The 64,017-nt window shown below is 38.8% G+C and overlaps 2 protein-coding genes and 1 long non-coding RNA gene across 3 annotated transcripts; 1 reads left to right on the top strand and 2 right to left on the bottom strand.

Moving 5' to 3' along the window:
• Positions 1-9,502: 9,502 nt before the first annotated feature.
• Positions 9,503-11,556, bottom strand: LOC104604725 (dof zinc finger protein 1-like). Its single transcript, XM_010269214.3, has 2 exons — positions 11,391-11,556; positions 9,503-10,895 (listed from the first exon to the last, which is right to left on the bottom strand). Exons 1-2 carry the CDS (start codon positions 11,412-11,414, stop codon positions 10,071-10,073), a joined length of 849 nt encoding a protein of 282 aa, XP_010267516.1. The 5' UTR covers positions 11,415-11,556; the 3' UTR covers positions 9,503-10,070.
• Positions 11,557-31,702: 20,146 nt separating this feature from the next.
• On the top strand, positions 31,703-35,036 carry LOC104604726 (uncharacterized). Its single transcript, XR_736450.3, has 5 exons — positions 31,703-32,528; positions 33,331-33,522; positions 33,613-33,912; positions 34,012-34,102; positions 34,199-35,036. It is a non-coding gene; the product is annotated as an uncharacterized LOC104604726 (long non-coding RNA).
• Positions 35,037-41,671: 6,635 nt separating this feature from the next.
• LOC104604727 (3'-5' exonuclease domain-containing protein) lies at positions 41,672-63,253 on the bottom strand. Its single transcript, XM_010269217.3, has 8 exons — positions 62,703-63,253; positions 62,440-62,571; positions 48,325-48,445; positions 44,940-45,379; positions 44,475-44,551; positions 44,246-44,381; positions 42,130-42,333; positions 41,672-42,016 (listed from the first exon to the last, which is right to left on the bottom strand). Exons 1-8 carry the CDS (start codon positions 63,090-63,092, stop codon positions 41,957-41,959), a joined length of 1,560 nt encoding a protein of 519 aa, XP_010267519.1. The 5' UTR covers positions 63,093-63,253; the 3' UTR covers positions 41,672-41,956.
• Positions 63,254-64,017: the final 764 nt, after the last annotated feature.

Below are 64,017 nucleotides of genomic sequence, written 5' to 3'. Positions count from 1 at the left end.
GGATCAAGGTAATGCCTTGGCCTTCAGCCTTGACTATATCTTCAGGGCTCAGGTCCTCGACTTCTTCAGACTCCATCACTTCGGGTATCTCCAAGGCGTTCCTAGCGGCATCACCCCTTAGCCTTGTTGCACCAGTACTTTCATCGGGAGACTCACTGCCCTGCCGGTCGCATTCGACGCCTCCAAGAGCAGTTCTGTCCCTCAGTACCTAGACTTCAGGCTTCCGAAGCAAGCCCTCGGACCCACTTCTAAAACTCTCACTACTGAACGAGGAAGAACGGGGCGTGCTAGCGTCTGAAAGGTCAAGAAGCTCATAGCATTCGGGACCAGAGTCAGAGTAAGACAAGGCTATAGGAGAAGTCCTTTACTTAGTAGTTTGAGTCAAAGAAGAAGGCTAAGGGATCGACTAGAAGGTGGCCATGGTCTTTGAAGACTTGAGCAAAAGCAAGCAAATGGTAGCGACTGTCTCAACTAGCGACCCTATTTAAAGAAGAATGAATGACTCGGATCATTTTGATCCAACGACTGCGAAGCAACTGACCTGACAGCCTGAATCAACGCGTGCCACGTGTTGTCGACCTCAGGAGTACGAAATGATGCCGAGCAAGTCAGTCGGTTTTCCCACCAACCCAACCCGGATGACCCGATCGCCTGTCTTGTGTACGACCACGATCAGTTGATGCCAACGCTCGTCCCATATATGGATCCACAATCGCACCCATGAAGGGCACGCCCAACGAATATAGACACCTCACGCCTGTACAAGGCACAGCTCCGCATCCTCGGCCCTCCATGAACCTCCTAAGAGGCGTAGTCAAGTGTAAAGCAACCGCCACTGGATGGCCAAGGGGAGCTTCCAACAGTTGAGGCCGACGCCTCTGCACTTCTAGATGATGCTCTCTTCAACCAAGCCGAGGTCCTCGCCTGACGCACCATCCAACGCTTCCTAGTGATATTGTTGCACTCTCTTCGGCCAAAGCCGAGGTCTTCGCTCAGCCCTCTATCGGACATCATCCATTACGACCTCGAGAGTGGGGTGGCAAATAAACCTGTTCATGGGCCGGGTTTGGGCCGGGCTTTGACTCTTTATTAACAGAAAAATGTTAGGCTTGAGCTCGAGCTCGACCCGACCAACGGGCATACAACTTGGGCCCGAGCCCGGCCCTGATAAAAAGCCCGAAGCCCGACCTAATAAAAGAAATTTGAATTTTCCCTATTCAAATGGACATTTTCTATTTTAATTTAGATGTTTTTTCCCCTATTTAAATGAACAATGGGCCTACAAGTGAATCAACAACATTCTCAAATCAAAAAATTTATTCAAATGGACATCACATAGGGTTTTTACTTAGGTTTAACTATAGGTCGGGCCGGGCTGGGCTTGGGCCGGGTTATTTTGGCAAAGCCCGAGCCTGGCTTGAATTTTATGCGGGCCGGGCTTTTTGGCCCGAGGTTAAGCCCACAGGCCAAAAAACCTGTTCAAGCCCGTTTGGGGGTTGGGCCAGGCTGGTGCCACGTGTGGAAAATGATGTAGGCACATGTGGCAAGGCTCAAGATGGTGCCACGTGGCATCGACCAGATGCAATCCTGGCCGCCCATTGCCAACCACCTCCAACCACTCCCAAGGCAAGTTCAAGTATAAATAGGGGTGTCCCTTTCTAGGTAAGGCATCTTGCTCACTCCTGCTCTTTAGCTCTCTTGCTCTCGAGTGACCTCATCCTCATGGCCAAATTGAATAGTGCATTTAAGGTAATGTTCAAATTCGAATTTGAATTTGACATGCCACTAACTTGCCTATTAAAAATCACAAATAAAAGACAAAGGGATTTGAACCCTAGTCATTTATTTGTAACGACTACAAGCCCACCACTATGCCATACCGCAAGTGTTTGTCATATAAATTTGTATTTTAATTCTTAATTAAATTCGTTTGTTAGTAGAAGACTACCGATAAAAGCTAAAATTTATCATTAAAATATATAATAAATATCAATGTTTAGAGAATCGGGCTAGACATCAACTCAGAAAAGGGAGAGGTTCAACCAAGGTCAAATTGTGATGACGTAATATATTATATATTATATATATACATTTTATATATTATATATACAATATTATAAATTATATATTGGATTTTAATATATTCAAATTATATAATTGTATTATTTTATAATATATTTTTTATTTTAATTTCAATTTTTTATAAGACACCTATATCGAAAAGTTACCCAAAATAAAAACAAAGGTCATTGCAATAGGACATCTTAGCAAAAAGTTATGGCCTTTAAAAGTTCGCATTAATGTGCTAAAACAATTTAAAAAATTAGTTGTTTTTCTAAAACCAAGACTAATTCACTAGTTTTTGAGTTTGACTATTCGGGTCGGAAATTTTGGCAAATTTTTAACCCAATCTAGTCATGGTCCAACTGGTCCAATAGGCGAATCGGTCGTATTTTCTAAAAAATAGTAAATATTAATACAAATTATATTGATTCTTTAAATACTATGGTATGTATGCATACACAAACATTTTAATTATTTCATCAGTTTCCAACAGTTTCAAAATATGTTTCAATACTTCACACTTTGTATAAATCACTAAAATATAGATTTTTATGTTTAAATAACTTATTTATAGTGATATAAAACTCATATTTATTGTAATTAACATAGGTTTTTAGGATTTGTTTGAGTTTCTTAATGTATCCATACATATCTTAAGCATATCTCGATACATCTCTTAAAATTATCTCTCCGATATACATTACGTTTCCGATACTTTAAATCTTGATTATTATCCATAGTGGATCTCTTTGATTTATACTTAAAGCCTACGCCATCTCCATAGAAATGACGATCGACGATGCTCTTCTTTTAATTCCATGGCTACGTTCCCTGTACTCCAGTGTCCACTTTTGAGAAATGAGCGAGTGGCCGGCCTACTCTCTCGCTACCTCTTGGGCCGGGGATGCCCGTGACTATTTGCCAACCACCAATTAATTAACGTTATTGGTTTATGAGCTAACTTGCCAACACCATTAGATTGAATAATATCTTTAGCCAAATGTATCGATTGAAGCTAGAAAATGCAAGTTACGAACCAAAGACCGGTTATCACCACTTGAGATAGAGTTGAGTTCATCAGGTCTCTCTCTCATGCATTAATTTCAATGTATAATGTAGAGCAGCTTTCTTATTATTAGATATCATGGGGATCTCAAGTCTCGACTCCAGGACTAATATCATTATATATCTTTACCATAGAAATTTTTCCTAAGTTGTAGCTTCCAATATATATTGCACCTCATTGGTTAGTGTAAAATTTAAAAAAATAGGAGAGAAAGGTTGATTTCATTATTTAACTATGAGATTTACATCAATTAGTAGATTATTAAGAGAGATAAAATCAAGTTGCTGAACTGAAAGACTTGTTGTTTGATAAAATTTTGGGATAAAGACTTAAACCTCTCTCCTATTAGTAGTCAATGCCGTTAAATTTGACATTAATCGATGGAAAGACTTTTTTACCCTTCATTTTTTTCTTCAAATTTTCAAAAAAGAACCATTAAAGCAAGCATATGTTTTGGTTATAACCTCAAGATCAATAAACGTGTACAGGTTAAAACCTTCTAAGAGTAATTTAAGCATCTCTGCTGGGCTACCTGTACAAAGTCTCTTGAGGTTTCTCCTTAAGAAGGAAAAAATAGGGAAACCTTTATAAGCCTTGTATAAGTTTTCCTATGTTTCCCTTCTTTTCCCTATTTTTTCCTTCAAACCAAACATAACTTAAGGGTTCGAGTTATGTTTTCATTGAGTCCAAGTGTAGATAGGTAAAGAAATGCAACTCCATTGTTTATTCAACCTAACAGGTGGCAAAATATGCTTCACATCCAATACTCCATTTCTAAAATATCCCTCACTTGATTTCAGCACTCTGTCCTCTGTCTTGTGCTTCTCTACTGTTTTATTAGAACTCGCATGCTTATGTGTTATGTCCAAATTTCAAAGAATCAAGCCCTCGTGAAGCATTTTTGGTTCTCTTTCTTTTTGTTTCTTCATGGTCACTCTTGCTTGCTACACGTAGTGGTATTCTGTGTTTCTTTTGAGTTGAGGCTTTCCACCCAATTGCTCATCTACCCTCCAATTCTCCATTTGTTTCCTCTCTTTCCATGTCATGTTAGAGGTAACCAAGTACTGAGGAGGTGTTCTTTTTTTGGATTTTGAGAGGGGGGGAAGTTGGTCAATGGGAATTTGGTTTCCATTGAACAAAAATCCCATGTACATTTTTCAAATTTATGTGGGGACCAGGGAAAGTTTATTTTCTTGGGTATCACTTACTCGGGTAAGTGATACCCATCTCTTAGGTGGGTAAATAACTTTCCCACCTAGGGGGAAAGTTGCTAACACTTGAATGGGACAAAAATGCCCCTTTTAATAATGGATTTTTATGGCAAAAATGGCCATTACCTTATTTACCTAGGAGATAAAAGAACATGGGTAAATGCACTTACCCGGGTAAGTGTTTCCCAGGAAAAACTTACCCAGGTAATTGCATTTACCTGGGTAAGTAACTTACCGAAAAGCGAACGGGGCCTCAATGTCCTTCCTTGTCTGTCTAAAGTCTGGTCTTTTATCCACCGAATCCATACCAATTGAGGAGGATGATGCTCCTTTAAAAGTTGGTTTTTTCCTCTTTTAAATCTCCACCAGGTTCGACTAAACGACTTCCGGTTTCCATCGAAAACAAACAAAGGGCGAAGATGCAGCAAGCAAGAAACGAGGCAAAAGGATTAACAAAACAAATCTGTTTTAACCTAGTGATTACATGTCAAATCCAACCCGATCTGGCGATCTCCATTCCACAATAAAAGGCAGGGCAAGAGAAAAAAACTCTTACCATTATCTTTAATTTACAACTGTTTTTGGAATACTATACTAGAGGAGAGAGTCACAAATTCATCCAAGTGGGCAAAACTGGGTTTTTGAAAGATTTTAACCTCATTTAGTGTCACTAATAAACGAATCTTGACGGGTTGGATTGTTAGGGGAGGTTTTTGTTTGATGGCATCAATTAAAAAGGGAGCTCTTAGTCCAATTTGAAATAAGAGGGGATGTTTCAGTATTTAAGGGAAATCTTAGGGGAGGTTTAAGTCTTTTACCCTAAAATTTTCAAGGATATAGTGATCTACTCAGCCAGCAACAGCTCTTTGATCCATGCATGTTGATTAATATTCCCCTCCCTACCCTATCATCATCCCAAAAAGATACTCCGATCCTCCCCCTACACTTGAAGATATATCTTTGGTGGTTAAGCAAATGCATCCGCATTAAGCTCCCGATCCTGATGGTTTCACACCATTATTCTACCAACACTTTAGAGTCTGATTGGCCAAGACATCTTTTCCATGGTTCTCAAATTCTTCAATACAAAGTTTCTGTCAAAAGAAATCAACAACACTAATTTGGTCTTTGTGCCCAAGAATAATAAGCCTATGGGTGCTTCAAGTTTCTAACCCATCAGCTTATGCAATGTGCTTTGCAAAATAGTATACGAATGGATGGTTCTCCATCTCTAACCTATACTGCAAGAACTGATTATCAACCGGGATTTCTTAAAGGGAGGCAAATTTCGGATAACATCCTATTGGTGAAGGAGATTCTCCATACAATGAGGTCTTAGCAAAGGGGGAAGGGTTATATATTTCTTACACTAGACATGTCTAAAGCATTTGATAGAATGGGGTGGAGCTATTTATATCATGTTCTAGAAAAGATGGAATTTCCCACAAAATGGTGTAATATGATACACCAATGCATATCCACTGCCACATTCTCAATCAAAATAGCTGGTGAGTTCCATGATCACTTCCATCTACACCGTGGAGTAAGACATGGTGGTCCCATCTCCCCTTATCTATTTATCATTGGTATGGAGGTCCTCACTCGGCTTCTGTCCCATCTCCCCTTGATGGTGTACAGATCTATCCTAATGGCTCCCCCATCACCCATCTCTTCTTTGTAGATGATTGTATTCTATTTTGCAAAGCAAATATAACCCAGGTGAGAGCACTTGCCAATATACTCAAAACATTTGAAACTATGTCCCATTAGAAAGTCAAGCATCTTTTTTAGTAGAAATGTACCATAAGCCACCAACATCATAAGTTCTCTCATATACTATACATCAACAAGTCGCTGATAGGCACTAAGTATTTAGGCATCTAAGTTGGAACAAACACTCGCCTATGTGCCTCACACAAAGAAACCATTGACAGGGTGTCTTTAAGAGTAAACTCCTGGAGCTTTAAACTTCTATCTCAGGCCAGAAGAACCACCCTTGTCAAATTAGTTCTGCAGTCTATACCTACCTACTCAATGTCAACAACACTATTTCCTTCCTCAACAAATTTTCAGCTTGACAAAATAGTATTAGATCCTTCTGGTAGGGTGACTCTAATAGTAAAACCAAGCATACTATCTCTTGGAGTAAACTATGCCGGCCTAAAATCCAAGAGGCTTGGGCTTCAAATCGTATGGAGTCATGAATCAAGCCATGTTTGGCAAGAAAATCTAGCGGTTACTAATAGAAAGCCATGGGGTTTGGAGTAAACAAATAAAAAGAAAGTACTTCCCTCATACCTCCCTGTTTGCAGCTAAAAAAGGTCGACGTATCTCCCATCATTGCCAGGCCATATACCACACTTGAATGCACCAACAACTCAAAATCAATGAGTTGATATAAAAGTCTCAGAGTTACTCAACCCAGACTTGTCATGGAACCTTGTAAAGTTGCAATAGTTATTTGATGATGAACCCACTATCAGTCATATTCTATCAGTTACACCCCAGCCCAACCAGTCTCCTGACCTACTCATTTGGAAGCACAATGCAACGAGGATTTTGCTTCATTGGGTGGCTATAGTTCAAGCACTCATTTTAATTGGAAACTGCTATGGAAGCTCAAGGTGCCATTCAGATTTCAAGTCTTCCTTTGGAAGCTTCTATCGGATGGGTTACTAACTAAAAGCAAGTGTTCCTCCTGGTTAAATCAATCAGGTCAGCTTTGTGTCCTCTGTAAGTAGTAGAAAGAAACTGTATACCATCTATTCTTTCAATGTCCGCTTGCATAGGACGTCTGGTGTGAAGCCCAAGTTGGGTTAAACCCTTCATCTTTGTCACAACAACCAGTGCATATCATCATTACAGACTGGTTCAGGTCTTCATGTGCTAATCTAGGTAAGCAACAAGTGTTGACAAGCCTTAGCATCTTCAGCTTAATTACAGGTGTTTCAAACAATTTGTAATGATGGTCGCTAGAGCACAGAATATTACACCAGATCCATTACAAGTGGTTCAAACAGCTCTCCAATTCTCGCTGGAGCACATAATCTCTCGACCACCGTTATAGTTACACCCACCTTCGTCATCGCACATCAATACCCCCACTTTATATATTGATGGTGCTTTTGATCTAAATACAGGTATGTAGATATGTAGGACGACGGATCATCCTCCAACATGCCAGTGCTCAACTTCTCATTGCAGAGGGCAAAAATCATTCTAGGCCCTCAACAGCAACGATGTTGAAATACGAGCATTGTTAAGAGGACTCCAAGTAGCCCCCACTCATGGCGCAGACCATCCTTTGGTATTTTCAGATAACATTGCATTAGTGGAATTCGTAAATACAGATCGTGCATGCACTCAATGGATCGAGCAACTGCATCGAAGTCATCTTAGGAGGCTCGTTTCCTCTTTTTCTTCTACACATTTTATGCATATTTGTAGACAATATAATCAAACGGCCCATCTTTTTGCTTATATATTATGTAAGGGATAGCTCAGTTTACAGCTCTTGAAACTCCACTCATGTAAATTTCTCTATACTAATGAAGCTATGTTGGTTTGATAAAAAAAAAAAAAATGGTGGTGTAAATTAAGCTGGAGAAGGTCAGGTTGAGGTCAACCCTAGCCAGAGTCAAGGTTCTGAAGCTCCAACGGTAATCCTAATCGACTTTCAACCCAACCTAGTCAAGCCTAACCTTAACCCAACCCAAGCCCAAGCTGACCCGACTTTTCTACTATCCTTTTAAAATCTCTCAAATCCTCTTGACCTATGATTATAAGAGATCTAAACTGAACTTTTATGACCATATTCTAACCATATTGTTTATTGGTATTTATTTGTTTGATGTTTTTAACACAACAGTGAAAAAAAGGAATGTTTCAAATTATTAGGACCTACAGTATATTATAACAGATGTACTAAGAATTTAAGATGATGAAATCAGATAAAAGATAAAATTATAGAATGAAAATCATTAATGACAACTTATCATTAGGATTAAAGCTTAAAGCTCTGTTTTTATGGATTAAAACTTATCCAGGTAAATGCGTTTATTATTCTAAGTAAATATGACAATCCCCATTTTTATCATAAAAGTACATTATTAAAAGTTGTTTCATCCAAACGTTGAAAATTCTCCCCAGGTGAGGAAATTAATTATTCACCTACAAAATTGATCAACTTTCCCCCTCTCAAAATCCCAATAGACCCTACATATATACAATATCAGACTAATTTCATCAATCCTAACCCTAATCGAACCATCAATCCGACCCAATCCAATCCCCGAATTGGGTTTAGGCTAACCCAGTCCAAGATGTATATAATCCGGAGTAGTACACCAAAGCACAAATAAACCCATCAGTTGCCGTTACACCTGGTAGCAGTACGGATGGCTAAGTTGTTGATTTGCAATTTGTTGTCGTACTAGCCCATGTAGCAGATCCAGACCGATCAGGTTGGTGCATCTCCACGTTGCCTCGTACACAAAGCGGTGAACGACACAAGCAAAAACAAAACAAAAGGGTGCCCTTTAAATATAATTGGATTAGGTGAGTGAGTGGAAATGGAATGGAGAAGATTATTCTCCTGGACACGCTTACCCAGAAGAATGTTTGTGGGTCCCTTGCAAGCACCAAATCACATTGATCCGTCAGAAGAATTTCTTTTTTTAATGTTTAAAATATGGAAAAGGAGGGAAGATGGCATCAAAGTAATGATATCTTTCGAAGAAACCGGGCAACCCCCAGTCAGTGGAATGGAATGGAAGTAAGGGTTTAGGTGAGCGTTTGGGTGAGGCCGGTGGGCTGGTTTTCAAAACAACCAATGCACATTCACATTCCACTTCTTTCTTTTATTGCAATTGCATTAGCATTAGCATTAGCGTTAGCTCAGCTCTCTGTCCTACTACGGTACCATGTGAATGTGATTGCAAGAATTTGGATCATCATGGGTCACATACCTTTGCCTTGTTGTAGCTGTGTTGTGTTCTACTTCTCCTCCAATATAACTCCTACTACATACTTTGCTTAATGGAGGTGCTTTCTGGGCTGGAGGAATCTCGATCTAGTAGTGGTGCTGATGAGACTTGACATTCACTGATGCCTGTTTGTCGACAAAAGAAGGGAGAGGTGGGGCAAAAGGAAAGAAAAACTACAAACGATTGAAAGCCATCATCCATTCAAATTTAACAAGTCTTTTTTTTCTTCTGTCCATCAGGGTTACCAGTTTCCACATACATTTCACAAGCTCTTCCTACCTATAACATGCATGAACATAAGTTGTAGTAATTGTAATCCTAATAACCAAAAACAAGAAAAAAACTATTAGTGCCCATTTGCTCCTCCTGTGATAGGAGAAATCATGATTTTAGGCCTTAGTAAAAGCCCTAGAAGCAGTAGTAGTAGTCTTGCCCTGCAAAAGGAAACAGGACTAAAGAAAAAAGAAATCCCGGTTCTCCTGGACCTCTTCTTCTTGCCCTAGCAAGTATCCCATTTTGAAGCCAACCTAAAATGAGCTTCAAATCTTCACAATGGCTAAAGAGTACAGAGAAATAATTAAGAAAAAGAAATAAACAAAACCGTGTATCCCATCTGTTAGCAGTCTGAACAACTCCAAACAAGTCACCAGCCATGTAAGAAGAAGAGAAACACCAGTTTCTTCCTTTCCTCGTGCAATTATGGATTTCTTTTTCTTTTTTTTTTTCTTCACCTCAGCTTCTACTTTACCATGATCCTCCACCTAACGTCCCATTCCAATACCCAGTTGAATCTCCTTGTCCTCTATTCTGCTCAATATCATTTGTGTTTGAGACTTGTTTCAGATCCTCAAAAGGAAATAAAAGTCTGCCACTACTCTCTTCAACCCCTTGGAGATTTCCATACCCACCTCCAACTCCAAGTCCATCAAGAGAAAAACCAAGGCTTGGCTTGAAATCCTGCAAAGCAAATCCAGTTGGGTAAAACGAGTTCGAATCTAGAATTGGTATCGGCATGAAAGAATTCAACCCCCTTGAAGTAATTCCACTTCTCAGCAACTCAAGAGCCGAAAGTGAAGGTGTAGCAGTGGAAGAAGAACAAGGGTTAGGGCTGTCTTCGTTGGTGGTGGTCTCAATCTTGGGTACTCGAGCAAATTCGGAGATAGCCTGGAAATCTTGCGCGTATGGGAAAGCCAGGTTGAGGTCTTGCCCTTTATGGATCTTTAGGTTTTGAGAAGAGGATGTAGAGCTGGTTGGTGGGGTAAGATCAGGCAGCTTTTTTGAGGAGGCTGAAGCTGACGAATTTGAAGATCTCTTGTTCTTTCTTGAGCCTCCTCCAACAGGAACATTTCTGAGAGATCCACCTTCAGTCCAGTACCTTCTACAAGTCTTGCAGAAGTATCTTGGTTGAGTGAGACTATAGTTGTTGTAATAACAGAATTTGGTGCTTGTTGAATTGCACCTTGGACAATTCAAGGCTTGTTCTTTCTGAGGCTTGGCTCTCCTCTCTAACATAGGCCTCGAACATGCATTAGAGACCACCTCCTCCATTGGTTTCACCAGTCCAATCTCCTGGAACCCAAACAACCCAAAAAAAAATGAAATGATAAAAATAAAAACAACACACACACACACACACATATATCTAGATCATAACTCAAACATCTAATAAAAAGATGAAAGCAAGAAAATAATAGCAACAAACAGACAAAAGAACCAAACGATGGTGCATTAACTTTCAAGATTACACCAGCAAAAAGAAAGGAGAGAAGAGAAAGAGAAAAAAAAGGCAAATAACAATAACAAAAATTACCTTTTCCGTTGCTTTTGCGCATTGGCGAAAAGAAAGATAAAGTGCATTACTTTCAACACCAAGTGAAAAATTTAAATGATAGCCATCATCTTATTTCCTTTTTCTTTCTCCCTTTTTTAAAGAAGAAATCATCCACAACAATTTCTTCCAAAACAATTCAAATTGATATGGATTAGCTTTAGAAAACCAGGTCCCAGAAAAGAAATCCTATATATAATTTCATTGAAATGAGGAACTAAAAAGCAGATCCATACCTGTGGCCATTGAGCAGTATCCATGGCAGAAAAAGAAGAAGAAGAAGAAGAGTCTTTCGTGTCTTCCGAGAAAGAAAAGAAATCACCTTCTTTAATTCGTGGAAAAGGGTCTTAGAGCAAGAAAGAATGTCTGATATGGCTTGTGCAGTGGCTTTATGCATTGGCTTACTATATCTATATGAATGAAAGAGAGAGATGGGTTGTTTACATTTCTTCACAAACACCTACCATGAACCCTGATATTATTAGCATATTTTATTCTTTTGTTATCTTATAAATAAATTTTATTCACATGCGGGTTTTATTCTTTGTTGACTTATGGGTGGGTTGTGTATATATACAGTATAGTGTATAGTGCAATGGCAAGTCAGGATTCTTCTTCCCTTCCCATTCTCCTTTTGGGGAATTGCCTGATTGGGGTTTCTCTTCAGTTTGGTATTTGGTAGAAATTCGGTTCAGGCAGGCTCATTCCTAGACCTTTAGTCATGTTGGCACCCCGATGTCCAAGCCCAACAAGGAAACCCATCATCAATTTTTATCCACTCGATTGGTGGGGTACAAGAGATATAGATCGTTGAACCAGAATCTTTAGTAAATGAGAAAAAGATGAGGAGAGGGTGTGTCAATTGTCATGTGTCCCGTCAAGAAAGGGAAGATGGAAGGCAAGAGGCGACAAAAGAACCATGGTGGGACCCAGTTAATGAGAGTGGCTGAGTGGGAATAGAGGAGGAAATAAAAATTAGGGCTTAGGGAGGGGGTTGTGACAAGGATACGTTGAATTTATTGAAACCGCCAAATCTGAGTGGCGATCTTGGCTGCTGCCCCCACTACCCTAAAAAGTTGGTGGGGAAGGGTAAGGTGTGAACTCTAATCTCTGAACTGTAAACAGAATGTAGGCACCGATATTAATCCACGTGGCGTTTTTGACTGTTCGGCTCGGCTGCTGCTTCCTCCTTCTAAACTCGAATCCGGATTTCCTCCTCGCAAGTGCTTTTCGCTATCGGTAGACCTCTGACTGCCGGATTGGTGGAATCGGATTGATGCATCGAAAAGAGAGAATGGGAGATGTGTGCTTGGTGTGGTGGAAATAGATAATGAAGGTAAGGGTTTATTCATTCTAGGCGAGCGAGGGTGGGCTTTGCCTCTATATAAACAGAATATGAATAGGCCTGAGCCCAATGAAAATGGGAATACAGAATTTAAAACAAACTAGGAAATGAAAACATTTTTGGGTGGCAAGTTAGTGGTTCACCCATTTAAGTCAAGAATGGATAACATTAGAGTGTTTGATTATAAAATTCTTGCCATGGGCATCATTCTTTTCAAAATGAAAAATCAACAAAAATTGAAACATCCTGCAGCATGAAAGATAATCATGCCCCACCTTACTCATTTTCATTTCTTAAAAAAAAACTCTATGTCAACGGTCATTAATCACCATCCTAAGTTTACAAAACCACCACCATTAATGTTTATTGGCGGACTGTCGGGAAAACTTATGCCAACAAGCATTGATCATCAACCATCCACTGGTAAACATCTATGCGATGATTTTTGAGACATAGGTGGGTGGTTTATGACTACTAACAGTTTTGTTTAAAAATGAAAGAAAGCAACATAGGACACTGGCTAGCTTGAAAAGAATTTATTTTTAAAATAAAAGTGTTTGGTTTATAACAATATTATCTCATTCTACCCATTCTTATCCATTTTAGAATTTTATCTTGAATAAGAATGAGAAAGAATGAGATTTGAACCAAACATGACCATAATTAACTCTAGTTCCCTTTTATAAATAAGAAGTTTAGCATATTACCATTTATGGATACAATAATCTTCCTTATTTAATTTCTTTTTCATTCTTAGGATACGAGAGGGTATTTGGTTGGAATTATTTCCATAAATCATTAAGACTTGTAGCTCAAAATTGAATTTGAATGGTCCCATATGGACACACCTCTTATGTTAATGGATTTGCAATAGCGATGGCCAAATACCAAGGTCTATGTCCATATTTGAGAATACAGGGCAAGGCCTAAATAGAAAGGATCCACACTAAGGCCCATAAGCAAATTCGAGTTGGGGATAGGGTCCATTTTAAAAAAATAGAAATGCATTAAAAAATTTCTAACATTATGTATGATCAATTCTATATCTACCCATCTTTTGTTTTGTTGTCTTTTTCGTGTTCGGTAATGGATTAATTCAAGTCACATATTAATTGGAATTATAGGTAAGCAAAATAATTAGTAAAAAAGCAACTTGTTTGCAGATGATGATATTTTTTTCCAGCTTTCAAAATCAGTCATTTTTGCATTATAGACAACTTTTAAAATTTGAAATTAATTATATACCACAGTGACAAATTGGGTTACTGCTTTGTGTGGCAAACATTTGCTATCGGCAATTAATCAGCAATAGAAAGCAACCACGATGTTAGCACCTAGCTACCGGTAAATAAAAAAAATCAAAAAGTGATTTTTTTCTTTTTCTGATAAGACTCACAAGATATCTAGACCCAGAGGTCATCCGGGTTCACTAGGAATTGCTGGTGGGGTAGGACAATAGATTCACAATCTCTCACATTTTCCATTTTGTGGGGCTAACACAGAGAGAGGGAGCTTCATGTGTATTAGGAGCAATGGTTTGGTGAGGAAGGCAAGCTACAGTCGAACTTGGCCTTAATTGTTCTTGTATAAAGCTATGGCCAAACTGAACGGAGGGGTCTTACAGGGATGGCAGTTGATAGACTTCAAGTAGTTGGGACCAAGGGTGAGATGGTTAGGAGAAATAAAATGATAATTTGCATATAATATATGTCACTATATATTAAGTTCACATTTTGAGGACCTACACCACACATTTTGACCGTTGGATGTGGTTTGCATTCAAGATCCACCGTTGGATCTCAAAATCGGCCATTATATGCAAGACTGGATAATTTGGACCATTGGGTTAACTCAATGGATCCTAAATATCAAGTAAGAGTGTCACATCGAATCACCCATATGGTTGTTTCTTGAAACGCCCCACCAAATAGCCAACCATGAAAAAACGTTTATTTTTGCTGAGTTGTAAAGTAACTTTATGGGTTGTTTCTTGAAACGCCTAAAAAACATCAAACCAAACAAATCTATACTACTTTAAAAAGCACGAATAGCCTTAAGAATATTTCTGGAATTTTTTAGGATAAAATTTACCCTTCCATATTTAAATTTATTGATAAAAAATGAGAACAAAAGAGTAACCAATTATTGATATTAAATGAGTTAAGAAGAGACAATTATAAGATATTCAATGTATTCAATTTCCTCTCATTAAACCCAACAATTAAGGTATTAATTTGAATTCACCTTCATTGAATCATATATTTAAGGCATTTTTTTTCTCATCATTAAATTCTATTAATTAAATTCATGCATAATAAATTAATAATTCCAATAACATAAAAACTAAATTCTACTTGAAAAAATAGAGTTTTCATCTAGATGGTGATAAGAAATTAAATAATATAGAAAATTCAAAATAGATAAAATGCAATAAATATATAAATTTAAAAAATGAGAACATTTTTAACATCATATATTTGACATATTAAACAATAATAAGTATGATAAATAAGAAATATTTTTATTAATGATAAAAATGGAATGTAAAATTTAAAATCAATTAGAAATAAAACTATTTTTTCATTCTCTCTCATTAAATCTCATACTAAGGTATATTCTCTCATTAAACCCATAAAACTAATTTTAATAGTATAAAAATAAATATTTTGAAAAATAATTTGAAAACAAAACTATTTTCTTTCCTCCCATTTGTGGGTAAGAAATTCAACCATTTGGGGTCAAATGGGAAAATAAATAATGTCACAATTAAATAATAAAAAATTAAAATAATTAAAATATATAATACAAAAAATAAAAATTTTACATATCTTTAATAATTGTATATTCATCATACTAAACAAAAATACATATGAAATGTAAGAAGTAATTTTATTAGTGATTAAAATGGAAAGCCAAATTTAAAATCAACCAAGAAATGAAATAAAGTCATAGTCAAATAATAAAATTTTTAAAAATAGAAAATTGAAAGAATAACAAAAATAAAAGAAATAGAAAAAAATTTGGGCACATATCTAATGTTATATATTCCTAAAAATAAATATTGGGTACATCTCTAATATTATATATTCATTATATTGAACAGAAATAAGTATTATACATAGAAATAATTTTATCAATGATGGAAATGCAATACAAAATTTAGTGTCAACATAGAAATCAAACTATTTTCCTTTTTGGGTTGCATGTGGGTTAGTGGTTTAGGTCAAATGGATCTATCGATGATATGATAGTTAAATAATAAATATTTAAAAAATAAAAAGTACAAGTAATCAAGAGAATATATAAAAAAATTATATATTAATTATATTGAACAAAAAATAAGTATGATAAGTAAAAATTATTTATATAATATACATGATATATAATTTAAAATTGATCCGAAAGAAAAGAGATTTTCTTATCTAGATGGTGGGTAAACGATACAACTTTTCAAAAAAAATTCATGATGTCATAATTGAATAATAAATATTTAAAAAAGATAGAACACAAACAATGAAAAATATAGAATTTTGTTGCATTTGAGAACATTTATTATGTTATATATTCATCATAATAAACAAAAGTATTTATTAAAATAAAAATTATTTTTATTTATGATAAAAATGGAATATAAAATTTAATAATAATAATAATAATAATTATTATTATTATAATAGTAATAATAATTGTTATTGTAATTTAAAATTTTCACATGCAATGCATGTGCACATTTACTACAAGCATTTGAGTTTATTTTTAATCATATTATTACTTTTGTTAATTTTCAATTTTTATCCTAACTATGATATATCTAAAATTTAAATAATTAATATACAAACAAATTCCTACATGTATGTACTTAATTACTAATAAAGAAAAACGTTTAAATTTAATGTTATATCATCTAAACATTTATCAGATAAATGCTCCCCAATAAACACCAACGGTACCAAATACTTTCTAGGTTGCTTAAAAAGGAACTCAGAAGTCAGAACTACGTGATATACTGATATAATGAATGCGCATAGCAATTTCGTTGATTCTTTCTCCGTCTAACACTACTTTACTTAGAAATCCTATTTTGGATCTTTGGATGGGATCGATTTGGATCGTCATCCCCTCTGATCCAATTGTTTTTTTAAACATGTATATATATGATTAAATAGTTGAAAAATAATTGTAATTTTTGTTTTATTTATTTAACCTATTATGTTTCTTTTTTCTTTTAATAATTTATTAATTAAAAAAAAATGATATCGAAAAACCTCACCACCTTTTTAATAATTTATTAACCTTCGGCAACTGTAGATTTTAACGGCAACTGCAACGGTGTTCTTCCAGTCTTCCCTACTCTCCTTCTTCTCTACTTTTGTCCGTTTAATCAGAAAAGCCTCACCACCTTTTTCAGTTCATCCATTATCCATTTTAATCACAGAAAGATCAATCCTCATGTGCTGCAAATATCTCCAGCACTGGTACCAGCTCCGGTCTTCCCTTAATCAGAAAACCTCACCACCTTTTTCAGTTCATCCATTAACTATTTTAATCACAGAAAGATCAATCCTCATGTTCCGCAAATATCTCTAGCACTGGTACTAGTTCCAGAGATGAATAAGATCCAAAAATTCTTTACTGGGTCTTCCATGCCATCCTTCAAATTCAGTCCTACTACTGTAACTGACAATCGCATTAAAGTGAGTCGGGTCTGGACCGCCCGTTCACGTTACTATACAAGTATACAACTCTCATACCCAGAAGACCCATATACAAAAACCCATTTCCGTTTCACCAGTTAAGATCAAGAAAACTGAGCTTAATTATTTATTTCCGTTTGAGTCTTCACCATTTCTTTTCTTCTCTCTCTACAAATCAGAAAGTAGAATGTAGATCATTCTGGCCTGCTCGTTGCATGTTTCCTTTGAATACTGTTGTTGCAGTTTGAACTTTGAACACCGCTGATGAAGATTAATGGTTGGGTTGGGGGAACAGGTTTGAGCCTGAGAACGAGCGGTGAGAGATTTAAAATTCTGTCAGTATTAGCTTTTGTTATCAGTAATTTAACAACAAATGACGTGTCAAAATTTTTCAAACGCATCGTATCCAAAGTGTCTAATGTTTATATTTTTCCATTAGGCTTAATTTGGAAAGAGAGAAAAAGTATTAAGTACAAATATAGTATAAATACATATAAAATAATACAAAATATAAAATTTTACGCTCTACATATTTGTATTTTATATTTATACTCTCGGAGGCTTAGCATCAAAATCTGGTCAGGGGCCCTCTTATTAACCCAAAGACGCCATATTCATTCTTTTGCGTGAACATTGTAGCGCCTAATTGGGTCAAGAAGAAGACATTTGTGGGTCGTATTTTCATGTTATCCGAATGTTTCTTACCCGTTTTAGTTATTGTTGGCCGTTAATAATAATATTTTGAAACTAACATTTTATTTAAATGTCGTTTTTTTAGTATTTTTGTGGTAATATTTTTTAAAATATTAATAGAATAAAGAATTTTTGAAATGGTATAGAATTAATAGAAAATTATCAGAAAATATTAACACAAAATTAAATGCATTTTTAATGTTTTTTGTTCATATTGTTCTCTTAATATTTTCTTCTAGAATCTAGATATTAATATAAGAGAAATTTAGTAGAATAATATTAAGTTAACAAAAAATAAATGCCTTTTCTATATATATATTTTTGTTGTTTGCTTAATAAATCTCATGCATTGCACAAGTATATATATTTGGGCTTAACACCTGAGTCCGAGGTCGAGTCCAATGTTCCCAAACTAAGATCAACCTGTATTGTAATTTGATGTACTTAGGTTGGTCAATGAACCCATTCTAAAATTATACATATATGTATACATTTATACAAATATGTTTACATATATATATATATATATATGTATGTATATTATATATATGTATTTATGTATGTATGTATGAATGAATGAATGAATGTGTATAGTTGGGCTGGGCTCAAGCTGAGTTCAAGCTACCTAAGGGCTAGGCCTAGCTCAAAATAATAATAATAATAATAATAAAGCCCAAATTCTTGGGCCCTAGCCTAGCCGGAGGATTGAAAATCCAAGTCCAACCTGTGTAAAGTTTCTAGCTAAGTGGGTTTGAGCTCAGGCTGGGCCCGCCAAAGTTGCCCCTTAGCTAGGGGTGGCAAATTTTCACCCAATCCGTCCATTTACTAAGCAGGTTGTGTGATCAACCCATTACCCAATCCGCCCATTCAAATGGGTTGGGTTGGGTTGGGTTGTGGATAACCATTGGGTTAACCATTACAGACATAAGTATTAATTGCTTATCCTTTTTTTAAATTTTCTTTATTTGAATTAAATAATTTATAATTAATGCATTAAAATTCTATTAATTATTGACTAAATTTAGTTTTGTCTTGAATCAACACACTTCAATCAACATAAATCCAAATCAATTTGATCTGAATTCAGACCAAGCCAACGCGGCCTGACCCGATCGGGTACAAGTTGATCTGGGTCAACCCGAATCCAAAATAGATCCCCGAGCGGGATGGTTTGGTATCGCTTGCTCTGCCCGATTTGGGTTGCCCAGTCCAATCAATATTCACACGGCCTGGCCTGACCCAATACAAGCTGATCCGGGTCGCCCTGAATCCGAAACGGTTCGGGGCGAGATGGTTCGGTGTCCACATACTTTGGTCTAGACCGTCCGACCGACCAATATCTACACAATCCAACCTGAATCTGGACTGACCCAATTTACTTACATTGCCCGTTTCAAGTTAGTCAGTTCGGTCCCAAACCTGTGCACAAACCTGATATGGCCCGGTCCAAGTCAATCCACCATTGACTAAACCGGTCTGATCCGTCCGAATAGATTGATCTAGATCTAAACGGTTCAACCCGCCTTGATGTGATTAGCTCGAAGATAATCCAATTAAATAGTTCAAGTTGGTCTGACCGGTTTGAACTCAAGCGGTTCGGTCAAACCCGAAATCCAAACATAGTCAAATGACTTCGCTACTTGTGTAAAAATAGCATACATGTAATGTGATTTGAACCTTCACCACTTGTGTAAATAATAATTATAATTACCACCAAGCTATGACCAACTTATTTGTTAAGAGACAGTTTGTTTTTTAAGTTCATAAATACAAAATTAATGGGTTTGAACGGATTGAATTGGGTTAAAGCGGGTTTGGATTGAACCCAATCCATTTAATTTTACATAACTAGGTCATTAATGGGTTGGCCGATTAAATGAATTAGGTTGAAGCTCAACCTAAACCAAATCCAACCCAACCCACCCAATTACCACCGCTACCTTAGTTACCTCATTGTAAAATTAAGCGGTGTAGCAATTTTTTTTTGTTTTTAGTATTTAAAACAACACACTAACTTTTCAATGTAGGTGGAAATAGTGGGACTTGAATCCCCGTCTCTATTGAGACTACCAACTAACTTGCCAACCAAGCCACCAGTCAGTTGGCTCAGTTGGCGGAATAGTATCTTGGTACTCTCATCATTGCATCTAAGACCACGTGTGCAGAATATTGCATTTGGGACCCACTTGGTGTTGGGGTCCCAAATACAAAGATCATATTGGTGCCCCACAGCACCTCCAATTCGTGCATTGGGAATATCTCCCATGATAAGTCTAGGAGATGTTCCCAAGGGCTTTTGGCATTTTGTAAAAAAAAAAAAATCAAATTTATATTTATATACTAAATGGAATGTACCAAGGTGGCATTTGCCTGTTTTGTGGATTATTGTCAGGGGTGTTTTTTTTTTCGCATTTTGAGAGGGGGAAAAGTTGGTCAATAGGATTTTGGTTCCCGTTGACCAAGAATCCTATGTTTTTTTTTTTTCAGATTTATGTGTAGACTAGGGAAAGTTTATTTTCTTAGGTACTACTTATCCGGGTAAGTGATACCCATCTCCTAGGTGGGTAAATAACTTTCCCACCTAGGGAGAAAGTTGCCAACATTTGAACGGGACAAAAATGCCCCTTTTAATAATGGATTTTTATGGATAAAATGGTCATTGCCTTATTTACATGAGAAATAAAAGAACATGGGTAAATGCACTTACCCGGGTAAGTGTTTCCCAGGAAAAACTTACCCAGGTAACTACATTTACTCGGATAAGTAACTTACCAAAAAGCAAACAGGGCATCAAAGTCACTTATTTTTTTGGATTTTCTAATTTTAAAGTTGAACAAAATTACTCAAGTGATCAATAATCACCTTTTAAGACTTATAACACTCCTCATTAATACACATTTAACTCTCTCTCTCTCTCTCTCCTTAGCTCTTTTAATATTCTCTCCTCATTAATTATGCAATTAACTCTCTCTCCTCCGATAATGCATGCCACTAATTCTCTCTCATCCCCATAACTCCATTAAATTGCATAAAATACATTAACTTTATCTATCTATCTATCTATCTATATCTATATCTATATATATATATAATTATTAGTAAAGATTAATTATATTGAAATTGAGATATTCAATATTGCACTAAATAATCTACTTCAATTTAAAATTATAATCCATTTATATTCCATTTTAAAATAATACTTAAATAAAATAAAAAGATTATTAAATATTGTTATTCATAAAAATATTTTTATTAATATACAATTAATATAAGACTAATAGAAAATTATCAAACAATTATTAGTTTGTAATTAAATTTTATTAATTTAAAGCCAACTTAAGTTCCATAAAATATTACGTATAGTTTAATTATTTTAAAATCAATTTAACTTCCATTTAAAAATAAGAAAAATTATAAAAACCTCCTTGGGATTTCTAACAATCCTATGAAATTCCCCAGTGTTTTGACCTTATTAAAAGCCTCTCCTATTGTTTAAAAAAAAAAAGGAGCAAACACATTCCTTTTTGTTAGCATTCCAAATAAACGTAATGCTTTAATTTTACTTCACTTCAGCCTTTTTACCTTACTTTGTCCAAGAAGAGTAAAGAGAATATTTCTTTGAAAGTTATCTTGCAAAATAAATTGATGAAAGGTAAGGTTGAAACTTTAAATTATGTATAATACTGCGTTAATAATGATAAGGGTGTTTTGGTAATTTCAATGTCTTTATTACCAAAAAGCTAAGGGAAAGGAGATATTTGCACTTTTTTTCTCAAAACTATAGGAGAGGCCTTTGTTAGGATTAAAACACAAAGATGGTTTATAGAATTGTTATAGAGGATGCTTTTTATAATTTTACCTAAAAATAATAATAAACCAATAAAAATTAATAAAAAATAGCATTAAGATACAAAAAATAATACAAATTTATTTAGAGAATAGGAAATTGACCACTCTCACTAAAGCACAACTTAAACTGTAGTTGGATAAACTAGACATAACCCCAAAAAATAATACTTGAATTGAACTTAGATGGACACCATTTAATTATAAATGTCATAAAGCTCCAATTCTCCATCTTCAATTTTGCATACCCTATAAATAAAGTGTGTCCATTACATGGGTCCTGATTAGCTAACACAAAAATACAAGAAAAAGAGATAGAGATGTACTTTTTATCTCCCCTTGTCTAAGTTTCCAAATGGCAATCGATGGCTCCCACAACGTAAGCCGTCAAAAACACAGTTGGAAGTTGGAAGCAATACTCTCCAGACTACGACTAGGAGGGAGGAGATTGGTGGCAAATAGAAGCTGTCAGATTGAGGTGATGGGGGGATCTGGGGGTGTCAGTTGGACTGGATATGGTCCAATCCAATCCAGTCCAATGTGAGCCCATTATAAATGGACAAGGTCTAATCTAATCCAATGAATATTTTGACCAATTTGGATGGGTCCAATTCAAAGTTTGGACCATCCAATCTGTTCAAATTCATTTTGATTTAGATTGGTTTCAACTCAAACCCGGCCTATTGACACCTATATTTTTATCTTATATCAATGGACCAGATATTAGCTTGATCCAACCCAATCCAATATAAATTTGTTACGAACAGGCCAGATCCAATCTAATCTAATAAATATATTGGAATTGATTGGTCCAATTCAATATGCCTTGCTGGTCCGTCCAAATCCATCCAAATTAATTTTGTACTGAATGGGGTCCAATCCAAAACCGGTCTATTGACACCCTTAGTTGGGAATCCACATATAATAAATAGGTTCATATTAGAGCAGAATTGATGGTACATCACACGTGCAATTTCCTTTCTTCCTTGAAGTAATGTAAATAAAATGTGCGTGACTGTGCTGTCCTATCCGTCATGTTAGAGAAAATAGATGGTGAATCACACATCAGCAATTAGAGGCTGTTGTTACATGAGGTTTGGCAACTTGGATGGTATTTGATATCACTATTAATTATTAGGAAAAACTAGTCAAGCCCCATGCACTGCGAGACCGGATCTGCTCCTCACACCTGGTGCCTTACAGGTGCCTAACACGCACATCCTATCTTGCATTGGGAACATCTCCTGTATTTATTAGTTATTATTCATGGGAGATGTTCCCAATGCACGATGGATGTGCCTGTGAGGCGCCCATTTGTGAGGAGCAGATCCTGTCACATGCAGTGCACGGTATTTATTTATAAGTAAAATTGGAAATTAGATTTGGTCCTTATAAGACCTTGTTCAAACCATTTTCACAGTCCCTTGCAGCTTTGAGCTTTGCATTCGGATAATCTTTCCATAAAAAAAGGACACAAATACGAATATATTTCAAATTAGGGGTGGATTTGAGTCCAGTCAAGCCGAATATCTAGCTATTTGAACCTGGCTCACCAATTGATGAGGGCGGATTTGGCCCTCCAATGACATTGTGACACATGGCACCTCAGAACAACTAGGTGACACCCGGAACCACTCAGGCAATAACTTGCCAAGTTGATGGTGTCCAACCTGGCGGCCTGGCTCAGGCGCCGACCTGGCGACCTGCGAGACGTGCTCGCCGACAAATTCGGCATGCATACCCCACAATCCTTGGAGGCTGGCCCTCATTCCGAAAGATGGTCAACGTGCATGGCAGTTACCTCTGAGGATCTTGGACCAGTTAGACACGACCTCCCGGAGATCTCAGGGGCGGTACGTGAGAAAGGCCTATATAAAGGCACCAACCCCAATGACAGGGAGGGCGAGTAAGCAACTAAGCAAGTTCTAGCTCTCAGACATTGTGATTTTTAGCTCGCAATCTACTATGAGAGTACTGACTTAAGCATCGGGGCGACCTCGCCGGGTTAGCCACCCCGGATCCTCTGACATTTGGTTCCTTACATGTCTCAAAAGAGCAATGAAGCTCATCAATTCAGCTCGCCACCAGGCAGCTCCGCCCTCTGGTCAGCCCGACACCTCATAGGCAGCTCAGCACATGGTCATCCCGGCACCTCACAGGCAGCTCGCCACCTGGTCAGCTCGACACCTCATAGGCAACTTGCCACCTAGCCTGCCCAGCTCGACTTAGCTCGACATCCAGGTCCTCATCTAGCCAAAGTTCACTTAGGCCTGAGTCATTGACCACTTGGAAGCAAACCAAATGACGAGGTACTTAGCCAAAAAAACGATACATCATCAATAAAAATCGATTCATCAATTGGCGCCGTCTATGGGAAACACTACAAAAAGCTAAGTTATCATCCTCCAAAAGGCTAAGTCCTCTTCTTCCAGAAAGCTAATTCCTCATTTTTTAGAAACTAAAGCTCTCGCTTTATAGTTTCCATTTTTTATGAACTCAAAGACTATGCAGGAAGTTGATAGCTAATAGACTAAGCAGCTCTACCAACTTTATTTCAACTCGGACAAAGCCTCATTAGTCCTCTTTGTGAGGTCCCCTCTACAAAGATGAGCTCTTCGTGGCTTCCGCGGGAGTTGGCAGCCAATAGACTGCATGGACGCCCTTGCTAGTCGAGCCTTCCAAGGCTCCCATGCGAGCCGGTGACCTAAAGTCAGTAGTGCTGCCCCCGTAGGTCGAGCTCCTAGTAACTTCTAGTAGGAGTGGGTGACCGGCGTCACGAGGCTGATGCAGTGCAGCCATAGCACTAAAGTACCGAACTAGCGAAGACCTCGATACCATATAAGACCCAGTCGCCTCTTCAGCATGGGCAAAATCAAGGAGAGTGGACTACGAGTTGCTCCCAGAGCCCTAGGGCTAAAATACCACAAAAGACCCAATCGCCTCTTCGACATGGGCAAGATCAAGGGGAGTGGCCTACGAGTCGCTCCCAGAGCCTAAGGGCCAAAATACCGAACTAGCGAAGACCTCCTCACCACATAAGACCCAGTCGCCTCTTCGGCATGGGAAAAATCAAGGAGCAGACTGCGAGTCGCTCTCAGAGCCTAAGGAATTGAATCAACGCTTACGAGCTCATCGAATTATTTTGGAGAAATATACTCCCTTCACCGAGTTACTTTCAGCTCGGGAGTGGGGGGAAAATGATGAGGGCGAATTTGGCCCTCCAATGACATCGTGACACATGACACCTCAAAACAACTAGGTGACACCCGGAACCACTCAGGTAACAACTTGCCAAGTTGATGGTGTCTAACCTGGCAGCCTGGCCCAGGCGCCGACCTGGCACATGCGCTGACCTGGCGACCTGCGGGACGTGCTCGCTGACAAATTCGGCATGCATACCCCACGATCATTAGAGGTTGGCCCTCGATCCGAAAGATGGTCAATGTGCATGGCAGTTACCTCTGAGGATCTCGGACCAGTTAGACACGACCTCCCGGAGATCTCGGGGGCAGTACGTGAGCAAGGCCTATATAAAGGCACCAACCCCAATGACAGGGAGGGCGAGTAAGCAAGTAAGCAAGTTCTAGCTCTCAGACTTTGTGATTTTTAGCTCGTAGTCTACTATGAGAGTACTGACTTAAGCATCGGAGCAACCTTGCCGGGTTAGCCACCCCGACTCCTCTGACATTTGGTTCCTTGCAAGTCTCAAAAGAGCAACGAGGCTCATTAATTCAGCTCGCCACTAGGCAGCTCCACCCTCTAGTCAGACCGACACCTCACAGGCAGCTCGGCACCTGGTCAGCCCAGCACCTCATAGGCAGCTCGACACCTGGTCAACCCAGCACCTCATAGGTAGCTCGCCACCTGGTCAGCTCAGCACCTTATAGGCAAGTCGGCACTATAGTCAGCTCACCACCTAGCCTGCCCAGCTCGACTCAACTCGGCATCCAGGTCCTCATCCAGCCAAAGTTCACTTAGGCCTAAGTCACCGGCCACTTGGAAGCAAACCAAATGATGAGGTACTTAGCCAAAAAATCGATACATCATCAATAAAAGTTGATTCATCAATTGGCGCCGTCTATGGGAAATTGCCTGAGTGGTTCCGGGTGTCACCTAGTTGTTCTGAGGTGCCATGTGTCACAATGTCATTGGAGGGCTAAATCCGCCCTCATCATTTGCCCTCACTCCCAAGCTGAAAGTAACTTGGCGAAGGGAGTATATTTCTCCGGAATAATTCGATGAGCTCGTAAGCGTTGATTCAATTCCTTAGGCTCTGAGAGCGACTCATAATCTACTCCTTGATTTTGCCCATGCCGAAGAGGCGACTGGGTCTTATGTGGTGAGGAGGTATTCGCTAGTTTGGTATTTTGGCCCTTAGGCTCTAGGAGCGACTCGTAGTCCACTCTCCTTGATCTTGCCCATGCCGAAGAGGCGACTGAGTCTTATGTGGAATTTTTGCCCTAGGGCTCTGGGAGCGACTTGTAGTCCACTCTCCTTGATTTTTCCCATATCGAAGAGGCGACTAGGTCTTATGTGGTATCGTGGTTTTCGCCAGTTCGGTACTTTAGTGCTATGGCTGCATTGCATCAGCCTCGTGACGCCAGTCACCCACTCCTACAAGAAGCTACTAGGAGCTCGACCAACGGGGGCAACACTACTGACTTTAGGTCACCAACTCGCATGGGAACCTTTGGAAGGCTCGACCAGCAAGGGCGTCCATGTAGTCTATTGGCCGCCAACTCCCGCGGAAGCAACAAAGAGCTCAATGTGTGTGTGTATGTATATGTATGTATGTATGTATGTATGTATACATGTATGTTTATGTATATGTATATACATATATGCATATATGTAAAAACTCAATTAGGCTTGTGAGCTTCATGAGTTGAGCTTTATTGGGGTTAAGCACAACTCAATTAGCAAACGAGCCTATATATTAGGCTCAAGCTTGACTTGAAGCTTAGTTTTGATCGAGTCGAATCGACCTTTTCACGATTCGAGCTCAAATAGCTTGTAAAAGGCTTGGCTTGTAGCCACCCCTATTTCTAATGCATGACTGTAAAAAGTTGTGCGAATATTGTGAGCACTGAAGCCGATCTCGTAAAATTGTGGATGGACTTCTATGATATTTCCAATTAAACAATGCCCATCTAAGTCCAATTCAAGTAATATTTTTGGGGTTATATCTAGTTTATCCCATTACAATCTAATTAATGTTTTCATGAGAGTGGCCAATTTCCTGGTTAGTTATTATTCTTGTATTATTTTTAGATAAAATTATATAAAACCTCCTCTTATAACAATTCTATAAACCAACTTTGTGTTTTGACCCTAACAAAGGCCTCCCCTATAGTTTGAAAAAATGTGTAAATACCTCCTTTCCCTTGGCTTTTTAGTAACAAATACATTAAAATTATCAAAATACCCTTGTCATTGTTAAGGCATTATTTTAGTAAATCTACATGTAATGAAGTTGGTTAAGAACAAAGATGGTATTTAAAAAAAATAATGCATTACATCAATATTTTTTATTTGGAATGGTAATGAAAGGAAGGTATTTGCACCCTTTTTCAAAACAATAAGGGAGGTTTTTGTTAAGGTCAAATCATAAAGAAATTTCAAAGAATTATTAGGAAACCCAAGATGATTTTTATAATTTCCCTATTTTTAAATAGAATATAAATTGATTTTAAATTAATTACACTATATTTAAAATTAATAATTTTTATTAATTCTTATTAAATTTAATTAATTATATTAAGTTTTTATTCTTTAGTGGAACTTAAGTTTTTATTCTTTAAAAGAGGAAAAATTAATTAAAAACTAATAATTTTAAATTGATATTTGTATTTTATTTAGGTAACTTACTAAATTATTTTTATTATGGTTAATCAATTCTTATTATTTTCAAGTGAAATATAAATGGATTATAATTTTTATGATATTTTATTCAATGTTTTTAACTTGTCATTGACCCAGAATAGTTTTATCATTCAAACTATCATTTGACCCTATTTCTAATTTTGGGTTTCCTAAAAACCGCCTTATTCAACCTGGGTAGTTGAATTGAACCATTGACCCTTTTGTCCCAATCATTGGGTCATAGGTTACAACATACTATGTATTGAAAACTTTTGGTGGATTTAACTTTTTCTAGGTTGCTTGATTGGGAATTGTCTTTTTTTTTTTATTTTGGATAAATTTTTGTGAACTTTGTAGCTCCACTATACAAAAAAAAAAAATCAATTGTTGGCTTCAAATTTAAATTTTCGGCTCTTATATTTATAAACATTAAAAACAAATAGCCCTTATATTCTATATATATAAATGGACCCCATGTCACAGTTTGACTCGTCCAACCCGAACAATTGAACCATTGACTTGACTAGGGGTGGCCACAAGTCGAGCTTCTCACAAGCTATTCGAGCTCGACTTGTGAAAAGCTCGGCTCATCTCGGTTTAAACTGAGCTTCGAGCCGAGCTCAAGCCTAATATATAGGCTTGTTTACTAATCGAGCCGAGCTCAAGCTTAGTGAAGCTCAACTCACGAGCCTAATCAAACCTAATATAATAAATAAATAATTTTTTATTATATCAATACATACATATACATATATAAATATATATAATAAATAATTTTTATTATATATAATTATATTTTATATATAATATTTTTATTTTTTATGTATAATAGCAAATTTTTATAATTCTTATTTTTTTGTATGTAAAATAAAAATATTTTTATATGTATATTTTTTATGTATAAAAATAAATAATTTTTATAATTCTTAATTTTTTGTATATAAAATAAAAATATTTTTATATGTATAACTTTTTATTTCTTAGAAAAAACTTAGTTTATAGTCAAGCTTGAGCCGAGCCGAGCTTGAATTTGTGAGCTTTGAACTGAGCAAAACTTGAGCTCAAGTCTCTAGCTCGAATCGAGCTCAAGCTCGAGCTAAAGCCTAACATAATTTTAGCGAGCCGAGATCGAATAGCCAAGTATTTGGCTTGGCTCGACTCAAATCCACCCCTACTTGTGACCTTGGGGCAAAAACTATTCAGCCTCCAAGTCATTTTTTTAAAGCATTGATTTTATTTGTTGGGTAAAGTAAATAATGTAGGTTCTTAAATGTAAATTACTTTATTAATTAACTATCTTTTAACCTTTATTAATAATTGCAGTTAAAGAATTTGAGAAAATTTAATGTAGTAATGGAGAGGAGAGAATTAGTGGAATGAATTAATAAATGAGTGAGTTAATGACATAATTAATAAGGACAGATAATTAAAATAGTTAATGGGAAATAGGAGAAATAGTTAATGGTGAATTAATGAGAAGAGTTAAAAGTAATAAAGGTGATTGGCCACTTGAGTTATTTTGTTCAATTTTAAAATTAAAAAATTGAAAAAAAGATAAGTGCAAGATAAATCAGAAAGCAATAGAGTGCCAACTTGACACATTCCATTTTTATATATGAGAATTTGTCTAAAACTCACCCTGGATTTTCATGAATTCTCTTGAACTCACCATAACGTTTTAAAACATCCAAAACTCACCATGTCAGTAAGATAACATTAACTTGACTAACAGATATTGCTAAAGGGAAAACCATTAACTTTTCATGAATTCTCCCAAAATTACCCCTGTCATTTTTCAACCCAAAACCCTAATAGTTTGAATGGAAGAGAACACCATTGCTGCTGCTTCTTCCACCATTTGAGAAAGGGGAAACCATTGCCATTTGCCACTGCTTCTTCTCCGGCCCATCTGAGAAAAAGAAAACGATTGCCGCTGATTCTTCCACCATCTAAGAACATGAAAACGACTGCCGTTGAGACCTCCGGCGGCAGTTGTCTGATCGGTGTTTAGGTATGAATGAAACTAATTAAAGACGTTTCAGCAGAAGTGATTGATTAAAGAGATCTACAGGAACATACCAATCTTAGTTCCTTTTTTTTAATATTGTTAAGAGATGATGATAAAAGAATTATCTAGGAACTTGAATTTCTTTTCTAGAAAACCTTTCCTGCTTCATCCGCATGGAATGATGATGTGGTCAAACCAATATAGATCAGAAGAATGACTCTCTTTATTTACCTGTTAATTTTAGATCATATTTTTTCAGCATATTAGACCCAACTTCATCTTCAGATTTTATAGTTAATTTGCATCTTTAGTGGGAGAGAAAGAAGGAGAAGCAGAATATCATTCCAAGTTGTTGTCCGAGTGATCCCTGAACTCTGTGTTTATTCGGTGTTCAAGAACCCAAACCACAATGGCAGTAAAGATGAAGGCTACAAATCGTCAGCTACAGATCTCAAGTCAAAGGCTTGAAAAAAAATCCAAGTCTTCTTCCTATGATCATCTTTGATTGGCATCACCATAGCTTTTATTGACTCAGTGTATAAGGCAATGTAAAATCCACATACGATCATCGATTTGCTATGATTGTTACATCTCCCACCACAACATCAAATTCATGTTCATTCTAAAAGGAATCCACTCACTCCTCAGTCCTGAAACATGAAATTTCTCCACCACATTTTTTTTTTCAAAAGGAAGAAATAACAGAAATATTCTAATGGAGAGCTGTTCGTTTTAGAACTTAGTGGATGATGAGTGCTCTAAAAATTTTGTTTTTTCTATGTGTTCATCAGCCGCTTCTGGTTAGGGAACCAGTAACATGTGGTTTTAGAACAAAAAACCACCCCCACGCTCAATGAAAAAACGAGTGCCCTAATTAAGTACAAACGGAAAAAAATGAAGGTGAAATAATTGGTTAGAGGTTGGTTGGACGTTGAGAGTAAGAAGACTCTTTCTTGGACGTTGAGAGCAAAGACTCATCCTTGGATGTTGAGAGCAAGAAAGACTCATCTCAACAAGCAGAAATCTTATATATGAAAGAAGTTTGGGTGCTTAAGGGCACTTCAGTCCAAAAAAAATTGTTTAACAAGCTGATGACTCACTATTCGGGAGCAATTTGGTCATGAAACTTGCATTTAGGTTGATGTGGACAACTTGGGTCAGTGAACTTTAACGGTGCTCTAATAGATGGTGTGTTTTGAAAAATAAAAACAGACTGACAAGGTGAGTTTTGGACAATTTCCGAAGCTTGAAATCTTGTTTGGTTATGCCATTTATCAAGAAAACAAACATTTTTCTTTGGCCATGTAAGATTCGTCCATTAAATTAACACTTCCTCCAATTTTTACTATTTGAATTATATTTTGTCCTATTTTTCAAGACAAATTCGTACAAAATGATTTTCACAACGGCAATGGAACCAAGCAACCAACATTTAACGTGAATGGGTTCGACTATGATATGGAAAAGATATGATATCTGAAAATTTTCTGACTAATCAAATGGAATCATAAACGTGATAGCCAATCAGGTGTTATTTATCAAAATTCATGGATGGATTTTAATTGATCAAAACTCTTCTCATACCATATCTTTTTAGTAGCATAGATTTTCCCAATGTGAAAACACCAAAAGAATAGCCATTACACATAAAAAATGACACATATATCAAAGCTTTAACTCTAATTTTTTGTGACTATTATCTCCAACAGAAAGAATTAAATGTGCAATGAGGAATCAATATCAAATTATCATTCAAGAAGAAATAAAAATACGGTTTCTATTTGCAGCTGAGACTCATATTGATTTTGCTTGGAACATGCAATAAGACACGCATGATCGGTTTCGCTTTCATGTGTCCGTCGGAGTCGGAGACAAAATTAAACAACAGTCAATAGGCAATTGAAGATGGGCATAGATTAGGACGTTAATAGGATATTTTCAAGTTTAACTGTTGAGAGTAATTTTCACCATTTTCTCAACTTTCTTACTTGTGTGAAGACGTTGTGTTTCACTTTTACGATTCATCGTCATCCCTCCGACGATTGGGCTGTTATCAATACATCTCGGGGGGATGTGTTGTCTTGTGGGACGTTGTGGGGGGTAATATTGTGGGGGCTGATTTGAACTCGATAAGATTATGCCATTTCGTCATCCAAATATAAAAAGTGGCCCCAAATTTTCTACCATTATACCCCTGGATGCAAAAAAAGAGAAGAAAACAAACTCTGTTAAAAAATGATGACTTCTCTGTTCGCTCCCGATCGTCTTCTTCCCCATTTCGAACGTTGAAGGATTTCTCAGAGGAAGCTTCCTGCGTACGCCATCCGGTAGAGGTCTTGTTTTGTCACCGATAGAGATCCCGACTGTCTTCCCATTTCGACATTGGTCCATTTGTTTTGAACGTTGGAGAGGTTTCTCACCGTCTTCCTCATTTCGAGCGTTGAAAGATTTTTTAGAGGCTCCTGTGTTCACCGTCCAGTAGAGGTTCCGACCGTCTTCCCCATTTCAACATTTTTTCGCTCCTTCCAGCCATTTTTTTCAAACGTTGAAGGGTTTATCAAAGACCGTCTTCCCTATTTCGAACGTTGAAAGATTTCTCAGAGGCTCACTACGTTCACCATCCAGTAGAGATCCCGTTTCCTCACCATTAGAGATTCGACCATCTTCCCCATTTAGACATTTATTTGCTTCTTTCGTCCCTTTGATTCCTCGAATGTTGGAAGGTTTCTCATAGGCCCCATGTACTAGCCATTGAAGCCAGCCGTTCTTCACCGTCAGAAATGAGCTCTCTCAGCCATCATGCACCCTCACATCCAAATCTGATCATCTGTGGCACGTCGAAGATCAAAAACTTTGTTTGTTGGACATTTGGTAGATTATAGTGGGATTTGCTCCTCCAATACCCTGTTCCATTGCTCTGAATGCGGTAAGGAATTAGCTATTAGTGAATTCTTTAATGTGTTAATGTGGGATTTTTACTTTGCAGTTGCCATTACTCATTGTGTTGTCTCTCCAATTGGAGTTAGAATATTACATTTTGTAAGGAATTCAAGCAATAGGCATTACGTTAACTATTATTTAACTGTACAATGCATTTATTTTGGTGAATACCATGTATTAGATGGTTTATTATGGGGAGTTGATTTCTTGGTTTTATTGAGTGATAATTGAGTTTTGTCAATCTATATATGAAACTGAAATGGTACACTGTGTTCGGATTGTATTTTGTGCTAAGGTTAAGGTGTTAAATTCCCGACAAGAAATGTCAGGTGACAAAGTTGGGACAAGGTGTTCCACTAAACAATTTAGAGAGATGCCAAGTAGTTTGTCTCTAAGTTTGGAGCGAAGAGAAGACTCCAATAAATTCCCTTTGGACACTTCTTGGATTTGCCACATGTGATTGTGGAGATGTCCCTTCTGACTTATCTAGTAAAATCGTGGGATTCGACTAGCCATTGCTTTATAGTTGGTGAAAGGACTGTGCAATTCAGCGAGGCCCATGTTGCCTTGATAATGGGGCTTGACTTGTCGGGTAGTACAGTTGCCCTATCAGAAGGCCTTCCTTGATAATGGATTGTTCAAAAAATCGTTTAGGATGAAAATCACTCTACTTATATAGAGTTGGATCTAGTAATGATTGTTCTGTTAGATAGTGAGGAGCACAATGAGGAGGTGGTGAAATTGATTGTTTTGTTCTTATTCCGTTATGTGTTGTTTACCCATGGCAGTTCGAGGGTGATCTCCTTCTGGGCTGGATACGTTGACGATTTATAACGCATTAGTGATTATGCCTGGGGAAATGTGTACATGAATTCTTGGCCGGTGGTCTTGACCAGTTTGTTTCTAGTTGTGGTGCTGGATTGAACGGAGGTTCATCCTCATTTAGTGGTTGCCTATTTGGATGCAACGTTGTGTTGATGGTTAGTGTGGATGGCATTCATTTTTTTATTTATACTTTATGTAAATCTCATTCAATTTAGGATCGCTTATTGGTTGTTTGCTTTTTATAGGCATGGCTTTACGAGCACACAATGCTATTCACTCCTTCAGTTCTCAATGCTAGTCCTCATTTGTTCAAGTGGGGGAACATGGGGTATCAATGGAGGCAAAAGAGAGCTGATTTGTTGAAGAAAGCTAAGCCATAAATGGTTCTCACTTCTGTTCCTCTACTTATGGTGTTTGTAATTATTTGTTTTGTTGTGGGGAGACCCAAGATCTCATATGGATCTGTAAACCCGTTACAAGTTATTGAGGTTCTGAACCCTACTAGTGAGGAGGTGGTCTTAGTGGAGGTTCAGTCAGAGGGCTGTGTAAGTTGAATTAATGATATTATTTTTTTTTCTTTTTTGTGGAGTCCTCTATGTGACCCAAATACATGGTAGTAATTAACATTTGGTGTTCATATGTAGTTTGTGGACCCAGGGGGCCATAGTGTGGGTAAGGAACCATTTTCTGATAGAAAGGACCCTGGTCACGGGTGGGGTCAAAGGGGGCAAAAAGGTATTATTAGCATAGCATACATGTTTTGAGTTATATACAAGTTGACGAACTGCTAATGTTGAGATTTGCTAACCAACTTCTAACTTGATTTTTAAGGGTTTCTGTAAATTCTACATCGAATCTATGGAATATCAAATTCTGTGTACAAAGGCCAACCAGTACGCCTCGACAAGAAAGCAGAATGAGGCACTTTGTGAGGAAGTTAATAGGCTCTATACAATGTTGAGAAATAAAGGATTGGACCCGGATGTAGTACCATTGAGTGAGGGGCTGATAGGTTTGGCAACATGCGTGCCAGAAGATGATGATAATGGTGCAGACTTGCCTGTTGGAGTTGTAGGCGGCACCACAGGGGTAGAGCAATCTCTTGAAAGGACTAGCACTGTAGCCCCATCTTGCGAGATTGTTAATGTGTCTCCCTCCATTGCCTCATCCTACAAGCATAAGTTTTCTCGGGCAAGGAGAGAAAGAAAGCAAAGAAACACAGTGGTGTCGCCTTACCTAGCTCCTGGGCAACAAGGGCAGGTAGCGAAAGAGTTTGCCATTGCTGCAAGGTCCAAAAGAGCAATAAAGGAGAAGGTGAAGTAATAACAGTTGGTATTGTCATGGTGTTATCTATAGGGTTGAGTTGGTTGTTGCGTGTAGGGTTGAGTTGCTTAGTAGTTTAGTGACTAGTGGAGTATTTGTTGCAGTCGATGGATACATGATCCTTGTGGACTTCTTTTAAGATAAAGGGCTTGCTCCCAAAGGAGGACATAGCAGTTGTGAAATTGTTCTTGAACAACTCCAAGAGAGGGCAAGTGCACATTATTGTATACTAGATTGCATCCATTTAATTGATTTTCTTTAAACTAGATTTTGTCTATATCATTTTTTTCTTGTGTAATGAAGTTGATTAATGGTTATTCTCATGGCAGTGAACAATTAGTATGGAGTGATGATGTTGTATTTTTAACCCCAGATTTCCTGTTGCCCCTCTTCAACCCGGAAGCATGGGTTTACGATGAGGTATTGGTTTGGTTTAGGGGGTGTTGCATGCCAATATAAGGCTAATTTGTAATCTGGTTTCTGAGGGTAGAATCACCTAGAGGCCACTCCAGCCGGTGCGGAGGGTTCGGTGGCCACCAAACCACACCCTCCTACTACCACTAACCCACCGAGTATCCTGACACCTTCTGATTGCCCATCGGCCCAATGGCCTAGATCGACGATGGGAAATGGTGATTCTACAAAAGCATTATTTCCCATCGTATGCCCTCCCGTTAGACCAGGCCATCTCCACCTCCCGCGAGGATGTCTAGAAGACCTCACCCCACCCTGTGGGGGTGGTACCACCACCCATCTACCCCATGCCCCCCCCTCCATGATAGCATATTGGAAATGGTAGAATCACCCAGAGGTCGCTCCGATGGGTGTGAAGGGGTTCGTTGGTCACCAAACCCACACCCTTCTACTGCCATTGACCCATCGAGCAACCCGACACCTTCCAACTGCCCAAACTGACAGAGGGAAACGATGGTTTTGCAAAAGCATTATTTCCCATTGTCGGCCTTCCCCATTAGTCCAGAGTGTCTCTGCCATCTTTGTGGATGTCCAAGAGACCTCTCCCCACCCTGTCGAGGTGGTACCGCCGCTTGTCTACCCCCACACCCTCCTCCGAGAATGTGCCGGAAATGGTAGAATCACCTAAAGGCCACTCCAACATGTGCGGAGGGGTTCAATGTACACAAACCCACACCCCTACTGCCGTCCATCTACCCAGGCTCACCGACTAGCCACTCCAGCAGGTGTGGAGGGGTGCAATGGCCACTATACCCACACCCCCTACTGCCACTGACCCACCAAGCATCCTAACACCTTTCGGTCGCCCCTCGGCCTAACGGACTAGACCATCGGTGGGAAACGGTTGTTTTACAAAAGCACTTTTTCCCACCGTCAACCTTCCTCATGAGCCTAGGCTTCTCTACCTCCTACGGGAACATCTAACTCATAGGTTGATTTCATGGACTCAATCTGCCTCATGCAAACATCAACTACTCTCTCCACATTTCCAAGGCGTTCCACAACATCACCATGACTATTTGCCGATGTAATCTCATCCGACCAACCTCGAGGAACCGCCTACTCAAAAAATTTGCAACTGCCAGCAAAATGACTTTTAGGGAGACCATCGGTGGGAAACGATTGTTCTACAAAAGAACTTTTTCCCACCGTTGACCTTTCTCGTGAGCCTAGGCTTCTCTACCTCCTATGGGAACATCTAACTCATGGGCTGATTTCATGGACTCAATCTGCCTCATGCAAACATCAACTACTCTCTCCACATTTCCAAGGCGTTCCACAACATCACCATGACTATTTGCTGATGTAATCTCATCCGACCAACCTCGAGGAACCGCCTACTCAAAAAATTTGCAACTGCCAGCAAAATGACTTTTAGTCAATGGGCTATCCAACACCTGCTCCTACAAGTGCAACACATGTGACTTGCAATATACATGCCTTATATCAATGCTAACAAATAATATCGTCCCACTGAAAATATTACCTTGCATTTCCATTTGAAATAGCAATACTTAGTATCATATTGCAAACTATTAGGGGATTGATTCCTGACACAAAGTTGGCTATTCATACCTACAAATATTCAATAACCCACGGTAACGACATTCATATTTTAATCAATATTAAACAATTCATTTCCATTAGCACTGAACTAAGCAACATTAAAAAAATCATTTATAGAGGTCCTTATGGCACTCAACCAAGGAAAAAACAATGTAACAAAATAAATTGCCTGTGGTCGAGCAGTGTCGAAAAACAGGGATTCTGATCTCCTATGCGCCGATAACCCATGGTAACGGCTTCCATATCTTAATCAACATTAAACAATTTATTTTTATTAGCATTGAACTAAGCAACGTTAAAAATTCATTTACGGAAGTCCTTATGGCACTCAACCAAGGAAAAAACAATGTAACAAAGTAAATTACCTGTGGTTGAGCAGTGTCAATAAATAGGGATTCCGATCTCCAATGCGCCACAAATTACCAAGATTGGATGAGGGGGTTGAACGGTTGATCACCGAAACTAATTGAAAACGATGCGTAAGAGTGCAACAAACTGGGAAAGGCTTCGCATGGGTGGACAATGGAATGCTAAAGCACCGGAGTTAGTCAGAAACACAAGGGTGTCCAACTAGAGTGAGCCAGAAACACAGGGAACATAGGGGCCTCCAGGGCAGTTGAACGGAGGGGCCTGAGAATCCTTCCAATGGCCTCTAAACCCAGCTTTGAGCTTCCTTCCAACAGTCAACACAGAGCGCCTCTGACGGCCGGTGTACAGTAAACTGACCCTCGAGCTTCCTCCGAATGGTGAATGTAGAGTATCGTCGATGGTTGTTGACCGGTGAACACAGGGGGCTCTAAGAATCCTTCAAACGGTCGAAACTTTGAGAGAAGGGAGTCTACTATTTTTTTGGGAGAAGGAAGAGAATGAATATATTCTTCTTTTCCAGTCGAAACTTTGAGGGAAGGGAGGAACTTCGTTTTCTTCTTCAGCTCTGAGAATTCTTCCAACAGTCGAAACTTTGGGAGAAGGGTGTTTGAGAAATCTTTCAACGTTCAAAATGAGGAAAACGGTCGGGAGCGACAGATGTTTTCACTTTCTTCTTTTTCCAACAGTCGAAACTTTTGGAGAAGGGAGCCTCCTTTGAGAAATCCTCCTATGTTCGAATGGGGAAAAAGATTGTTAGAGCGACGAGAGTTTCGGTTTCGAAACAAATGGACAAATGTCGAAATGGGAAGATGGTCGGGATCTCTACCGAATGGTGAATGCAAGGAGCTTCCTTTGAGAAATGCTTCAACGTTCGAAATGGAGAAGACGGTAAGGAGCGAAGAAAGAAGTCATCGTTTTAGAACGGAGTTTGTTTTACTCTCCTCTCTTTTTTTGTGTCCAGGGGTATAACAGTAAAAAGGTTACACCTTTTTCGCTGACGTGGGGGAAGAGTTGAAAATTTTCATATTTGCTGGCAGGCGAGATTTTTGGTTTCCGTACCAGCCTATTTGATATTTCAATTTCTGAGGGGGAATTGACCAAAGAAACCCCTAAAATTTATTTGTAAACGTGACATGGTGGGTTTCATTCAGCTTTCTTCGGTCTTTGCCGTGGACGGGAGTTGTTCATACTATCTTGCGGATCAATTCTATCCATAATCCAATTTCTCATCAACGGTTTTTTTTGTAGATGGGATTGGCCACGATTTTCTTTTGCTAATATGTTTTACGCACACTCTCCAAAACTTACATTGTTTACCGTTGAAGGTCTCCTCCACCGAAAGTCTCTATTGGAAGTTGTTGTGCTCTATCGAAGGTTTCCACCAAAGCTTTCATTCATCCAAACTCTTCACCGCTCCATTGATAGTCTCCTCTACTGTGCTCCACCGAAGCTCTCCTCTGTCCAAGCTCTTCATCGCTCCACCAAAGGTCTCCTCTACTGTGCTCCACCGAAATACTGGCAATAGAGAAGAAGAGAAGGCGAGAGGGAATTGTAGAGCTCATCCCACACGAAGTACCGACGATAGAGAAGAAGAAAGGGAAGAAGGATCAAGAAAAAAAACCTTCTAACGTTGTGATTCATGGGCCAAAGCCTGGTAAACCGACTAATCTCTCAAGGATGCACCAGATACTTATGAAGGTCAAACACAACCCGCCTCCTCACATGAAGCCTTCTCCACCTCCGGCGCCAGCACTGCTACTTGATACTGAACTTTTCGGGTCTTAAACAATGTCCTTTATATTTTGAAAATTACTAGTCATACACTTCCATTTAGTGGGGATATTGCTGCACTTGTCATACACTTCCATTCAGTCTGTAACAGGTGTTCCATTAGATATGCTATTTGATTTGTTATATGCATGCATGGGATTTATTAGAGTTGTTCATGGGTCGGGTTGGGTTGGTTTATTGCGGTTTTTCCAACCAACCTGACCTGGTCGGGTTACCTGACATAGAAATCGAAACCGACCCAGTGTTAAGCAAGACCGACCTGGTTGGTTTGAGTCGGGTTGGTTTTGGTTCTGAGTTCATCCCTGTGATAAAATCTTTCTAATTTTAAAAACAGTCATAAATTGAACATTATTTCAGCCATCTCCTATGATAAAATTTAAATGAAAAGTTAATCACAAAAGTTGTTCATTAATCACTATTCACTAATCCAAAGTTTCTTGCAACCATTAAAAAACTAGGTGGCCTAATGGGCTTTGGAACTTCATGTTTGAACTAGGAACTAAGTCGGTTTGGTTCGGGTCGGTTTCGATTTTCTTGTGTGAAAACTGAAACCGACCCGAATCATCAGTTCAGGAATTTGCACAACCCAAAACCGACCCATGCTGATGAAAACCCGGCCGACTCGGATTGGGTCGGTCCAGGTTGGTCGGTTTGGTCGGGTTGGGCCTTCTTATGAACAGTCCTAGGATTTATATATGTGTACGTAATAGGACATATGTCCCCCCTGCCAGACAACTCTATCAATGCTCCCTCATAAGAAAAGATTTCCTGCGACCCAATCAAATGTTAACACGCCAATGTTTTAAACCAAACACCAGTTTTTGTTTTTATGAAAAAGGGTCCTTGGAACATAGTGTAGAAAAGTAGGTGGGTTGTTTCCATTCATTTGTTTTCTTGTTGGTAATCTGTTAATCACCGGCCACCGCAACTTCGCGAGTATATTGTCAGTCAATACGTGTTAAGGTTTTTTCTTGCACAAAATCATTACTTAATTTTTTAATTTTTATATTTTTTTAATGTTTTTATCAATGAAATAATATTTTTTTCAAATATTTAATATATATTTTATAATTTTTTTTAATTATTTTACTATTGTTTTATAAAAGAAATTGATATTTGTTGGTTAATATTAATTCATTGATGTATTTTTTAAAATATTTATCATACAAAATGCAAAAATTAGATATTTACAATTAACTGTGTATTACCACATGGAATAAAAAAAGTGTGGTGTGAACCATAGGACGCCATTGTGGGTGTAAATTGGTCCAGTCCACACAGTTTGTCCACAGTTTAGAACAGTTGTGGACTATGGTGTGATGTGGTGTAGATTGGTCCCTGGCACAGGGCATGCCACACCTATCAATTTCTCATCCACACTACAGAACACCCCCTTAGAGGCTCAAATAAGGAAAAGGGAGGGAGAAGAAGACAAGGGCAACGTGAAGTGGGGAGCGATGGATGAAGCAGTTGTGACTTGTGTCCGCTCATTCCCGATTAAGTGGATCCGCTACCCACTTACAACTGGAGAGATGTTTGGATATATTTTCACTTTGATACTTTTAAAAGTATTGAAGTATAACGTACATATAATATTTTGACTCTACTTCTATTTTGAAATCTATTTAGATAAAAAAAAAATTGTAAAGTATAATTTTCAAAATAAAAGCAGCATTTACCATTTGGCAAAAGCATGACAATAAATACATATAAAAAACACGTGACTATCATGTGGTAATGACACATGTATAATATTAACACGTGTCAACTTGTGTTGTTATATGACATGTGATAGCCATCAAATAATGACATGAATCTATGACACATGACAATCACGTAATGATGACATATATCACAGGTTGATACAGAAGGTTTTCGAACAGCGATTGATCCGACGGTCAGACCGTTCAGTGCGGGAACCGTTCAGGCAACCGGTTCTATTTTATTCAAAACCTGGTTTTTGGTTAAAACCGTTGAAAAAGTCAACAATTTATTGACTCGAGCGGTCGAATCATCGACCCGTCGACTTGTTCAATAATTTTTGACCATTTTTTTTAATTTGTTTATCAAAACAGATCGTCTATTCAAATCAAACGGTCGAACCATTGACCCAAAAACTGATAACCAAAACGATTCTATTTCCAGGTTGTTTTCTAAAACACAGGGGAAATACCATTTTTAACGTTTTCTCCAATACCCAACCATTTATTTCCTGTTTAGCTTAATATAACGCTTAACGGTATAACGCTTAACGGCATTTAGCTGTCAAACAACATCAAATAAACATTTATCAACCACTTTCTTGTTTTTCTTGATGAATGAACCACTTTCTTGTTTTTCAAGATAAATTAAATAAACAGTCACAATACCAAAGGTGATTGCTTTTGCTAATAAAATGGGCTGGAGTTCTTTGCTTATTGAATCCATCCCTACGAACTTGAGAAAGTTTTATCACTGTCATGAAAAAGGACAATAGCATTACTCGTGGGTTAATCTCAGAGGGCTAAATTTTGTTGAAGAACAAGCATGTTGGGTGAACCCACCAGAATGAAGTGGATGCTTTATCTTATCCCTCCCCTCCCCAGAAAAAAAAAATGATACAAATTGATTTTCAGAATTGCCGATACTCAAAATACAGGGTTAGATGTCACATGTGAATTGTGATGTGGGAGGACCTGTGGGTTCAAAGTTGGTGGGGCATTGCATTGTTTTGAAGCGCAGCATAGCCCTTGGCCCATGGCTTGGACTCGTGATAAGTAGTAACACTAGACACATGGATGATGGATCCAAAACAAACACTCAGATTCTGAGGCTTCCAACATTGACAGCTTCCCCTCGTCCGGCTTTATATGGACCAGCCAGCACCCCCGCCGTATAGAATATCAAATTCCTTGATGATTCAATTTCTTTTCATACATGTAAAATTGAGATACAATTTACAAATATTGTTACACCCAGGCGGAAATTGCTTCAGGGATCATGAAGTCTCAACAAACGTGGGATTTGACGATGGTGCTTGACAAAACAAACACCACTTTACGTGTACGCCTCTCTCTCTCAGCTAGACTACTCGTTCAATTTGCAAATGTTAATGAATTTCTGAACCGCGTTGTGGTATTGTGTTCCCTGTGATACAAACGGACGCTACATGTTAGCAGAGCAGATAAGTTACAAGAATATGGAAAAATGAAACACAGGACATACATCACATGGCAGACAACTAAATTATAGGACCTTACCTCCCAATAAAGCTGGTTGCAGTCTGTGCACTGCCAAAACTCTAAATTCCGGTCAAAAAGGCAACTAGGAATTACTTGGAATCCCTTTGCAGCTGCAATGGCTTCTTCCGTCGTTAGTGGCTTCTGAATGAACCTCCCATTGCATTTGGTGCACCTTGACATTAGCTGATCCTCGGAGATCTTCAATTGGAAAGTTTCGATCACCTGCAATAAATACCTTAATCTGTCAGACTTGGAATTCTTTTCAGCAACAGTTTATTAGCGAAAAGGATATGTCATCAATATGAAAAACCTGCCATGATAAAGGACCTGTCACAACTCAAAACAACTAACATGATGACCTGCCCAATAGTTTCTAATGCTGAAAGCTTTCAAATTTCAGTGTTAAATCAGTAGCTTAACTATATTTCAGCTTCTAAATATGACTAGAGATTATTAAAATATGTCGAAGGGAATCCCTTTGACCGAGGTTTATCAGATGAATATCTGAAAAGTATCACCAAAGTAGAAGTTCCCAAGGGAGAACTGCTATGACACCATGAAGGGTGTTGGATGTTTAAAGATGGTGGTTTTCCTAATATCGTAATGTAGGGCTTGTTCTAGAAAGAAAAATTATAAAATAATGTGATACAAGCAAGGGGTGCAATTTGATTTCTACCCTAGCCTTAAAAACAGAGTTTTTGAAAGACACATTGGTTTTTTACTAAGGCTCAGTTTGTAGTGAAATTTCATTTGCACTACTGCAAGGTCCGGTAGTGCAGATGTTTTAAATGTAAATTCTTATTTGTTATTGTTTCAGCTTATGATTTATTTTGTTTGTTTGCATTGTAGATGAAGATAACTTGAATCTATGTACTTGCACTCTTTCTTATTCAGTCCCCTTTTGAAAATGGAGGATGAAAATTCCCCAATAGATTATAATATCACTTTCCTTGTTTCAGAAAAGTTAATACATCATCCAATGGATTGTTAGATTTTCTCCATAAGGAGCTTTGGTAATGTCATGACACAGGGCTTTCCTAGAGAGAATCCATAAAGTAAGACTGTTGCATGTTCCACAACCAAAATCAGAAACCATCGGGAATCAGATATTACAGAAACATAGATGGCATGACCATATGATGGTTATTACATGCTTAGGACTGGCTTGGGAAAGGGATTCTGTGAGACTAGTGTTTCTGTCAAGGGAATCTGAGTATTAGTTTCTGTAAGCTGTTAATAGATATAAGCTGAGGGGCCGACCAATAGGTAGTGATTGGCTGGATGACAGACAAGAATGTCTAAAAAGCCCTTGAATGCTAATAATGATTTCCTAAATCAGCAATTAGGTAGACTTCCAATACTACAGAGTAAGCTTTTTAGGGAACTTCTTTCCTAATTTGAGATGTAACTTTTCATACATTTTTGTATAGGGATTTAATTGTGGACATTGAATAGCCTCCAGGGTTATTTTTGTATTGATTATTGTGGATTTTGTACTTGCATCATTCCAAAATAATGTCAAACCAACTTTTCTGTTTCTGATAGAAAGAGAGACAAACGGAAAGGATCACTGCTAGTCCAACTGAATTGTACATAAAATTCATCTGTAATCAAAAGCTTGAGTTCAAAATCCAAATTTGCTAGACCATCTAGCATACACCTTCAGTATCAGATTGAATTAAAGAATAACTAAGCTTTCGTTTGGATAAAAGAAGTGCTTTTAAAAAAACATAACAATCCAAAGCCGAAATACTTTTAATCCCTAAAGCGTAAAGCCTAGGGCCCATTTGGGAGGGCTTCAGCATTGATTGAGCTGTGTTGATCGAGCAGCTTTGAAGAAGCTACCAAGACTAGCTTCATTGGAAAGTCAATTTCTCAGCTCATTGTAGGCATTTTTGGGCTTTCCAGGTTTTTCACTAAACATAGCTTCACAGCTTTCCGCGTGGGGCCTACCTTGGAACACCATAAGCCACCGCATGACAGCCCTCCCATATGGGCATTAAAAATGGGGCTTTGTGCTTTAAATGCATAAATCCTAAATCTTATCCAAACACAACCTAAATAAGTCAACATAACTCTTAATGTATAGTCCAAGAAGTCAATTCTTCATCACTGAGATGAGGAAGATGCATACCTCGAGCAACTGCTCATTCTTCAGAAGACTGTTTACTCTATAGATTTGATTCTTTATCAAATATCCATGCCTCAGCAGCTTAGTATCTCGTGTCAAGAGCACTCTCTTTTCCTTGTATGCTTGATCTATTAATTGCCTAACAACCAAAACAATGGATTATCACATTTATAGAACATTAAACAGCAACTCCAAGCAAAAAGTTTATCATGATTCACAAGAGGAAGAACACCTTGGTTCAGGCTTTTTTGAAGCTGGAGTTGCAGCATCTATCCCAACGCATCTCAAGTGTTTTGCTAAACCTTCTACCTGGAAAACATTTCATTAGTATTATGCATACAATGTTAGTTCAATCCATCAAACTGCATTGTGGATGTGGAATTTTGGAAAAAATTCCAAATATAAAAGATGCATTACATATTTATTTTGTCAAAGAGAGAAAGCAAGGTTTTTATTTGAATAATATTCAAGAACTAAGATTATGGCCCAGCATGCACAGAATACATATTCAAAATTTGTCTCATGCAATAATTTCATTGAATATACTCCCCATTAAAACATGTCCAATATAAGAAGAGCAGGATTATCAGAACCCACCACGAAATACAAGGTTCATCACAACCCCCCAACCCCCCCCCCCCAAAAAAAAAAAAAGAAGGAAAGAAAAAAACAAGAGCTAAAGAGGAGAATCACTTACCATAACATCACACAGAAACTTGGGGCATCCATCACCCCCCAGGGATATATCCCATGGTGGGGGACCTTGCCAATCACTGTTATTTTCAACTCTTTTATCTCTGCAACTTAAATTTGATCTGGAATGTCGTTTCCCTTTTTTTCTAGTCATTCTAGGTTTTCTTTCAGAATCCTTCAACAAGATCTTTTCACCATATTTCCTGACGATCTTTGATAGTGATTCATCTAGAGGATTGGTATTACATGACCTAGAAATAGATGCCACTGCTGTATGATTTTGTAGATGTATCTCTGAAATAGCAATAGATCTGATGATATCTGATGCCTCACGAAAATTTGTCCTTAAAACATTATCAACAACATCAGGCTTCTGAAGGACCTCTTTCAGTCCAAGTGCTGTATTTGGATACCGCAATTCAGTTATGTTGTGCAAAGAACTTCCTGAAATACAGTTTGCAAGAGGTTTTTGTAAGTGAAAAATACCATATAGCCTTGATTTAAAAGATTAAAGAAAATTAAGAGGCTTTGCATATTTGATATATGCTACATTACATTGATGCATTCTGTATTTGTTGTGCAGTTCCATTAGGAATTATGTTCATTCACAAAGAAGGAAAAGCTAAGATTGCAAGCAAGGAAAGCAAAGAAAGGTGGTCCTGTTGCATAATGAGTCTAAGGCCATGTTTGGCAAAAGTGTAAACACAAAACTATTTGGTACAAATACAAAATACTTCGGTTCATATAAATGCAAAATGCAAACTGGTTTAAATGACAGATTGCACTGTTGTTTGGTTGGAAGGATGCAAAAGAACAATGCATTTTTGTCACCATTTGTTTGCAAAAAAAAAAAAAAAAATCCCTACAAATGCAATGCACAATCCTGTAGGGGAGGCATCAAATGGAGATTAGTGAGGCTTTATTTTCCTGATTTAGTCTACTGCAATCTCAAGACATTCTGGTTTTAACAGAACAGGGGAAAAGAAAGATTAACCACAAATTCAATGCTCTCCATTTGATGGAGATCTCGGTCAATTTGATCAAAAGGGTTGTATATGAATTGTAAGGACAGAGAAAAGAAAGGAAGGAGTCCAAATGATTAACCATAAATTCAGCGATCATTATGAAGAGGATCAAAGAGGATCTCAAATAACTACCTTGATTTGCCAAACTACTCAATAAACCTACCTTTATTCATATTTTCTAGATGGTCCAAAACATAAAACACAAAAGACAAACCTATAGATCTGATTCATCTGAAAACAAACTCTGATCTGAAAAAAGAGGGATCTCAGATATGAACGAGGGAGAGAGAGAGTTGATTAAAGCGGATCTGCAATGCTTCCTCCAGGGATGAAAGTTGAAGGTTGTGTCTAATGCTGTACATGACGTCTTGCACATGAGAACCAAGATTTGGAGATGGATGTTACTGTTAGGATAACACTAGAACCAGAATCAAGAAGATGAGAACCAAGATTGACCTAACATGCAACATCTTGCAAGGATTTTAGTTTCTCAACGGTCACTGTCACTTATGAAGGATGATCAGAAATATCCATTGTTGGCTTGGTCACTGGGAATTCTATGGAAGAAGAAGCTAAGATGGGAGCAAAAATTTACACAGTATGCATTGACCGAAGAGTGCAAAGTATGCATTGATTTTTCAATGCAAACTTTGCTCTCATTTTAGAAGTAAACTCTGACAAGATTGCAGATAAATGTTGATTTTCAATGTATATTTACACTCTTAACAAATGCTTGCAAACCTGAACCAGAACTCATATTTGTAACAGTTCATTCAGGGTTTGCATTCTTACCAAACTCAGCCTAAAGTACATCTTACCAAACTCAGCCTAAAGTACATCTTACCAAACTCAGCCTAAAGTACAAAATGGATTACAAATTATGAAATTAAGTTGTAAAAAGACAGTGGAGCTTTTTAGCACCTCACAATATGAAAGTACAAGTAGGAAGATCCATCAGAGAAAACAAGTTAAAATTGGTCTGGGACTGGTAGGCAAAATCCAATAAATGGTTGTAGACCCATTACTGCTAATGCAAGATATAATGACAAAAGTCAGGTGCCTCTAGGATTACCTCATGTCAAGATAGACAGCAGAAATATGACCATACATGCAAAGAACCAATCAAATATGGTGTTGTTTCAATGAACCAACACTTCCAAAAATTGTGATTGCAATCAACACCAAATCCAAAACTTGCCTACATTCCACAAAAGAACCTTGATAGACTGAAGGTGGACCAGTTTTAGGTGGCCCTCCTTCATAATTAATACAATTTACCATTAGTGATCCAAAAATCCCCATTTTGTCTAGAGCCTATCCTGGAACTATTGACCTAATATAGTTATCTCCAATAAAATCCTTCATTTATCAAACTGTGGGCTCGTAAATTGATTCATATCTTCTCAAAAGAGACTCATATTTGTCTCCAGTGGAATTAAGTGTTTGCACCAGAAGCCAAAGATCTAGCCTCCTTCATGTGATGATGCTAAAAGCAGTCACGGCCCTTTTTTCTGACAAGTAATAAGGGAGTATGTATTCTATTAATGTAAAGAAGGTGAGGAACCCTCATAGATCATATACAAAACGACATTTACAGTGATTTCACAGTGTCAGCCACAAAAACTATACATTTCATAGGGCCACAAAAGCAAGCACAGGCCCTAACTGCCAATTAAAATTTGGAATCATAAGATGAGGATTCAAAATCAGTAAGAGTAGATACATTCTCAAGATAAGTACTCGCTCATCTTGATGCTCCAGATATTGCAACAATAATTCATACAAATTGATCTGCATTAAGGCTTAAAGGAATTGTCAAAGTTGTACAGGCAATCATTCTGTAACCTTTTACTATGCAAGCGACAGACATTTTCTATAGAAATTCAACATGCATAAGTTTGCCATGTCTGTTCCATATTGCAAGCAACTAAAATGCCCATGAAAAAAAAAACTATATGCAACTTTTTTTTTTTTGAGAAAAGTTAACTAAGATTCATTAATAAAAAAAGGGGGGCATGGGAAGATGTACAAAGCAGGGGAAGAACCCCTGTAAATTACAAAGGAGGAAGCTTGTCACTATTAAGTTGCTCTAAGAACACTCCACATTTAGCTAAGCCATCTGCTGTATGATTGTATTCCCTTGGAATCCAAACTAACTTTACATTTAGGAAGTCCAAATAGTCCCTGGCCTCATCAAGATAGTGACTTAATCTCCAAGGCCCTCCCACTTTATTAGATAACACAATTTTGGGCATCAAGCATCAAGACAGTAATACCGCAGCCTTTTTTCTATAATTGGTTTTATGTCATATGATTAACAAGGTGAAACAATTAAAAACGTTACAAGCATCGTAAAAAGTATACCTTCAACAACGCTTCCCTGAAAGACATCAAATATTTCCAATAGGTAGTATGCATCTGCAGCTGCATACAGTTTCTGCTCTTCTGTAAGGGGGCGGCATGACCAATCACTACATTGGAGTTCCTGGAGGAAGATTCAGGTTACATCAGACCTGCTCGGATAATTTCGGTAACGGTCATCTTAGCCCTTGAAAACAGAAGGAACTAATCAAGAAGCCCACGTACAGTTAGTCTATCCTCCTTCAGGTTTTAAATACCGTCAAACATCACAGGCATAGGAATATTGAAGCAAGATGTTTTCAACCAAGTAAAGTGAGCAAAGTCAAGCAAAGACATAGGGAGTCAGACAAAGAAATTCTGGTAATTCAAACAAGCAGATTGATTTATATAGTTCTATAATGATATTTTAATATCCATTTTTCTTTTTTTCTAATAAGATTTTAATATCCAATTTTTCCAAGATATACAAATTTGAAATTGTTAGTATTTTCTAGGAAGTAAAGCAGTTCGTGAAGATAAAAACATATTCACTTCCAGAAAACAAATTAGATCTTTTATTAGGCAGCCAGTTTGGCACCAAATCAATGGTTCTCCCATTGTCAACCAATTAGCATTTATTGCAGAATAGCCAGATGATGGAGAAATCTCTGTTGCCTGCCTAAAGAGTAAAACCGGTTCTAGTAACTGAAGAAATCTTCACCATCTGAAATGTCTATGCTGTTTTTTTTTTATCAATAACATCAATTTCATTAAATTAAGAGAATAGAGGGAAAGGAATACAAAGGGAGATAAAATAACTTAGCTCCCAAAAAATCAGAAAACTCAGGGAAAGCAAAGAAAATTAAAAACTAGCCCAGAAAACAGCCTCCCTATTCACTCCTTGCTTGGCCAACCCATCCGCAAATGAGTTGGCACTCCTCTTCACCCAGCTGTACTGAATCTCTATGTCCCTACCCAGCCATAAGAACTGTTTTTTCTCATTGTAAAAGTTCCACAAACCACTGTCCTCTGTCTTCAACCAATTAACCACCACCTTCGAGTCACCTTCCAGAATCAAACGGCTAATATTTAAATCTTTTGCTCTTCGAATTCCTTCAAGCGCTGCAAAGATCTCAGCCCTAAGAGAGTCACCTTCTCCAATAGGGCCAGAGAATAAAGCAGTAACAATCCCTTCCTCATTCCTAAAGACTCCTCCAATCCCAGAGGGCCCTGGATTCCTTACACTGCTGCCATCAAAATTCAGCTTTAAAAAGCCCAAGGGGAGAGGGGACCAGAACGGACAAAGAGTCCTCTTGCATCTTACAGTGAAAGCAATCTCTTTCCAGTTTCTTAGCAAGTCATCCATAGGACAATCTGAAAACAACTCCAAAGATTTTAGCCAGTGGACCGCTCTTATAAGGATTCGATCTAACAAATCTTCCAAAGTTTTTTCCTTGTCAGAAAATATACGTGAGTTTCTTTCTTCCCACAAAGACCAGCAAACCGCTGCCCTAATACACCTCCACATAGTCTTCCCTCGCTTCTTAGGCCAACTGAAAAAAGATGGAGAAAACAAACCTTGGACAGTCTCCGGAGGATACTAAGAACACCCAAAACGAGAGAAAACCCACTCCCAAACAGATTTAGCAACCTTACAAGAGACCATGAGGTGGTAGCCAGATTCCCCATCAACTTTACAAAGAGCACATCTATTAGGAAGTAGACAATAGTTGGGTCTCTTTCTTTGGAATAAGTCTAAAGTGTTGATTCTTTCCAGGAAAATTTCCCAACAAAAAAACCCCACCCGAGGAGGAATAGGTCTGCTCCAAATTTCCTTAACTGGAAAGGACAACCCCAGGGGGGTAGGAGGCTGAGTTAAAGTTTCAAAGAAAGAAGCACAAGAAAAGGTATCAGAGCTAGAAAGGGTCCAGAATCTGGTGTCTTCCTTAGCAGGGTTTAGGAAGACACCCTCAAGGGAGGCTAGCAGAGCTACCAGGCTATCCAAGTCCGTATCCCTAATTGCCCTACGCAGGCCAAGGTTCCAACCAAAGCCCGAAGAGGAAGCTGAAGGGACTAAGAAAGAAGAAATGGGTTCAATTTTCAAGTTTGAAAGAGCATACAAGGAAGGAAACTTGTCTTTTAGAGGAGAATCCCCGACCCAAAGATGTTCCCAGAAAAATATTCGGTTACCAGAGTTTAGACCATACCTGATCCAAGGGGAGAAAACTGGAAGCAGATTGTGGATGGATTTCCAAGGAGAAGCAGCTGAAGCCCTTGCCAAGATTCCAGGATCCCAGCCCATGAATGCTAGCCACAATCTTAGTCCACAATTTATCCATTTCCAAAGAGAACCTCCACAACCACTTCCCCAGAAGAGCCATGTTCCTTTTCTTGAAATTACCAATCCCTAGACCTCCTATTGATTTACACCTAGAGACCACCTCCCAACACACCCTATGATCTCTCTTCTCCTCTCCAGGCTCCCATAGAAAGTTCCTTATTAATTTTTCCAAAAGATTTGAAACCTTTGAAGGGATCTTAAACACTGACAGAAAGTAAACAGGAAGGTTAGCTAGGGTAGATCTAATGAGAGAGACTCTTCCACCTAAAGAAAGATAACTCCTCTTCCAGGCCGCTAGCCTCTTCTCAAACCTCTCCACTACCGGAGCCCAAAAGCTGACACTCTTAGGATTATCTCCTAAAGGGAGGCCCAAGTAAGTCAGGGGCCAATCCGTAATAGCACAACCTAGCTCATTTGCAGATTCCCTTAGGTCTCTTTCGTTCACATTCACTCCGGCCACACAACTCTTGTCGAAGTTTACCTTGAGGTTAGATATCTGCTCAAAAAGTTGTATTGTCAACTTTAGATTCCGGATCCAACTGAGGTTCCCTCCTTCACTGAAAAGGATAGTATCATCTGCAACCTGTAGAAGAGTTAAGGGAACCTCCTCCCTTCCTACTCTCCACCCTCTTATCAGATTCCTCGAGTCTGCTCTATGGATCAATCGCCCAAACACATCAACAATAAGGGTGAAAAGAAAAGGGGAAAGAGGATCTCCTTGTCTTAGACCTCTCAACGCCGGAAAGAAGTCAACCACAATCCCGTTCACCATGATAGAATAATGGCAAGTCCTAACACAGCCCCAGATCCACTTGCACCACCTATCACCAAAACCAAAACTCCTCAACACTTCCATCAAGAATGACCAATCAACCAAGTCGAAAGCCTTCTCCAGATCCAATTTGCAGACCACTCCCTTCTTCTTTGACTTTCTAAAGCTCTCCAAGCTCTCATTTGCAATGAGGATCTGATTGGTGATCTGTCTTCCCTCCACAAAAGCACTTTGGTTGGGTGCAATAATAGAGGGGAGCGCCTTCTTTATCCTGAGAGATAGCACCTTAGCAATGATTTTGTACAAGCTAGTCACCAGACTAATAGGTCTAAAATCTTTTGGTTGAGAGGCATCTTTCTTCTTTGGGACTAAGGCAATGAAAGTTGAGTTCAATCCCGGGTTTATTACACCCCTCCTGTGGAACTCCTCAAAGACCGAAGCAAGATCATTCTCCAAGATATCCCAGCAATCCTGGTAAAAGGCCATTGTGAACCCATCTGGACCCAGAGCTTTTGTCCTATCCATAGAGAAAACTGCTTCCTTTACCTCCTCCATATCGAATCTTTTTTCTAGCCACTCTCTCTTCTCTGCACTTAGAGTCGGCCAATCCAAACCCTCCAACCACACTCTCATTCATAGGCCTTCTAAAAATAGATTTGAAGTGATTTACTAGGGCCTCTACAATTTCAGCCGGGTGAGACAAAACTGCTCCATTAACTTCCAAGTTAGAGATGTAATTCTTCTTTCTCCTTCCATTTGCCACTGAATGGAAAAACCTTGTGTTTCTGTCTCCCTCCCTTAGCCACTTACACTTAGATTTTTGCCTCCAACTGATTTCCTCCTTGATCAGGATGTCCTCCAACTTCCTCCTTAAAACCCATCTCAACTTCCTTTCTTCCTCTCCAAAGGGGCCTCTCTCTTCCTTCAGGTCCAAATCCTCAATTTGCTCCACCAGAACTTGCTTTGTCTCTTCTAATCTTCCAAATTCCAGCCTATTCCACTCCTTTAATTGAGATTTTAGGTATTGGAGTTTCTTGTGAAACCTCATTCCCTCCCAATCAACTACCGGATTCGCTTGCTCCCACCACTCTCTGATTTTCTCAGTGAAACCCGGATGAGACAACCACATATTTTCAAACTTGAAAGGGGTAGGCCCTACTCCTCTTAATTCCTCCTTGACCAAAACTATTGGCCAGTGGTCTGAAGTGAGTCTAGGGAGAGCCCTAGAAGTAATGTTGCCCCAATGATCCTCCCAATCTGTTGAGAACAAAAAGCTATCCAGTTTAGAGCAAATTGGCTGAGATTGAAGATTGGACCAAGTGAAGTTATTATTTAGGAAAGGAAGTTCTTTGAGATTAAAGGAGTCCACAAATTGGTTGAACTTCCTCATACTTGTTGTCACTCTCTGTCTGAGGTTGTTGGTTTCCTCCATAAATCTCACTACATTAAAGTCCCCTCCCACACACCAAGGTCCATCCCAAAGGCCTCTAATGTCACTCAGTTCTTCCCATAATTTCTCCCTTTGCCTATAGTCATTGGGGCCATACACATTTGTTAGTACCCATTCATACCCATCGGCCACCTGTTTGAACTTCAGGGAGACAGAGTGATCTCCAATTAGCTCCTCCACACCTAAGAGAATCTCTTCTTTCCACAGGGTCACAATCCCTCCCGAGGAACCCCACGAAGGAGCAGCCACCCACTTAATACCTCTAGAACTCCACACACTCCTTGCCCAGCTGCAATCAAAATCCATTCTTTTGGATTCCTGAAGCATAACCACATCTGGATTGAATTTCTTAATTACCTCTTTGATTGTTGCTCTCTTCCTAAAGCTGCCCAACCCCCTCACATTCAAACTTAGGATTCTCATTGTAAACTGAAGGCTCTCTTTTCTTCTAATCCCTTTCACTTTGAACTTCTTGTCCCCCTCAAAATCTTTTTTTAATCTCTCCACTTCACTCAGCCTTCTAAACTTCATCTTGCTGTCCTCTTTATTTTGCATGTAGGCTTTTAGGTAATTCGGGTTCTTCAGCTTGCACCCCAACTTTTTCACAAACTCTGCAACTGACTCTTCCCCAAAAGTTTCCTTTTTCCCTATAGAAGCACTCTCCTCACTCCTAGGAAGCTTCTTGTTCCTTCTCACTTTACCTCCAACCTTGTCTGTCCCCTCCAGGCTCCCTCTCTGCAAATCCTTCCTTTCCACTTCACCCAAGAGGCTTTCTAAGATTTCCCTAATTATTGCCTCTTTGCAAGATTCCTCACCCACTTCCCCCCCTTGTAGACTCATTGTGGCTTTCAGACCAAGAGGGCTTCCGACTCTTGGTTGGGAAGAGAATCTGGTACAAGAGATACAGAGCGCTCATCAGTATCCAAAACTGAATTGACCGAGTTGAGGGATTTACCTGAGGTAGAGAAGTGAGGTGAGAGCAAAGGTGAAGGAAAGGTAGTCACTTTCTTTTTTGGGAAAACAGAGCACTCTGTCTCCCAGAGATGGGGGAGGGAAATCCCTGTCGCTGTATCAACACAAAGACCCCTTTCTGTACCCAAGTATGTACCTCTTTGTGAAGTACCCTTGTTCTGCTCTGAGAAAACCTGAGCAACCTCCTTTTCGGCCTCTTGCAAAGCACTAGAACTGAGGGGGGGCTCAGCCAGTAATGGGTTAAAATCAAACACCCGCTCCTCCCCCTCCACCTTTCCTTCCCCCACCGAATCCCCTAAGAACAAACAGTCCAGGCTAAATGAAACGCTGTTCTGACCTTTAGATAGAGCTTCAACCACTGCACTGCCTAAACTCCCACAGTCATCAGAACTATCAACATGATCAGAATCTGAACTGCAGCTCAACCAGCCTTGATCAGCCTCTTCTTTCTCTTTTGGTCTGCCTCTCGAATAGCGCGGGTTCGGGCGATCAGAAAGGCTGAGATTTTGCTCGTCGCCGGCTGCCCGTTGGACCCAGCACAGAGGCCGGCGCTCTCCAGCCTTGTTCGCAGACTTCGCCCCTCTACAGTCGAGAGGGCGAGACTTAGACGATGATAGATGAAAGAAGTCATCTATCATCATCCCATGCCTGCCCCGCCCCACGTGATGACTTAAGTTGTCACGTGGGCTTTTAAAACCGATAGGAAGTTCACCCATTGGCCCGACCGGCTCGACCATTCTTAGAGCCGGTTCGGAGAGAGACTTAGCGCGCAAACCGATCTTTCCCAACTTAGCCACGTCAGCATAGGATGGGCCACCCTCTTTACACAACCCTTCTTCAAAAAAAATTGAAAAAGAAGCCAAAATAGGAAGGCTTCGAGACTTGGGACACCCCTGTTCCCCTTCCTCTGTAAAACGCCCACACTCAACAGACTTACCCGCCAGCCCCTAAAGGCCACGTGTACACCCCCCTGCGAATTTGTCAGAATCTTCAACCTCTGGTCGTCTTCCCCAAAGCAAAGCTTCAACTTCTGAAACTAACCAGACCTTGTGCCAAGTTTCTTCTGAGAGAACTTCGAAGATCCACGGCAAGTTCTCCGGATTGATCCCAGCAACCTTGAGTTCCACCGCTCTCAAGTTACTTAAGCTAGCCTCCAACAAAACTCCACCCATCACTCTAGTAATTTTCCCCAGAATAAGGTCATTCCAAAGGTTGAAGGGAAGACCAAGAAGTTTAATCCAAAAACTGCCGGCTCTAGGTTCAACTTCGTTGCAATCTGGAGCCCAATTCTGGACCTTAATCAGGCTTCCTTCTACAAGGAGAGAATTAAAGAACAAAGTCTTATTTCCAATATCTAGTAAGGCTTTCTTTTCAGCAAAAGGTAGCAACAATACATCTTCCTCTGATCCCAACCTCTCTGTTAAAAATTCTATAACTTTCGTCCAATCTTCTATCACCCTTTCTGCCACTAAAACCACCCTCTTCTCCCAGCTCCCTCTCCCTTCTTCCACTGCTACTCGTCGGAGGACAGACGAGCTGGACACCAAAACTTCAGAGTAAAGCTTTGGGCGGAGCACAGAACAAACCTTCGAGCCAGGGGCTTCTTCTACTCTACCTTCGAACTCCAAGAGAAAAGCCTGAAGATTAGAAGCGAAAGAAGCCCACCCTCTTCGCTTCAGACCTTCTGGAATACACATCACTTGCTTTTTATTAAAACCAAAGAGTTCGGTGACCGTAATGAACCACCATTTTCCATTCCTTTTTAGCACAGCTTCGAACCTCTTGTTCTCACAGGTCAACGAGTTTCTCCAACCTTCTTCTCGAAAGGAATTTACAGCTCCATCTACAAAACCTTTCAGCCACACACAGGCCTCCTCTGGTAGGAGAATCGACGCCCTGCTCCCTTCTCTGATTTTCAATAGAGCCTTCCCCTTTGTCCTTCCCTGCTCAAAGAGGAAAGATTTTGCTTCAATGGACAAATCCAGTCTCCATTTCCCCGCCAGCTTGAACTTCCTCTCCTCTCCACTCAGCTAAGCATACCTAGATAATCAGAGACAACACTTCAGCATTCTAAATCATGAAAAATACAAACTTCCATGGCCCCATCTTCGGTCTTCCAAATGTCTATGCTGTTAAAGACTTCTATTTAGGCATATATCAAATTATGCCAGGTATTATGATAAAGTAACACCCGGTAAGCACACCTTATCCTCCTTCATGGACATCCCTGTTAAAAGGCTGTTTATAGGCTGTTTGTCTTTTGTTTTATTTCTGTTTAGTATCATAGGGGTACTATTGTAATTCCCCCTCTTTATATTATGTTATGGTCGCCCTAATATAAATACCAATAAAATCTGGCGCTGCCAGCACTGAGTTTTGCTCACAGATCTTTCTTTTCTCCTCTACCTTCTCTCTTCTCTCTTCTCTTCACTTTCTCTTCTGGATAATATGGTATCAGATCAGGCCCATTTGATCTGAAAGGAGATCGAGAAAGCACTCTTTTGTCTTCTCCCTGATCGTTTATCAGGACAGAACCAAAACAAGGGGATCGATCAACTGATGTGAGGTGATCAGCACCTGGACCTTCCTTTTTTGTAGGATCGAGTGATCCTTGTGGTGGTTGTAGGTCGGAGGTGACTTGTATGTGCTGTGAGCCCGTGACAGCAGCTTTGTGGTGTGTTTGTAGGTCCAAGATGACCTGTGTGTGTTGTGACATCAGTCCGGTGTTAGTTTGTAGGTCGGTGATGACCTGTAGGTGCCGTAACAGCAGTAAAACATTTTTTTTTGGTGATTGAAGGACTGTGTTCAAATTAAAAGGTGGCTGTCTCTAGCTTCCTAGTGCAAATTTTTTTTCAGAAATAATACAGCGTGTGAAAGGGAAACAGGTTGGACTGTATTTTTTTCTAGCTTTTTTTTGGAACTCTTTTGAGTGTGATCTGAACCAATTATCATGAATAGTGAAGATTTTGCCACATCTGGTGTTTCCTCAATGCAGAATGGACTGAGTGAGGGTATGGATTTATCCTTCCCTATGGCTGTCATACCTCTTAATGGTCTCAATTACTTAGAGTGGTCGAAGGGGATCAAGTTATACATTACTGCTAGGGGAGAGATAGGATATAAAAATAGAAGAATTAAAGAACCTAATTCTGGGAGTGTTGAACATGACAAATGGAACCAAGAAAACAGCATGGTATTGTCATGGCTCTTAGTGTATAGGCAACCTCAGGTGAGAAGAAATTTTATGTGGGCTAAAACAACTTATGAGATTTGGGAACAAGCAAAGTCAACCCATTCTGAATTGTGCCACTATGCAAAAATTTATCATTTACAGGCAGAATCCTCTACTTGTAACAAGGAAGAGGAGTCTCTCTATGTACTATTCAGGCTTGTCTTCCATTTGGAAGGAGTTGGATCACTATCAAAGTGTAGATTGGAAGTGTGATGAAGATGTCAAAGCATATAAGTCTCTTGTTTCATAGCAGCGAGTCTTTGCCTTCCTCCTTGGCCTAAACCCTATGTATGAATCCACTAGAGTACAAATCCTTGGAAGCAAGGAATCAAGGATCTCCCATCTGTCCAAGAGGTATATGCTCTAGTACAGTCAGAGGAAAGTAGAAGAAATCTTATGAATAATTCTGGGGGAGATGCAGTTGTGTTGGCAACGAAAGGAGACTCTCAAAAAAGGGTGGATGACAAAGAAAAATTATGGTGCACCCTTTGCTAGAAGTCTCGACACACTCGTGACACATGCTGAGACCTTCATAGGAAGCCAAAATGGGCTCAGGAATTGAGTAAGAAACAGGGTTCAGATCTGAATAAGAAATTAGGATGGCAAGGTTCAAGAAAGCTCACTACAGCAAACATGGCTACTTAGGAGAACCAGCCCTAACTACTTCTACAGCTCAGACATACACCTCAGGTTCTGACCCTAGGGAGGATATCATTAATTCCTTACGTGACCATTTAGAACTTTATAGTAAGACAATTCGTTAGATGGATGCTACTCCTCCATCAACTTCATATGCGTTTACATCAGGTAATTCTGCCACAGCTCTCCATGTATCGTCTAATTCCTCTAACTCTCCTTGGATAATTGATTCTGGAGCGTTAAAAGATATAACTAGTAAGTCTACTTACTTTTAGACCTATCATCTTCTCTCAGGAAGAGACAAAGTGAGATTGGTTGATGGTTCATTCTCTACCATAGCTGGTCAAGGAATCATTTCTCTTCCTTTTGGTCCTACACTTTCTAATGTTTTACACGTTCCACAATTCCCTATTAATTTGTTTTCTGTTAGTAGTATTGTTCAGTAACCTTCTTCCCTTCTTATTGTGTGATTCAGGATTTGGCCTCAGGAAGATGATTGGTAGAGGACATATGGTGGATGGTGTCTACTTGCTGGAGAATAAGGCTGGTCTTGTAGTCACAGTCTAAGAGTCAAGCCTATTTATGGCACAGTCGTCTTGGTCATTTATCCTTTGATTCCTTAAAGATTGTGTTTCCAGAGTTGTTTAAGTCAGTGTCAGTGTTAGAATTGATATGTCAAACTTGTCAGTTGAGTAAACATTGTAGAACTCATTTTTCTTCAAAGAATAATAAATCTGAATTTCCTTTCCACATTGTTCATTCTGATGTTTGGGGCGCAATTACTTTACCATTTGAAAGTGGCTACAAGTATTTTATTACCTTTATTGATGACTACTCCAGGTACACATGGGTGTATCCCATGCGAACTAGGGATGAAGTACCAAAAATTATCCAAGATTTCCAAAGGATGATCTTCACCCAATTTCAAACTGAAATCCAAATTTTCCAATCCGATAATGCCAAAGAATACTTTCATAATGATCTCACGAAGTTCTTTGCTCCACGTAGGTCACTCCACCGTAGCTCCTATGCCCGAACACCACAACAAAATGGTATAGCTGAAAAAAAGAACCACCACCTTCTTGAAGTGGCTCAGGGATTATTGATTCATATGAATGTGCCCAAATGTTTTTGGCTTGAAGCTATCCTTTGTGCTACTTATCTCATTAATCGCATGCCCTCTCGATGGTTAGAGTACAAAGCCCCACATCAACTTCTGTTTCCCAAGGCTCCTCTTTTGTCAATTCCTCTTCGTGTATTTTGTTGTTGTTGTTTTGTCCAAAACCTATCACCCACTCATGGGAAATTAGATCCTCGTACTATTCCTTGCATCTTCTTGGGGTACCCTACAACTCAGAAGGGGTACCGGTGCTTTGATCCCGCCTCTCGAAAATATCATGTTTCTATGGATATCTCCTTTCTTGAGAGTAAACCTTTCTTTCATGTTTCTCCTCAGGGGGAGTATAGGAATGAGATAAAACAGATTTAGCTTCCTCCTCTGCCTCAGATTCAGCTCCCTCTTCTTCCTGATCCTCCTCCCTTCCATGTTTTCTATCGTCGTCACAAAGGCCAACCAAGTTCAAGAGTTGTGAAGCACCTAGAAGTTGTACCACCAATGCCATCAAATTCTCTGGGGATGAATCCTACCCAGCCAGGTACCTTAGTTCCCATTGATATTTTTGACCCTATTGCTATTGATACCTCCAGTGCAGATGATCTTGACCTTCCTATTGCTCACCAAAAGGGTGTTAGGTCTTGCACCACTAAGCACACCATTTCCCATTTTGTTTCTTATGAAAACATTTCACCTTCCTTTCGGGCATTCCTCTCTTCCATTGATAGTGTTCCTATTCCTACTCCTAAGAATGTGGCAAAAGCTCTCTCGGTGCCTGAATGGACAAATGCAATGAAGGAATAAATTAATGTATTACATAAAAATGGTACATGGAAATTGGTGGATCTTTATGAGGGGAAGGAAGCAATTGTATGTAAATGGGTATTTGTAGTAAAACATAGGGATGATGGCACAGTGGAGCGGTATAAGGCTTACTTAATGGCAAAAGGGTTTGCTCAAGTGTATGGGGTGGATATGTAGAAACTTTTGCACCGGTTGCTAAGATGAACTCCATTAGGGTTCTTTTCTCTTTAGTTGCTAACTTCAATTGGGACCTTCACCAACTAGATATCAAGAATGCATTTCTAAATGGTGATCTTGAAGAAGAAGTGTACATGGTACAACCCCTGGTTTCCGGGTTCAAGGTAATGAACAAAAGATATGCAGGTTGAAGAAGTCACTATATGGCCTGAAACAATCACCAAGAGCTTAGTTCAGCAGATTCTATGTAGCTATACAACAAAAAGGCTACAAGCAATGTCAATCCGGTCATACATTGTTTGTGAAAAGAGGGAAAGGGAAAATTGCAGCCCTAATAGTGTATGTTGATGATATAGTTATCACGGGTGATTGGAAAGATGAAATTCAAAAATTGAAGGGATTTCTTGCTACTTAGTTTGAGGTGAAAGATCTAGGTCCTTTGAGATACTTCCTTGGAATTGAAGTTGCCCACTCATGAAAGGGTATCTTCATTCTTAGAGAAAGTATGTCTTAGATTTGTTACAGGATACAGGAAAATTGGGAGTGAAACCCATTGATTCTCCTATTGATCCTAATCACAAATTAAGTGATTGTCAAGGTGAATTCATCAAAGATGTGAAGCAATTTCAGAGGCTTGTAGGAAGACTGCTATATCTCTCCATGACTAGGCCAGACATTGCTTATGCAGTGGGTGTTCTTAGCCAATTCATGCATGCCCCTAAGACCACCCACCTTGAAGCAGCTGAAAGAATTATCAAATATCTTAAGAAATTCCCAGGTGCAGGTTTATTGTTCCAAGAGCACGGGCATTTGAAGTTAAAGTGTATACTAATGCAAATTAGGCAAGATCACTAGATGATAGGAAGTCTACCAATGGCTATTGTACCTTTGTGGGAGGAAACCTAGTCACATGGAGAAGCAAAAAGCAGAATGTGGTGGCTAGGTCTAGTGCTAAAGTTGAATATAGAGAAATGCATGGTTTTTAAAAACGAACCAGTCAGGGGTCCGGTTACCGGTTCGAACGGTCGGACCGTTCAACCCGAACGACTGGCCTGTTCTGACAAAAAAATAAAAAAAAAATTAAAAATTTGGAAAACAGTCAAAACCGTTTGAACGGTTAACTGGCCGGTTCAGCGGTTTGCTGACCAAAATCAACGGTGTTGGGGGAAAAAGCGATTTTGGAGGAAAACGGAACCGGTCAGGTGACCGGTTCCCGATTTTTCCGGTCCGGTCCGGTTTTGAAAACAATGGAGAAATGTCTCATGAAGTGGCTGAAATAATGTGGCCAAAAAATTTGTTGAGTGAGTTGGATTTATAGTTGATAGACCTATGACTTTATATTGTGATAACAAGGCAACCATAAATATTGTTGCTAACCCAGTACTGCATGATAGAACCAAGCACATTGAAGTAGACAAGCATTTTATTAGAGAAAATGTTGTCAAAGGAGAAGTGTGCACCCCCTATGTCAGGTCCGAAGATCAACTTGCAGACATCTTCACAAAAGGGTTACATCACTTGCGGCATAATGATCTATGTGACAAGTTGGGCATGATTGACATCTATGTCCCAACTTGAGGGGGAGTGTTAAAAGGCTGTTTATAGGTTGTTTATCTTTTGTTTTATTTCTGTTTAGTATCATAGGGGTACTATTGTAATTCCCCCTCTTTTATATTATGTTATGATCACCCTAATATAAATACCAAAAAAGCTAGCTCTGCCACCACTGAGTTTTGCTCACAGATCTCTCTTTTCTCCTCTCCTTCTCTCTTCTCTCTTCTCTTCACTTTCTCTTCTGGATAATAATCCCTACACTATATTTTTTTTCTAATGTCTATCAGTAAGAAATTACAATAGTTACATAGCTACCAGGATCTTCCACCCCTTTCTTAGGTAAATGGGCTACACATAGCTCTCCCCTAACCCCAAGTCTATTGTACAACCAGCTACAGACCTTACTGGAAAGCTAGCTGGCACCTTCATGAATATCTCTTTTGGCACAGTCAAATTGCAAAGTAGTTTCTTTTTTTTTCTTTCATTCCTTCTTTCTTTCTTTCTGTTTTTCTTTCTTCCATGAATATGTTGATTTTCTACATTTTGATACAAATGCTGTACTATTTTAATGAAGTTTATTGGTAATTACTGATGAGAATGATAGCTGGTCCTATGAAGCCTAGGGGTTACCCTAGGATTTAGGTTTTTTATTTATTTTAAAAAACCTACCACGTAGAGAACAGTCATTTGTTTATTCCATGCTTATGACTGTTCTCTGGATTCTTTTTTAAGAGCACTCATAAAAGCAAAAGAGGCTGATTTCCTCAGTGTAAGGCCAAGCCAGTAGTAGTCCCCTATCCCAGCTTTGTGAAACATTGTACTTAGTTTTAAGATTGCAGATTTGATCATTTATAAGGCAAGTGAATCTAATGAATTCATACATGATCAAATTGGTCTTCTGTATTCAGTCACATAATTTTTTTTTTGATAAATGAGTATTCAGTCACATAATTATAAACTATTAATAATTAATTACTGAACTAAGTAGCCTGAAAGTTGAAAAAAAAAATAAAGAGAACGATGGCGAACTGGGTCATGCTAAAATCTTGAAACTAAGTAAATGGAATGTGCCCCTTAACCAAACCTTTGAAAGTGAAACACCAAGCACTTCTTCACATATGGCTGCCAAGCTTTTGGTTTCCTTTGGTAATTTCTTTCCTGGTTGCTTGTGTTGCAGGTAATGGTAAATGCTTGTAATATCCAAAAAGGGCTCAACCTACAAAGAATACAAAAAAGAAAGAAATTCAAGAAAAATGCATTACATATGCAGAAAAATAAGACTTAAAAATCAGGAGAAATGAGAAGATTCATGATGCAAAGGGTCAAAGCACGGAATTACGACATTACCCTATCGAAGCCCGTAGCGCAGCCATGAGAATTGAAAGTAGAGGACAAGTAGATCAAATCCTGTTTGAACCTAAACCCTAGCTTCAAAATATCAGGAGACACAAACATGTCCCGTAACAGCTCCCATACCGAAGGGAGAGGTAGCGCTAACAGGTCGAGTAGGAAAACCAACGAATTGGTCTCCTCTGCACCGTCATCGTTGATTCGACAAGCGATTTGGAGAAGTGAAACGGTGGGGAAAGATGACTGTTGAGTGCGAATAGGCTTCCATTCGGCGTCGAGTCCTATTACTGAAGAACGATTCAAAGCCCAATTCAGCCGGTTGAACTCAGGAGAATCGGTCGAGGAGACAAAGTGAATCTTAAGCGGTTTCGGCCGTTTCGGATCCATACGTGACACAGACACAACAACGACAGGGTGTTGTATCTTAATCCTTTACCCATCCAGTCTCCCACCCTTCCAATCTTATCTGATACCGAAACCGAAAGAAATCAAGAATAATCACTAACCGGCTCATTTTAGCGGGAAACAGAAACAAACTGAAAAATGATAAAATACAGTTCGTTTGGGAATGAGGTTGAACGAGTTCGGATTAGCTAAACGCCTCCAGCTGTTTAGCAGGCTGTGGGGTCAGATTAGAATGGTGACAATAATAGAACTAACACGATGTTTGATTAATAAAATCAAAATCATATTGGTGATTATCCTTTTATTCTTTGAAACTGTATTTAAGATAAAAACAGAAATTGTTTAGTTCAACAATATGTATTAACGCCAAATGTATTACCAAGTAGAATGTGTGCCTCAATTTATGACTTTTATTCTATACTTTTGCACTCTCGTATGTTTAACAATTGATGAACCATATATCATCCATGGCAGAAAAGACTATGGAGATTGGGCCTCATTCTATGCATAAAGACGATGTCTTACTTGGGGGAATTGAACTGACCATTTGAAAAGTCTAATCATGAATCGCCATTTAACTTACTTCTCTTTTTGGTATTTTGATAAAAGCACATGATTTAAACGGAGAATAGCCTTGGGGCACTAATGGTCTTTTTAGGTCCTATGAAATGATATTCAACTATGGTAAGTCCAAGTGAACATTGTAGTTTAGTTTTTATTCTACTTCAATGGTATAAAAGATGTCATTAAAAAAGTGAGGTTTTGTTGCAATGTTGATTTCGTTAAGCTCTTTACCAACGCTTTTGAACCGCCGTTGATTCGGACGGTCAAACTGTTTGGCTCGGGAACCATCTAGGCAATCGGTTTCATTTTACTCAAAACCTAGAATTTGGTTAAAAACCGTTGA

Source organism: Nelumbo nucifera, chromosome 1 (genome assembly GCF_055504915.1).
Source record: "Nelumbo nucifera cultivar China Antique chromosome 1, China Antique-T2T, whole genome shotgun sequence".
In the NCBI taxonomy this organism is placed as follows: Eukaryota; Viridiplantae; Streptophyta; class Magnoliopsida; order Proteales; family Nelumbonaceae; genus Nelumbo; species Nelumbo nucifera.
Note: the sequence above shows the minus strand (reverse complement) of the source record. Positions and strands in the feature narration are given on the sequence as shown.

What these genes read in the sequence shown, in the direction of transcription:
- LOC104604725 (XM_010269214.3), bottom strand. Translation starts at nt 11,414, where the DNA reads ATGGATACTGCTCAATGGCCACAG. An exon ending in ATACTGCTCAATGGCCACAG is followed by an intron (nt 10,896 to 11,390) that starts GTATGGATCTGC and finishes TTTGGGTTCCAG; the next exon opens with GAGATTGGACTGGTGAAACC.
- LOC104604727 (XM_010269217.3), bottom strand. Translation starts at nt 63,092, where the DNA reads ATGGATCCGAAACGGCCGAAACCGCTTAAGATTCACTTTGTCTCCTCG. An exon ending in TCAGGGAAGCGTTGTTGAAG is followed by an intron (nt 45,380 to 48,324) that starts GTATACTTTTTA and finishes ACTGTATTTCAG; the next exon opens with GAAGTTCTTTGCACAACATA. An exon ending in GCAACCAGCTTTATTGGGAG is followed by an intron (nt 42,017 to 42,129) that starts GTAAGGTCCTAT and finishes TTTGTATCACAG; the next exon opens with GGAACACAATACCACAACGC.